At 42.2% G+C, this 72,089-nt stretch overlaps 2 protein-coding genes and 1 long non-coding RNA gene across 9 annotated transcripts in view; 1 reads left to right on the top strand and 2 right to left on the bottom strand.

Moving 5' to 3' along the window:
- Nucleotides 1-1,528, bottom strand: part of LOC139614149 (uncharacterized) — a 10,952-nt gene extending 9,424 nt beyond the window's left edge. The window contains exon 1 of the long non-coding RNA XR_011686910.1: nt 1,253-1,528. This is a non-coding gene — a long non-coding RNA (uncharacterized lncRNA). The remainder of the gene's footprint in view (nt 1-1,252) is intronic.
- A 42,651-nt stretch (nt 1,529-44,179) lies between these two features.
- LOC139613998 (protein NLRC3-like) lies at nt 44,180-60,296 on the bottom strand. Of its 5 annotated transcripts, none has more exons than XM_071471060.1 (9): nt 59,595-60,295; nt 57,365-58,002; nt 55,663-55,909; nt 55,409-55,465; nt 51,517-53,311; nt 51,257-51,430; nt 50,749-50,922; nt 49,002-49,048; nt 44,180-48,865 (listed from the first exon to the last, which is right to left on the bottom strand). In XM_071471060.1, exons 3-9 carry the CDS (start codon nt 55,898-55,900, stop codon nt 48,318-48,320), a joined length of 3,033 nt encoding a protein of 1,010 aa, XP_071327161.1. In that variant the 5' UTR covers nt 55,901-55,909; nt 57,365-58,002; nt 59,595-60,295; the 3' UTR covers nt 44,180-48,317. The 5 variants fall into 5 exon arrangements, with proteins under 5 accessions (XP_071327161.1, XP_071327163.1, XP_071327162.1 ...); XM_071471062.1 differs by having other exon boundaries at nt 57,365-57,455; XM_071471061.1 differs by having other exon boundaries at nt 57,365-57,452.
- Nucleotides 60,297-63,340: 3,044 nt separating this feature from the next.
- LOC139613999 (NACHT, LRR and PYD domains-containing protein 6-like) lies at nt 63,341-71,884 on the top strand. Of its 3 annotated transcripts, none has more exons than XR_011686870.1 (4): nt 63,341-63,578; nt 65,421-65,477; nt 68,751-70,619; nt 71,747-71,884. XR_011686870.1 is itself a non-coding variant. In XM_071471065.1 (3 exons), exons 1-3 carry the CDS (start codon nt 63,341-63,343, stop codon nt 68,873-68,875), a joined length of 420 nt encoding a protein of 139 aa, XP_071327166.1. In that variant the 3' UTR covers nt 68,876-71,470. The 3 variants fall into 3 exon arrangements, 1 of the variants encoding a protein (XP_071327166.1); XR_011686871.1 differs by lacking the exon at nt 71,747-71,884 and having other exon boundaries at nt 68,751-70,341; nt 70,448-71,470; XM_071471065.1 differs by lacking the exon at nt 71,747-71,884 and having other exon boundaries at nt 68,751-71,470.
- The last annotated feature ends 205 nt before the right edge of the window (nt 71,885-72,089 follow it).

The raw sequence follows: 72,089 nt of genomic DNA, 5'->3' as shown, positions 1-72,089 counted from the left end.
AATTATTATTATTATTATTATTATTATTATTATTAACATTATAACTACTGTTATTATTGTTATGTACAGAATCCATAGGATTACTCTCTCAGTTTTCTGTGTAATCATATATACCATCATTACTATCATACTTCAATTTTTTATTCATTTATTTTTATCCATTTTTGTATTCCTGGGTTTGCTTTGGTACATTCTATTCTCTTATTTCATTATTATTAATATTACTATTTTTTCATCATTATTAATATTACCATTACTATCACTACAATTATTATTCATTTCTTATTGCTGTTATATTATTTTGAAATATTATTCATTCATTTATTTATCCATTCACTTTTTGTTATTGTTAATATCTATTTATTTACTCGATTCATTTTATTTATTAAGGGCAAGGGAAGGATCCCACATCTCTCATGTCTTTTAATACACTAGATTAGATAGGGTTAAAAAAAAAAAAAAAAAAAGAAATACAAAAGTATTATAACTTGAAGTTGTTCAAAAGGTAAAAGACAAACTGAACCACCACAGCCACTGATAAACTCTATGGCCTTGTTCATTACCTGCCAATAACATGCGTCTTACAAGTAGACAGATGTAAAATGAACAAATGAGCAAATGAACACTTATGTATTTAGCCAGTCAGACAGACGGGGGTCCATTGTTAATGTATGTGTGTGTGTGTGTGTGTGAGAGAGAGAGAGAGAGAGAGAGAGAGAGAGAGAGAGAGAGAGAGAGAGAGAGACTGAGAGAAACAGAGAAAGAGGGTGCGGAGGAGCTGGGCAATCATCGGCTCTGCACAGCTCAAATGAGATAAGCCTTAAGCCACTTGACAGAGTCAAATATTCTGGTTTCATTGTGAAACTGTGGCGGCACAACTGAGTAGGCAGTCTTTTAGTGTGGCCCAGGACACGTTTGCGTTCACATTGCTAAAAGAATGTGGCCACAGACATGATCTGATCTCAGTGCCTCTTGGGTGCGTCACCTGTACTTAGTGCTGTCCACCTGTGATCGGATCACCCCATCTCTACAACAAAATCCACCATTGTCTCACTGCTCACAACTGATCACCCATATTTGAAAGGATACACGATCAGTTAGCCAACATTAGCTAGCTAAACTGTAACTTAGGGCAAAAGTTAACTAGCTAACATTAGCACTCCTCCACAAATACTTGACATAATCAAATTCAGATTATCTGGTGCTGAGAAAGTGTCTTAAACAAGCAAGATCTTTAACCACTGCTACTTACATTTAGCTTCATTGCACAGACGGTGATGCCACACGGTGCATGGATGCGAATGCTTTGCAAGGCACGTGGTTGCAGGATGCTCTGAAGGGAGTAAGGCGGGCAGATCAAAGAGGCGGCGCGAGGTTTTGATGTGGGAGAGAGAGACTAACTGTCCACGTTAAGAAAAGGTGTGACCCAGGGGCGTCTGGCGGCGGCGATTCTTTGATGTGGGAGAAACAGAGGAGACGTGTCATCCAAATTAAGAAAAGGTATGAAAATATCTTTTAACGCAGTGATCACTGGGTAGCCGAGTGGTTAGTACGTATAATATATAAAGTAATCTTTTCATCAGCGGAGTCACCGGTTCGACTCCCGACAGCCCCGACCTTTTCATGCATGTCATTACGTATCCTTTTGCCCCTTTCCTGTCACTCTCTGCTGTCCTATCTAATAAAAGCGAAAATGCCCCAAAAATTTCTTTAAAAGTCAGCGCCCTCGCCCAATAGCAGCTGGGATTGGCTCCAGCGCCCCCACCCCCGTGACCGGGCCTCTGATAAGCGGCATGGAAAATGAATGAAAAAAATGAATGAATTAAGTTTTCAAAAGTTCATTTCTGCGTTACCGAACATTCAATGTGTATTTAGTAAAGCCATGTTTCCTTGTTAAACTTATGCGTTCTCTCCCTTCCCTTGCCTTTCCAAATGGTCGTTTCAATGAGAGATACAAAAATACAGTTAGAAAAAGTAATGATGACGTTGCTGCTCCATAGACACTCTAGACATGACAGCAGCAGAGAGTTATTCAGACCATCAGGGAAAGTGACAAATCAATTATTGTAATTTAATTTATATAATTAGTCCCATGCTGCTATGCAGGCAGGTGTGTTGCTCTATGTCTCTAGTCTGAAACTGTCTCGTGATTCAATAACAGGTTTTTAGGTTAGTATGCCTTTACGAAAATGATGAATATAATTGTGCCTCAACACTGAAATCTAGTGATATAATTTTGCGTTTTTGGTGAGCATAATTAAAGAATATATGCTGAATGTGCTTCCGGTCCATTAAGTCGGAACATCAGAGCACAGTTTGTATGCATTACAATAGTCTTTGAGCTTAAAGATTCTGCAAAGCAGAAAAACATATGAGTTCTGAGTTTGCCACACCACAGAAAAATGGCACATCAAACCCCCTGCCAAATTTGAATGAATAAAAATATTGCCAAATATGTAAAATTAGGTTTGAAACTTGTGAAAAAATAAGCAGTATTATCAACTCTGGAACGCTGGGGACTTGTCCGCTGGAGGCACTGAAACCACGCCCACCGTCGGGAGAGCTTCCGCCTCGCTTTTAACGGTCTAACAAATTTATGCTGCGTCCAACAGATACACTGACTGTACACAGACACAGTTAAAATGACTGCTGTTGAACTTGTGATTATTCATTTCTGTATAACATTACAACTACAACAGCTAGAGGTGCTATGAGAACAGCTGAATCTGTTTGCAAAATAAAAAGGTGGTATTAGCAATGTATAAAATACAAATATGTAAAAATTATATAAGAATGCTATGAGAAAGTGGAACAATTTCATATGCTGAAGTATATGTCTAGCCCATATAAATATCTATGTTTATGTATAAATGCTTATGATGTAGATGTGTGTTACATAAATATAGGTATATCCATCCCATCTATCTATCAGATAGATATATAGACACACACACACACACAAATTAAATATATATTGCTAACATATATGGTTGCAACACCTTATAGCATATAAAAATTAAATTAATTAATTAATGCTCACACACAAATTTTACTATGGGGATTTCATGTATGTTACAAATTTATACCGTCATAAACTGTATATATGTGATAATAGTATATCCCCTTATAACTAACATATATGGCAACATAATTTTCTTTGTATGGGAAATTGTACAATTGAAATTGTATGGGAAATTGTAATTTCCCATACAATTTCGGGGACTGACTGAATGACTCTCTATTACCCCCATTGACAATTTGCCAATAATCACAGCAAATGAGACAGTTCATGACATCGCTGACATAAAACCTCCAAACCAAATGACACCTCCATATACCAAGCCACCCAACTTTCCCACTCCACCAGGGTTTGTCACTGAGGATGATCTTATAGGAAAATCATCCATCAACTGTGAGAACTGTTGAAAACAGCTATCAACATTCTTCATACTACAAGTGCAGGTGCAAGGTATCTCATGTGGAGTGCCAATGCCTTCCCCCCTTCGAGATTTCTATCACTTCCAAGGGATTAGCAAACATCACAGAATTGGTGAGTAATTGAAACCTTACTATACTGCAACCAAGTGTATGTCAATTTATTGTCATTGTATTCTTCCATTAGAGAATGTTAATTATGGAAGTTGTCTCATACGTAATATATATAATGTACATTGTAAACTTTTTAGGGCTTTTTTGTGCCTTGATTATAGAACAGTGGAAACTGACAGGAAAAGAGGTAGCGAGAGAAGAATGACATGCAGGGAAGAGTCGGGCCGGTCGAGAATCGAACCAGTGACTGCCTGCAAAGAACGTCTTGCGCTCACGTGGTACACGCCCCAACCACTTGAGTATCCGGGCCGCCCTGTACATTGTAATTTTTTGTCCCAGACAAAGTGACGTACAAAACATTAAGTGAATACTGGTCAGGATCAACAGTTGTGTGATTTGTGTTAAGTATTTGAGTTTCTGAGGTTGGCAGGCCTTGAGACCACATTGCACAGAAAATCAAGCAGATTGAGTGAAAATCATTCGACTGAATGAATACTAAAAACTGAAACAACAGTTATGCAATCTTTGTGAAACTTTTCATTTTCTGAGGTCGGCAGGCATGACTCCCTTATTTTAGGTCACATTGCACAGAAGATCATTCAGACAGACTGAATACTGATCAGAAACAACAGTTATGCGGTCTTTGTGAAACTTTTCAGATTCTGAGGTCGGCAATCATGACTCCCTTATTTAAGGTCACATTACACAGAAAATCATTCAGACTGACTGAATACTGATCACAAACAGCAGCTATGCGATCTCAGTGAAACTTTTCAGTTTCTGAGGTCGGCATGTATTTAGTACTGCTCTTAGGTCACATTTCACAGAAAACCATATAGATTGAGTGAATATTGATCACAAACAGCAGCTCTGCGATCTCAGTGAAACTTTGCATTATTTGACGTTGACAGATATGAATTCCTGTTTTTAGGTCACATTGCACAGATAATCATTCAGACTGACTGAATACTGTTCAGAAACACCAGTTATGCGGTCTCAATGAAACTTTTCAGTTTCTGAGGTCGGCATGTATGGAGTCCTACTTTTAGGTCACATTTCACAGAAAACCATATAGATTGAGTGAATATTGATCACAAACAGCAGCTATGCGATCTCAGTGAAACTTTGCAGTATCTGACGTTGACAGATATGAATTCCTGTTTTTAGGTCACATTGCACAGATAATCATTCAGACTGACTGAATACTGTTCAGAAACACCAGTTATGCGGTCTCAATGAAACTTTTCCGTTTCCGAGGTCGGCATGTATTTAGTACTGCTCTTAGGTCACATTTCACAGAAAACTGCACAGATTGAGTGAATACTGTTCAGAAACACCAGTTATGCGGTCTCAGTGAAACTTTTCAGTTTCTGAGGTCGGCATGTATGGAGTCCTACTTTTAGGTCACATTAGGTCACACTCTGTCTCTCCATCATCCCTGAAGCACTGTGCTGATCAGCTGTCTCCAGTGTTCACGGACATCTTCAACACCTCACTGGAGACCTGCCACGTGCCAGCCTGCTTCAAATCCTCCACCATCATCCCTGTCCCCAAAAAACCAAGGCCCACAGGACTAAATGACTATAGACCCATTGCCCTGACCTCTGTGGTCATGAAATCATTTGAGTGCCTTGTCCTGTCCCATCTCAAATCCATCACTGACCCACTCCTGGACCCCCTGCAGTTCGCCTACAGAGCCAACAGGTCTGTAGACGACGCCGTCAACATGGCTCTCCACTTCATCCACCAGCACCTGGACTCCTCAGGGACCTATGCCAGGATCCTGTTTGTGGACTTCAGCTCTGCCTTCAACACCATCATCTCTGCTGCAGGACAAGCTCTCCCAGCTGAGCGTGCCTGACTCCACCTGCAGGTGGATCACCGACTTCCTGTCTGACAGGAGGCAGCACGTGAAGCTAGGAAAGCACGTGTCTGACTCCCAGACCATCAGCACTGGATCCCCGCAAGGCTGCGTTCTTTCTCCTCTGCTCTTCTCCCTGTACACCAACACCTGCACCTCCAGCCATCAGTCTGTCAAGCTCCTGAAGTTTGCAGACGACACCACTCTCATTGGACTCATCTCTGATGGCGATGAGTCTGCCTACAGGTGGGAGACTGAGCGTCTGGTGACCTGGTGCAGGCAGAACAACCTAGACCTAAACGCTCTGAAGACAGTGGAAATGATAGTGGACTTCAGGAAGAGCCCAGCCCCACCCACCCCCATCACCCTGTGTGACTCCCCCGTGGCTACCGTGGAGCATTTTCGCTTCTTGGGAACCACCATCACACAGGATCTCAAATGGGAGCTAAACATCAGCTCCCTCATCAAAAAAGCTCAGCAGAGGATGTATTTCCTGAGGCAATTGAAGAAGTTCAACCTGCCAAGGACTATGATGGTGAACTTCTACACCTCCATCATTGAGTCCATCCTCACCTCCTCCATCACCATCTCGTACGCTGCTGCCACGGAGAGGGACAATAACAGACTGCAGCGTATCATCCACTCTGCTGAGAAGGTGATTGGCTGCAATCTTCCGTCCCTCCAGGACCTGTACGCCTCAAGGACTCTGAGGCGTGCAGGGAAGATTGTAGCGGACTCCTCCCACCCTGGACACAAACTCTTTGAGACACTCCCCTCTGGCAGGAGGCTGCGGTCCTTCAGGACCAAAACCTCTCGCCACAAAAATAGCTTCTTCCCATATGCTATTAGCCTCATCAACAAGGCTAGAGAGCCCCACTGTTGCTGATCAATTGCACCAATCACCAGAAAAAATTCCTTGTATGTGAAAACATACTTGGCAATAAAACTGATTCTGATTCTGATTCTGATTCTGATTCTGATTTCACAGAAAACCGCACAGATTGAGTGAATACTGTTCAGAAACACCAGTTATGGGGTCTCAGTGAAACTTTTCAGTTTCTGAGGTCGGCATGTATTTAGTACTGCTCTTAGGTCACATTTCTCAGAAAACCATATAGATTGAGTGAATATTGATCACAAACAGCAGCTATGCGATCTCAGTGAAACTTTGCAGTATGTGACGTTGACAGATATGAATTCCTGTTTTTAGGTCACATTGCACAGATAATCATTCAGACTGACTGAATACTGTTCAGAAACACCCCAGTTATACGGTCTCAATGAAACTTTTCAGTTTCTGAGGTCGGCATGTATTTAGTACTGCTCTTAGGTCACATTTCACAGAAAACCGCACAGATTGAGTGAATACGGTTCAGAAACACCAGTTATGCGGTCTCAGTGAAACTTTGCAGTATTTGACGTTGACAGATATGAATTCCTGTTTTTAGGTCACATTGCACAGATAATCATTCAGACTGACTGAATACTGTTCAGAAACACCAGTTATGCGGTCTCAGTGAAACTTTTCAGTTTCTGAGGTCGGCATGTATGGAGTCCTACTTTTAGGTCACATTTCACAGAAAACCGCACAGATTGAGTGAATACTGAACACAAACAGCAGCTATGCGATCTCAGTGAAACTTTGCAGTATTTGACGTTGACAGATATGAATTCCTGTTTTTAGGTCACATTGCACAGATAATCATTCAGACTGACTGAATACTGTTCAGAAACACCAGTTATGCGGTCTCAGTGAAACTTTTCAGTTTCTGAGGTCGGCATGTATGGAGTCCTACTTTGAGGTCACATTTCACAGAAAACCGCACAGATTGAGTGAATACTGTTCAGAAACAACAGTTATGGGGTCTCAGTGAAACTTTTCAGTTTCTGAGATCGGCATGTATTTAGTACTGCTCTTAGGTCACATTTCACAGAAAACCGCACAGATTGACTGAATACTGAACACAAACAGCAGCTATGCGATCTCAGTGAAACTTTTCAGATTCTGAGGTCGGCATGTATTTAGTCCTGCTCTTAGGTCACATTTCACAGAAAACCGCACAGATTGAGTGAATACTGAACACAAACAGCAGCTATGCGATCTCCGTGAAACTTTGCAGTATTTGACGTTAACAGATATGAATTCCTGTTTTTAGGTCACATTGCACAGAAAAACATTCAGACTGACTGAATACTGTTCAGAAACACCAGTTATGCGGTCTCAGTGAAACTTTTCAGTTTCTGAGGTCGGCATGTATGGAGTCCTACTTTGAGGTCACATTTCACAGAAAACCGCACAGATTGAGTGAATACTGTTCAGAAACACCAGTTATGCGGTCTCAGTGAAACTTTTCAGTTTCTGAGGTCGGCATGTATTTAGTACTGCTCTTAGGTCATATTTAACAGAAAACCGCACAGATTGAGTGAATACTGTTCAGAAACACCAGTTATGCGGTCTCAGTGAAACTTTTCAGTTTCTGAGGTCGGCATGTATGGAGTCCTGCTTTGAGGTCACATTTCACAGAAAACCGCACAGATTGAGTGAATACTGTTCAGAAACACCAGTTATGCGGTCTCAGTGAAACTTTTCAGTTACTGAGGTCGGCATGTATGGAGTCCTACTTTTAGGTCACATTTCACAGAAAACCGCACAGATTGAGTGAATACTGAACACAAACAGCAGCTATGCGATCTCAGTGAAACTTTTCAGTTTCTGAGGTCGGCATGTATTTAGTACTGCTCTTAGGTCACATTTCTCAGAAAACCATATAGATTGAGTGAATATTGATCACAAACAGCAGCTATGCGATCTCAGTGAAACTTTGCAGTATGTGACGTTGACAGATATGAATTCCTGTTTTTAGGTCACATTGCACAGATAATCATTCAGACTGACTGAATACTGTTCAGAAACACCCCAGTTATGTGGTCTCAAAGAAACTTTTCAGTTTCTGAGGTCGGCATGTATTTAGTACTGCTCTTAGGTCACATTTCACAGAAAACCGCACAGATTGAGTGAATACGGTTCAGAAACACCAGTTATGCGGTCTCAGTGAAACTTTGCAGTATTTGACGTTGACAGATATGAATTCCTGTTTTTAGGTCACATTGCACAGAAAAACATTCAGACTGACTGAATACTGTTCAGAAACACCAGTTATGCGGTCTCAGTGAAACTTTTCAGTTTCTGAGGTCGGCATGTATGGAGTCCTACTTTGAGGTCACATTTCACAGAAAACCGCACAGATTGAGTGAATACTGTTCAGAAACACCAGTTATGCGGTCTCAGTGAAACTTTTCAGTTTCTGAGGTCGGCATGTATTTAGTACTGCTCTTAGGTCATATTTAACAGAAAACCGCACAGATTGAGTGAATACTGTTCAGAAACACCAGTTATGCGGTCTCAGTGAAACTTTTCAGTTTCTGAGGTCGGCATGTATGGAGTCCTGCTTTGAGGTCACATTTCACAGAAAACCGCACAGATTGAGTGAATACTGTTCAGAAACACCAGTTATGCGGTCTCAGTGAAACTTTTCAGTTTCTGAGGTCGGCATGTATTTAGTACTGCTCTTAGGTCACATTTCACAGAAAACTGCACAGATTGAGTGAATACTGTTCAGAAACACCAGTTATGCGGTCTCAGTGAAACTTTTCAGTTTCTGAGGTCGGCATGTATGGAGTCCTACTTTGAGGTCACATTTCACAGAAAACCGCATAAATTGAGTGAATACTAATCACAAACAGCAGCTATGCGATCTCAGTGAAACTTTGCAGTATTTGACGTTAACAGATATGAATTCCTGTTTTTAGGTCACATTTCACAGAAAAACATTCAGACTGACTGAATATTGTTCAGAAACACCAGTTATGCGGTCTCAAAGAAACTTTTCAGTTTCTGAGGTCGGCATGAATTTACTACTGCTCTTAGGTCACATTTCACAGAAAACCGCACAGATTGAGTGAATACTGATCACAAACACCAGTTATGCGGTCTCAGTGAAACTTTTCAGTTTCTGAGGTCGGCATGTATTTAGTACTGCTCTTAGGTCACATTTCTAAGAAAACAATATAGATTGAGTGAATACTGATCACAAACAGCAGCGATGCGGTCTCAGTGAAACTTTTCAGTTACTGAGGTCGGCATGTATGGAGTCCTACTTTTAGGTCACATTTTACAGAAAACCGCACAGATTGAGTGAATACGGTTCAGAAACACCAGTTATGCGGTCTCAGTGAAACTTTGCAGTATTTGACGTTGACAGATATGAATTCCTGTTTTTAGGTCACATTGCACAGAAAAACATTCAGACTGACTGAATACTGTTCAGAAACACCAGTTATGCGGTCTCAGTGAAACTTTTCAGTTTCTGAGGTCGGCATGTATGGAGTCCTACTTTGAGGTCACATTTCACAGAAAACCGCACAGATTGAGTGAATACTGTTCAGAAACACCAGTTATGCGGTCTCAGTGAAACTTTTCAGTTTCTGAGGTCGGCATGTATTTAGTACTGCTCTTAGGTCATATTTAACAGAAAACCGCACAGATTGAGTGAATACTGTTCAGAAACACCAGTTATGCGGTCTCAGTGAAACTTTTCAGTTTCTGAGGTCGGCATGTATGGAGTCCTGCTTTGAGGTCACATTTCACAGAAAACCGCACAGATTGAGTGAATACTGTTCAGAAACACCAGTTATGCGGTCTCAGTGAAACTTTTCAGTTTCTGAGGTCGGCATGTATTTAGTACTGCTCTTAGGTCACATTTCACAGAAAACTGCACAGATTGAGTGAATACTGTTCAGAAACACCAGTTATGCGGTCTCAGTGAAACTTTTCAGTTTCTGAGGTCGGCATGTATGGAGTCCTACTTTGAGGTCACATTTCACAGAAAACCGCATAAATTGAGTGAATACTAATCACAAACAGCAGCTATGCGATCTCAGTGAAACTTTGCAGTATTTGACGTTAACAGATATGAATTCCTGTTTTTAGGTCACATTTCACAGAAAAACATTCAGACTGACTGAATACTGTTCAGAAACACCAGTTATGCGGTCTCAAAGAAACTTTTCAGTTTCTGAGGTCGGCATGTATTTACTACTGCTCTTAGGTCACATTTCACAGAAAACCGCACAGATTGAGTGAATACTGATCACAAACACCAGTTATGCGGTCTCAGTGAAACTTTTCAGTTTCTGAGGTCGGCATGTATTTAGTACTGCTCTTAGGTCACATTTCTAAGAAAACAATATAGATTGAGTGAATACTGATCACAAACAGCAGCGATGCGGTCTCAGTGAAACTTTTCAGTTACTGAGGTCGGCATGTATGGAGTCCTACTTTTAGGTCACATTTCACAGAAAACCGCACAGATTGAGTGAATACTGAACACAAACAGCAGCTATGCGATCTCAGTGAAACTTTTCAGTTTCTGAGGTCGGCATGTATTTAGTACTGCTCTTAGGTCACATTTCTCAGAAAACCATATAGATTGAGTGAATATTGATCACAAACAGCAGCTATGCGATCTCAGTGAAACTTTGCATTATTTGACGTTGACAGATATGAATTCCTGTTTTTAGGTCACATTGCACAGATAATCATTCAGACTGACTGAATACTGTTCAGAAACACCCCAGTTATGTGGTCTCAAAGAAACTTTTCAGTTTCTGAGGTCGGCATGTATTTAGTACTGCTCTTAGGTCACATTTCACAGAAAACCGCAAAGATTGAGTGAATACGGTTCAGAAACACCAGTTATGCGGTCTCAGTGAAACTTTGCAGTATTTGACGTTGACAGATATGAATTCCTGTTTTTAGGTCACATTGCACAGATAATCATTCAGACTGACTGAATACTGTTCAGAAACACCAGTTATGCGGTCTCAGTGAAACTTTTCAGTTTCTGAGGTCGGCATGTATGGAGTCCTACTTTTAGGTCACATTTCACAGAAAACCGCACAGATTGAGTGAATACTGTTCAGAAACACCAGTTATGCGGTCTCAGTGAAACTTTTCAGTTTCTGAGGTCGGCATGTATTTAGTACTGCTCTTAGGTCATATTTAACAGAAAACCGCAGAGATTGAGTGAATACTGTTCAGAAACACCAGTTATGCGGTCTCAGTGAAACTTTTCAGTTTCTGAGGTCGGCATGTATGGAGTCCTGCTTTGAGGTCACATTTCACAGAAAACCGCACAGATTGAGTGAATACTGTTCAGAAACACCAGTTATGCGGTCTCAGTGAAACTTTTCAGTTTCTGAGGTCGGCATGTATTTAGTACTGCTCTTAGGTCACATTTCACAGAAAACTGCACAGATTGAGTGAATACTGTTCAGAAACACCAGTTATGCGGTCTCAGTGAAACTTTTCAGTTTCTGAGGTCGGCATGTATGGAGTCCTACTTTGAGGTCACATTTCACAGAAAACCGCATAAATTGAGTGAATACTAATCACAAACAGCAGCTATGCGATCTCAGTGAAACTTTGCAGTATTTGACGTTAACAGATATGAATTCCTGTTTTTAGGTCACATTTCACAGAAAAACATTCAGACTGACTGAATACTGTTCAGAAACACCAGTTATGCGGTCTCAAAGAAACTTTTCAGTTTCTGAGGTCGGCATGTATTTACTACTGCTCTTAGGTCACATTTCACAGAAAACCGCACAGATTGAGTGAATACTGATCACAAACACCAGTTATGCGGTCTCAGTGAAACTTTTCAGTTTCTGAGGTCGGCATGTATGGAGTCCTACTTTTAGGTCACATTTCACAGAAAACCGCACAGATTGAGTGAATACTGATCACAAACAGCAGCTATGCGATCTCAGTGAAACTTTGCAGTATTTGACGTTGACAGATATGAATTCCTGTTTTTAGGTCACATTGCACAGATAATCATTCAGACTGACTGAATACTGTTCAGAAACACCAGTTATGCGGTCTCAGTGAAACTTTTCAGTTTCTGAGGTCGGCATGTATTTAGTACTGCTCTTAGGTCACATTTCACAGAAAACCGCACAGATTGAGTGAACACTGAACACAAACAGCAGCTATGCGATCTCAGTGAAACTTTGCAGTATGTGACGTTGACAGATATGAATTCCTGTTTTTAGGTCACATTGCACAGATAATCATTCAGACTGACTGAATACTGTTCAGAAACACCAGTTATGCGGTCTCAGTGAAACTTTTCAGTTTCTGAGGTCGGCATGTATTTAGTACTGCTCTTAAGTCACATTTCACAGAAAACCGCACAGATTGAGTGAACACTGAACACAAACAGCAGCTATGCGATCTCAGTGAAACTTTGCAGTATGTGACGTTGACAGATATGAATTCCTGTTTTTAGGTCACATTGCTTAGAAAAACATTCAGACTGACTGAATACTGTTCAGAAACACCAGTTATGCGGTCTCAGTGAAACTTTGCAGTTTCTGAGGTCGGCATGTATTTACTACTGCTCTTAGGTCATATTTTACAGAAAACCGCACAGATTGAGTGAATACTAATCACAAACAGCAGCTATGCGATCTCAGTGAAACTTTGCAGTATTTGACGTTAACAGATATGAATTCCTGTTTTTAGGTCACATTTCACAGAAAAACATTCAGACTGACTGAATACTGTTGAGAAACACCAGTTATGCGGTCTCAATGAAACTTTTCAGTTTCTGAGGTCGGCATGTATTTACTACTGCTCTTAGGTCACATTTCACAGAAAACCGCACAGATTGAGTGAATACTGATCACAAACACCAGTTATGCGGTCTCAGTGAAACTTTTCAGTTTCTGAGGTCGGCATGTATTTAGTACTGCTCTTAGGTCACATTTCTAAGAAAACAATATAGATTGAGTGAATACTGATCACAAACAGCAGCGATGCGGTCTCAGTGAAACTTTTCAGTTACTGAGGTCGGCATGTATGGAGTCCTACTTTTAAGTCACATTTCACAGAAAACCGCACAGATTGAGTGAATACTGTTCAGAAACACCAGTTATGGGGTTTCAGTGAAACTTTTCAGTTTCTGAGGTCGGCATGTATTTAGTACTGCTCTTAGGTCACATTTCTCAGAAAACCATATAGATTGAGTGAATATTGATCACAAACAGCAGCTATGCGATCTCAGTGAAACTTTGCATTATTTGACGTTGACAGATATGAATTCCTGTTTTTAGGTCACATTGCACAGATAATCATTCAGACTGACTGAATACTGTTCAGAAACACCCCAGTTATGTGGTCTCAAAGAAACTTTTCAGTTTCTGAGGTCGGCATGTATTTAGTACTGCTCTTAGGTCACATTTCACAGAAAACCGCACAGATTGAGTGAATACGGTTCAGAAACACCAGTTATGCGGTCTCAGTGAAACTTTGCAGTATTTGACGTTGACAGATATGAATTCCTGTTTTTAGGTCACATTGCACAGATAATCATTCAGACTGACTGAATACTGTTCAGAAACACCAGTTATGCGGTCTCAGTGAAACTTTTCAGTTTCTGAGGTCGGCATGTATGGAGTCCTACTTTTAGGTCACATTTCACAGAAAACCGCACAGATTGAGTGAATACTGTTCAGAAACACCAGTTATGCGGTCTCAGTGAAACTTTTCAGTTTCTGAGGTCGGCATGTATTTAGTACTGCTCTTAGGTCATATTTAACAGAAAACCGCACAGATTGAGTGAATACTGTTCAGAAACACCAGTTATGCGGTCTCAGTGAAACTTTTCAGTTTCTGAGGTCGGCATGTATGGAGTCCTGCTTTGAGGTCACATTTCACAGAAAACCGCACAGATTGAGTGAATACTGTTCAGAAACACCAGTTATGCGGTCTCAGTGAAACTTTTCAGTTTCTGAGGTCGGCATGTATTTAGTACTGCTCTTAGGTCACATTTCACAGAAAACTGCACAGATTGAGTGAATACTGTTCAGAAACACCAGTTATGCGGTCTCAGTGAAACTTTTCAGTTTCTGAGGTCGGCATGTATGGAGTCCTACTTTGAGGTCACATTTCACAGAAAACCGCATAAATTGAGTGAATACTAAACACAAACAGCAGCTATGCGATCTCAGTGAAACTTTGCAGTATTTGACGTTAACAGATATGAATTCCTGTTTTTAGGTCACATTTCACAGAAAAACATTCAGACTGACTGAATACTGTTCAGAAACACCAGTTATGCGGTCTCAAAGAAACTTTTCAGTTTCTGAGGTCGGCATGTATTTACTACTGCTCTTAGGTCACATTTCACAGAAAACCGCACAGATTGAGTGAATACTGATCACAAACACCAGTTATGCGGTCTCAGTGAAACTTTTCAGTTTCTGAGGTCGGCATGTATTTAGTACTGCTCTTAGGTCACATTTCTAAGAAAACAATATAGATTGAGTGAATACTGATCACAAACAGCAGCGATGCGGTCTCAGTGAAACTTTTCAGTTTCTGAGGTCGGCATGTATGGAGTCCTACTTTTAGGTCACATTTCACAGAAAACCGCACAGATTGAGTGAATACTGATCACAAACAGCAGCTATGCGATCTCAGTGAAACTTTGCAGTATTTGACGTTGACAGATATGAATTCCTGTTTTTAGGTCACATTGCACAGATAATCATTCAGACTGACTGAATACTGTTCAGAAACACCAGTTATGCGGTCTCAGTGAAACTTTTCAGTTTCTGAGGTCGGCATGTATTTAGTACTGCTCTTAGGTCACATTTCACAGAAAACCGCACAGATTGAGTGAACACTGAACACAAACAGCAGCTATGCGATCTCAGTGAAACTTTGCAGTATGTGACGTTGACAGATATGAATTCCTGTTTTTAGGTCACATTGCACAGATAATCATTCAGACTGACTGAATACTGTTCAGAAACACCAGTTATGCGGTCTCAGTGAAACTTTTCAGTTTCTGAGGTCGGCATGTATTTAGTACTGCTCTTAAGTCACATTTCACAGAAAACCGCACAGATTGAGTGAACACTGAACACAAACAGCAGCTATGCGATCTCAGTGAAACTTTGCAGTATGTGACGTTGACAGATATGAATTCCTGTTTTTAGGTCACATTGCTTAGAAAAACATTCAGACTGACTGAATACTGTTCAGAAACACCAGTTATGCGGTCTCAGTGAAACTTTTCAGTTTCTGAGGTCGGCATGTATGGAGTCCTACTTTGAGGTCACATTTCACAGAAAACCGCACAGATTGAGTGAATACTGTTCAGAAACACCAGTTATGCGGTCTCAGTGAAACTTTTCAGTTTCTGAGGTCGGCATGTATTTAGTACTGCTCTTAGGTCATATTTAACAGAAAACCGCACAGATTGAGTGAATACTGTTCAGAAACACCAGTTATGCGGTCTCAGTGAAACTTTTCAGTTTCTGAGGTCGGCATGTATGGAGTCCAACTTTTAGGTCACATTTCACAGAAAACCGCACAGATTGAGTTAATACTGAACACAAACAGCAGCCATGCGATCTCAGTGAAACTTTTCAGTTTCTGAGGTCGGCATGTATTTACTACTGCTCTTAGGTCACATTTCACAGAAAACCGCACAGATTGAGTGAATACTGATCACAAACACCAGTTATGCGGTCTCAGTGAAACTTTTCAGTTTCTGAGGTCGGCATGTATGGAGTCCTACTTTTAGGTCACATTTCACAGAAAACCGCACAGATTGAGTGAATACTGAACACAAACAGCAGCTATGCGATCTCAGTGAAACTTTTCAGTTTCTGAGGTCGGCATGTATTTAGTACTGCTCTTAGGTCACATTTCTCAGAAAACCATATAGATTGAGTGAATATTGATCACAAACAGCAGCTATGCGATCTCAGTGAAACTTTGCAGTATGTGACGTTGACAGATATGAATTCCTGTTTTTAGGTCACATTGCACAGATAATCATTCAGACTGACTGAATACTGTTCAGAAACACCAGTTATGCGGTCTCAGTGAAACTTTTCAGTTTCTGAGGTCGGCATGTATTTAGTACTGCTCTTAAGTCACATTTCACAGAAAACCGCACAGATTGAGTGAACACTGAACACAAACAGCAGCTATGCGATCTCAGTGAAACTTTGCAGTATGTGACGTTGACAGATATGAATTCCTGTTTTTAGGTCACATTGCTTAGAAAAACATTCAGACTGACTGAATACTGTTCAGAAACACCAGTTATGCGGTCTCAGTGAAACTTTGCAGTTTCTGAGGTCGGCATGTATTTACTACTGCTCTTAGGTCATATTTTACAGAAAACCGCACAGATTGAGTGAATACTAATCACAAACAGCAGCTATGCGATCTCAGTGAAACTTTGCAGTATTTGACGTTAACAGATATGAATTCCTGTTTTTAGGTCACATTTCACAGAAAAACATTCAGACTGACTGAATACTGTTGAGAAACACCAGTTATGCGGTCTCAATGAAACTTTTCAGTTTCTGAGGTCGGCATGTATTTACTACTGCTCTTAGGTCACATTTCACAGAAAACCGCACAGATTGAGTGAATACTGATCACAAACACCAGTTATGCGGTCTCAGTGAAACTTTTCAGTTTCTGAGGTCGGCATGTATTTAGTACTGCTCTTAGGTCACATTTCTAAGAAAACAATATAGATTGAGTGAATACTGATCACAAACAGCAGCGATGCGGTCTCAGTGAAACTTTTCAGTTACTGAGGTCGGCATGTATGGAGTCCTACTTTTAGGTCACATTTCACAGAAAACCGCACAGATTGAGTGAATACTGTTCAGAAACACCAGTTATGGGGTTTCAGTGAAACTTTTCAGTTTCTGAGGTCGGCATGTATTTAGTACTGCTCTTAGGTCACATTTCTCAGAAAACCATATAGATTGAGTGAATATTGATCACAAACAGCAGCTATGCGATCTCAGTGAAACTTTGCAGTATGTGACGTTGACAGATATGAATTCCTGTTTTTAGGTCACATTGCACAGATAATCATTCAGACTGACTGAATACTGTTCAGAAACACCCCAGTTATGTGGTCTCAAAGAAACTTTTCAGTTTCTGAGGTCGGCATGTATTTAGTACTGCTCTTAGGTCACATTTCACAGAAAACCGCACAGATTGAGTGAATACTGTTCATAAACACCAATTATGCGGTCTCAGTGAAACTTTTCAGTTTCTGAGGTCGGCATGTATGGAGTCCTACTCTTAGGTCACATTTCTCAGAAAACCATATAGATTGAGTGAATATTGATCACAAACAGCAGCGATGCGGTCTCAGTGAAACTTTTCAGTTTCTGAGGTCGGCATGTATTTAGTACTGCTCTTAGGTCACATTTCACAGAAAACCGCACAGATTGAGTGAATACTGTTCAGAAACACCAGTTATGCGGTCTCAGTGAAACTTTGCAGTATTTGACGTTGACAGATATGAATTCCTGTTTTTAGGTCACATTGCACAGATAATCATTCAGACTGACTGAATACTGTTCAGAAACACCAGTTATGCGGTCTCAGTGAAACTTTGCAGTTTCTGAGGTCGGCATGTATTTACTACTGCTCTTAGGTCATATTTTACAGAAAACCGCACAGATTGAGTGAATACTGATCACAAACAGCAGCTATGCGATCTCAGTGAAACTTTTCAGTTTCTGAGGTCGGCATGTATTTAGTACTGCTCTTAGGTCACATTTCACAGAAAACTGCACAGATTGAGTGAATACTGTTCAGAAACACCAGTTATGCGGTCTCAGTGAAACTTTGCAGTATTTGACGTTGACAGATATGAATTCCTGTTTTTAGGTCACATTGCACAGAAAATCATTCAGACTGACTGAATACTGTTCAGAAACACCAGTTATGCGGTCTCAGTGAAACTTTGCAGTTTCTGAGGTCGGCATGTATTTAGTACTGCTCTTAGGTCACATTTCACAGAAAACCGCACAGATTGAGTGAACACTGAACACAAACAGCAGCTATGCGATCTCAGTGAAACTTTGCAGTATGTGACGTTGACAGATATGAATTCCTGTTTTTAGGTCACATTGCACAGATAATCATTCAGACTGACTGAATACTGTTCAGAAACACCAGTTATGCGGTCTCAGTGAAACTTTTCAGTTTCTGAGGTCGGCATGTATTTAGTACTGCTCTTAAGTCACATTTCACAGAAAACCGCACAGATTGAGTGAACACTGAACACAAACAGCAGCTATGCGATCTCAGTGAAACTTTGCAGTATGTGACGTTGACAGATATGAATTCCTGTTTTTAGGTCACATTGCTTAGAAAAACATTCAGACTGACTGAATACTGTTCAGAAACACCAGTTATGCGGTCTCAGTGAAACTTTGCAGTTTCTGAGGTCGGCATGTATTTACGACTGCTCTTAGGTCATATTTTACAGAAAACCGCACAGATTGAGTGAATACTGTTCAGAAACACCAGTTATGCGGTCTCAGTGAAACTTTTCAGTTTCTGAGGTCGGCATGTATGGAGTCCTACTCTTAGGTCACATTTCTCAGAAAACCATATAGATTGAGTGAATACTGAACACAAACAGCAGCGATGCGGTCTCAGTGAAACTTTTCAGTTTCTGAGGTCGGCATGTATTTAGTACTGCTCTTAGGTCACATTTCACAGAAAACCGCACAGATTGAGTGAATACTGTTCAGAAACACCAGTTATGCGGTCTCAGTGAAACTTTGCAGTATTTGACGTTGACAGATATGAATTCCTGTTTTTAGGTCACATTGCACAGATAATCATTCAGACTGACTGAATACTGTTCAGAAACACCAGTTATGCGGTCTCAGTGAAACTTTTCAGTTTCTGAGGTCGGCATGTATGGAGTCCTACTTTTAGGTCACATTTCACAGAAAACCGCACAGATTGAGTTAATACTGAACACAAACAGCAGCCATGCGATCTCAGTGAAACTTTTCAGTTTCTGAGGTCGGCATGTATTTAGTACTGCTCTTAGGTCACATTTCACAGAAAACCGCACAGATTGAGTGAATACTGAACACAAACAGCAGCTATGCGATCTCAGTGAAACTTTGCAGTTTCTGAGATCGGCATGTATTTACTACTGCTCTTAGGTCACATTTCACAGAAAACCGCACAGATTGAGTGATTACTGATCACAAACAGCAGCTATGCGATCTCAGTGAAACTTTGCAGTATTTGACGTTGACAGATATGAATTCCTGTTTTTAGGTCACATTGCACAGATAATCATTCAGACTGACTGAATACTGTTCAGAAACACCAGTTATGCGGTCTCAGTGAAACTTTTCAGTTTCTGAGGTCGGCATGTATGGAGTCCTACTTTGAGGTCACATTTCACAGAAAACCGCACAGATTGAGTGAATACTGTTCAGAAACACCAGTTATGGGGTCTCAGTGAAACTTTTCAGTTTCTGAGATCGGCATGTATTTAGTACTGCTCTTAGGTCACATTTCACAGAAAACCGCACAGATTGACTGAATACTGAACACAAACAGCAGCTATGCGATCTCAGTGAAACTTTTCAGTTTCTGAGGTCGGCATGTATTTAGTCCTGCTCTTAGGTCACATTTCACAGAAAACCGCACAGATTGAGTGAATACTGAACACATACAGCAGCTATGCGATCTCAGTGAAACTTTGCAGTATTTGACGTTAACAGATATGAATTCCTGTTTTTAGGTCACATTGCTTAGAAAAAACTTCAGACTGACTGAATACTGTTGAGAAACACCAGTTATGCGGTCTCAGTGAAACTTTTCAGTTTCTGAGGTCGGCATGTATTTAGTACTGCTCTTAGGTCATATTTCACAGAAAACCGCACAGATTGAGTGAATACTGTTCAGAAACACCAGTTATGCGGTCTCAGTGAAACTTTTCAGTTTCTGAGGTCGGCATGTATGGAGTCATACTTTGAGGTCACATTTCACAGAAAACCGCACAGATTGAGTGAATACTGTTCAGAAACACCAGTTATGCGGTCTCAGTGAAACTTTTCAGTTTCTGAGGTCGGCATGTATTTACTACTGCTCTTAGGTCACATTTCACAGAAAACCGCACAGATTGAGTGAATACTGATCACAAACACCAGTTATGCGGTCTCAGTGAAACTTTTCAGTTTCTGAGGTCGGCATGTATGGAGTCCTACTTTTAGGTCACATTTCACAGAAAACCGCACAGATTGAGTGAATACTGAACACAAACAGCAGCTATGCGATCTCAGTGAAACTTTTCAGTTTCTGAGGTCGGCATGTATTTAGTACTGCTCTTAGGTCACATTTCTCAGAAAACCATATAGATTGAGTGAATATTGATCACAAACAGCAGCTATGCGATCTCAGTGAAACTTTGCAGTATGTGACGTTGACAGATATGAATTCCTGTTTTTAGGTCACATTGCACAGATAATCATTCAGACTGACTGAATACTGTTCAGAAACACCCCAGTTATGTGGTCTCAAAGAAACTTTTCAGTTTCTGAGGTCGGCATGTATTTAGTACTGCTCTTAGGTCACATTTCACAGAAAACCGCACAGATTGAGTGAATACGGTTCAGAAACACCAGTTATGCGGTCTCAGTGAAACTTTGCAGTATTTGACGTTGACAGATATGAATTCCTGTTTTTAGGTCACATTGCACAGAAAAACATTCAGACTGACTGAATACTGTTCAGAAACACCAGTTATGCGGTCTCAGTGAAACTTTTCAGTTTCTGAGGTCGGCATGTATTTAGTACTGCTCTTAGGTCATATTTAACAGAAAACCGCACAGATTGAGTGAATACTGTTCAGAAACACCAGTTATGCGGTCTCAGTGAAACTTTTCAGTTTCTGAGGTCGGCATGTATGGAGTCCAACTTTTAGGTCACATTTCACAGAAAACCGCACAGATTGAGTTAATACTGAACACAAACAGCAGCCATGCGATCTCAGTGAAACTTTTCAGTTTCTGAGGTCGGCATGTATTTACTACTGCTCTTAGGTCACATTTCACAGAAAACCGCACAGATTGAGTGAATACTGATCACAAACACCAGTTATGCGGTCTCAGTGAAACTTTTCAGTTTCTGAGGTCGGCATGTATGGAGTCCTACTTTGAGGTCACATTTCACAGAAAACCGCACAGATTGAGTGAATACTGTTCAGAAACACCAGTTATGGGGTCTCAGTGAAACTTTTCAGTTTCTGAGATCGGCATGTATTTAGTACTGCTCTTAGGTCACATTTCACAGAAAACCGCACAGATTGAGTGAATATTGATCACAAACAGCAGCTATGCGATCTCAGTGAAACTTTGCAGTATGTGACGTTGACAGATATGAATTCCTGTTTTTAGGTCACATTTCACAGATAATCATTCAGACTGACTGAATACTGTTCAGAAACACCAGTTATGCGGTCTCAGTGAAACTTTTCAGTTTCTGAGGTCGGCATGTATGGAGTCCTACTTTGAGGTCACATTTCACAGAAAACCGCACAGATTGAGTGAATACTGTTCAGAAACACCAGTTATGGGGTCTCAGTGAAACTTTTCAGTTTCTGAGATCGGCATGTATTTAGTACTGCTCTTAGGTCACATTTCACAGAAAACCGCACAGATTGAGTGAATACTGAACACAAACAGCAGCTATGCGATCTCAGTGAAACTTTTCAGTTTCTGAGGTCGGCATGTATTTAGTCCTGCTCTTAGGTCACATTTCACAGAAAACCGCACAGATTGAGTGAATACTGAACACAAACAGCAGCTATGCGATCTCAGTGAAACTTTGCAGTATTTGACGTTAACAGATATGAATTCCTGTTTTTAGGTCACATTGCTTAGAAAAACATTCAGACTGACTGAATACTGTTGAGAAACACCAGTTATGCGGTCTCAGTGAAACTTTTCAGTTTCTGAGGTCGGCATGTATTTAGTACTGCTCTTAGGTCATATTTCACAGAAAACCGCACAGATTGAGTGAATACTGTTCAGAAACACCAGTTATGCGGTCTCAGTGAAACTTTTCAGTTTCTGAGGTCGGCATGTATTTAGTACTGCTCTTAGGTCACATTTCACAGAAAACCGCACAGATTGAGTGAATACTGTTCAGAAACACCAGTTATGCGGTCTCAGTGAAACTTTTCAGTTTCTGAGGTCGGCATGTATGGAGTCCTACTTTGAGGTCACATTTCACAGTAAACCGCATAAATTGAGTGAATACTAATCACAAACAGCAGTTATGCGATCTCAGTGAAACTTTGCAGTATTTGACGTTAACAGATATGAATTCCTGTTTTTAGGTCACATTTCACAGAAAAACATTCAGACTGACTGAATACTGTTGAGAAACACCAGTTATGCGGTCTCAGTGAAACTTTTCAGTTTCTGAGGTCGGCATGTATGGAGTCCTACTTTGAGGTCACATTTCACAGAAAACCGCACAGATTGAGTGAATACTGTTCAGAAACACCAGTTATGGGGTCTCAGTGAAACTTTTCAGTTTCTGAGATCGGCATGTATTTAGTACTGCTCTTAGGTCACATTTCACAGAAAACCGCACAGATTGAGTGAATACTGTTCAGAAACACCAGTTATGCGGTCTCAGTGAAACTTTGCAGTATTTGACGTTGACAGATATGAATTCCTGTTTTTAGGTCACATTGCACAGATAATCATTCAGACTGACTGAATACTGTTCAGAAACACCAGTTATGCGGTCTCAGTGAAACTTTTCAGTTTCTGAGGTCGGCATGTATGGAGTCCTATTTTTAGGTCACATTTCACAGAAAACCGCACAGATTGAGTTAATACTGAACACAAACAGCAGCCATGCGATCTCAGTGAAACTTTTCAGTTTCTGAGGTCGGCATGTATTTAGTACTGCTCTTAGGTCACATTTCACAGAAAACCGCACAGATTGAGTGAATACTGAACACAAACAGCAGCTATGCGATCTCAGTGAAACTTTGCAGTTTCTGAGATCGGCATGTATTTACTACTGCTCTTAGGTCACATTTCACAGAAAACCGCACAGATTGAGTGAATACTGATCACAAACAGCAGCCATGCGATCTCAGTGAAACTTTTCAGTTTCTGAGGTCGGCATGTATTTAGTACTGCTCTTAGGTCACATTTCACAGAAAACCGCACAGATTGAGTGAATACTGAACACAAACAGCAGCTATGCGATCTCAGTGAAACTTTTCAGTTTCTGAGGTCGGCATGTATTTAGTCCTGCTCTTAGGTCACATTTCACAGAAAACCGCACAGATTGAGTGAATACTGAACACAAACAGCAGCTATGCGATCTCAGTGAAACTTTGCAGTATTTGACGTTAACAGATATGAATTCCTGTTTTTAGGTCACATTGCACAGAAAAACATTCAGACTGACTGAATACTGTTCAGAAACACCAGTTATGCGGTCTCAGTGAAACTTTGCAGTTTCTGAGGTCGGCATGTATTTAGTACTGCTCTTAGGTCACATTTCACAGAAAACCGCACAGATTGAGTGAACACTGAACACAAACAGCAGCTATGCGATCTCAGTGAAACTTTGCAGTATGTGACGTTGACAGATATGAATTCCTGTTTTTAGGTCACATTGCACAGATAATCATTCAGACTGACTGAATACTGTTCAGAAACACCAGTTATGCGGTCTCAGTGAAACTTTTCAGTTTCTGAGGTCGGCATGTATTTAGTACTGCTCTTAAGTCACATTTCACAGAAAACCGCACAGATTGAGTGAACACTGAACACAAACAGCAGCTATGCGATCTCAGTGAAACTTTGCAGTATTTGACGTTAACAGATATGAATTCCTGTTTTTAGGTCACATTGCACAGAAAAACATTCAGACTGACTGAATACTGTTCAGAAACACCAGTTATGCGGTCTCAGTGAAACTTTGCAGTTTCTGAGGTCGGCATGTATTTAGTACTGCTCTTAGGTCACATTTCACAGAAAACCGCACAGATTGAGTGAACACTGAACACAAACAGCAGCTATGCGATCTCAGTGAAACTTTGCAGTATGTGACGTTGACAGATATGAATTCCTGTTTTTAGGTCACATTGCACAGATAATCATTCAGACTGACTGAATACTGTTCAGAAACACCAGTTATGCGGTCTCAGTGAAACTTTGCAGTTTCTGAGGTCGGCATGTATTTAGTACTGCTCTTAAGTCACATTTCACAGAAAACCGCACAGATTGAGTGAATACTGTTCAGAAACACCAGTTATGCGGTCTCAGTGAAACTTTTCAGTTTCTGAGATCGGCATGTATGGAGTCCTACTTTGAGGTTACATTTCACAGAAAACCGCACAGATTGAGTGAATACTGATCACAAACAGCAGCTATGCGATCTCAGTGAAACTTTTCAGTTTCTGAGGTCGGCATGTATGGAGTCCTACTTTGAGGTCACATTTCACAGAAAACCGCATAAATTGAGTAAATACTAATCACAAACAGCAGCTATGCGATCTCAGTGAAACTTTGCAGTATTTGACGTTAACAGATATGAATTCCTGTTTTTAGGTCACATTTCACAGAAAAACATTCAGACTGACTGAATACTGTTGAGAAACACCAGTTATGCGGTCTCAATGAAACTTTTCAGTTTCTGAGGTCGGCATGTATTTAGTACTGCTCTTAGGTCACATTTCACAGAAAACCGCACAGATTGAGTGAATACTGATCACAAACACCAGTTATGCGGTCTCAGTGAAACTTTTCAGTTTCTGAGGTCGGCATGTATTTAGTACTGCTCTTAGGTCACATTTCTAAGAAAACAATATAGATTGAGTGAATACTGATCACAAACAGCAGCGATGCGGTCTCAGTGAAACTTTTCAGTTACTGAGGTCGGCATGTATGGAGTCCTGCTTTTAGGTCACATTTCACAGAAAACCGCACAGATTGAGTGAATACTGTTCAGAAACACCAGTTATGGGGTTTCAGTGAAACTTTTCAGTTTCTGAGGTCGGCATGTATTTAGTACTGCTCTTAGGTCACATTTCTCAGAAAACCATATAGATTGAGTGAATATTGATCACAAACAGCAGCTATGCGATCTCAGTGAAACTTTGCAGTATGTGACGTTGACAGATATGAATTCCTGTTTTTAGGTCACATTGCACAGATAATCATTCAGACTGACTGAATACTGTTCAGAAACACCCCAGTTATGTGGTCTCAAAGAAACTTTTCAGTTTCTGAGGTCGGCATGTATTTAGTACTGCTCTTAGGTCACATTTCACAGAAAACCGCACAGATTGAGTGAATACTGTTCATAAACACCAATTATGCGGTCTCAGTGAAACTTTTCAGTTTCTGAGATCGGCATGTATGGAGTCCTACTCTTAGGTCACATTTCTCAGAAAACCATATAGATTGAGTGAATATTGATCACAAACAGCAGCGATGCGGTCTCAGTGAAACTTTTCAGTTTCTGAGGTCGGCATGTATTTAGTCCTGCTCTTAGGTCACATTTCACAGAAAACCGCACAGATTGAGTGAATACTGAACACAAACAGCAGCTATGCGATCTCAGTGAAACTTTGCAGTATTTGACGTTAACAGATATGAATTCCTGTTTTTAGGTCACATTTCACAGAAAAACATTCAGACTGACTGAATACTGTTGAGAAACACCAGTTATGCGGTCTCAGTGAAACTTTTCAGTTTCTGAGGTCGGCATGTATTTAGTACTGCTCTTAGGTCACATTTCTAAGAAAACAATATAGATTGAGTGAATACTGATCACAAACAGCAGCGATGCGGTCTCAGTGAAACTTTTCAGTTACTGAGGTCGGCATGTATGGAGTCCTACTTTTAGGTCAAATTTCACAGAAAACCGCACAGATTGAGTGAATACTGTTCAGAAACACCAGTTATGCGGTCTCAGTGAAACTTTTCAGTTATGAGGTCGGCATGTATTTAGTACTGCTCTTAGGTCACATTTCTCAGAAAACCATATAGATTGAGTGAACATTGATCACAAACAGCAGCGATGCGGTCTCAGTGAAACTTTTCAGTTTCTGAGGTCGGCATGTATGGAGTCCTACTTTTAGGTCACATTTCACAGAAAACCGCACAGATTGAGTGAATACTGTTCAGAAACACCAGTTATGCGGTCTCAGTGAAACTTTGCAGTATTTGACGTTGACAGATATGAATTCCTGTTTTTAGGTCACATTGCACAGATAATCATTCAGACTGACTGAATACTGTTCAGAAACACCAGTTATGCGGTCTCAGTGAAACTTTTCAGTTTCTGAGGTCGGCATGTATGGAGTCCTACTTTTAGGTCACATTTCACAGAAAACCGCACAGATTGAGTTAATACTGAACACAAACAGCAGCCATGCGATCTCAGTGAAACTTTTCAGTTTCTGAGGTCGGCATGTATTTAGTACTGCTCTTAGGTCACATTTCACAGAAAACCGCACAGATTGAGTGAATACTGAACACAAACAGCAGCTATGCGATCTCAGTGAAACTTTGCAGTTTCTGAGGTCGGCATGCATTTACTACTGCTCTTAGGTCACATTTCACAGAAAACCGCACAGATTGAGTGAATACTGATCACAAACAGCAGCTATGCGATCTCAGTGAAACTTTGCAGTATTTGACGTTGACAGATATGAATTCCTGTTTTTAGGTCACATTGCACAGATAATCATTCAGACTGACTGAATACTGTTCAGAAACACCAGTTATGCGGTCTCAGTGAAACTTTGCAGTATTTGACGTTAACAGATATGAATTCCTGTTTTTAGGTCACATTGCTTAGAAAAACATTCAGACTGACTGAATACTGTTCAGAAACACCAGTTATGCGGTCTCAGTGAAACTTTTCAGTTTCTGAGGTCGGCATGTATTTAGTACTGCTCTTAGGTCACATTTCACAGAAAACCGCACAGATTGAGTGAATACTGATCACAAACAGCAGCTATGCGATCTCAGTGAAACTTTTCAGTTTCTGAGGTCGGCATGTATGGAGTCCTACTTTGAGGTCACATTTCACAGAAAACCGCATAAATTGAGTGAATACTAATCACAAACAGCAGCTATGCGATCTCAGTGAAACTTTGCAGTATTTGACGTTAACAGATATGAATTCCTGTTTTTAGGTCACATTTCACAGAAAAACATTCAGACTGACTGAATACTGTTGAGAAACACCAGTTATGCGGTCTCAATGAAACTTTTCAGTTTCTGAGGTCGGCATGTATTTAGTACTGCTCTTAGGTCACATTTCTCAGAAAACCATATAGATTGAGTGAATATTGATCACAAACAGCAGCTATGCGATCTCAGTGAAACTTTGCAGTATGTGACGTTGACAGAAATGAATTCCTGTTATTAGGTCACATTACACATATAATCATTCAGACTGACTGAATACTGTTCAGAAACACCCCAGTTATGCGGTCTCAAAGAAACTTTTCAGTTTCTGAGATCGGCATGTATTTAGTACTGCTCTTAGGTCAAATTTCACAGAAAACCGCACAGATTGAGTGAATACTGTTCAGAAACACCAGTTATGCGGTCTCAGTGAAACTTTTCATTTTCTGAGGTCGGCATGTATGGAGTCCTACTCTTAGGTCACATTTCTCAGAAAACCATATAGATTGAGTGAATATTGATCACAAACAGCAGCGATGCGGTCTCAGTGAAACTTTTCAGTTTCTGAGGTCGGCATGTATTTAGTACTGCTCTTAGGTCACATTTCACAGAAAACCGCACAGATTGAGTGAATACTGATCACAAACAGCAGCTATGCGATCTCAGTGAAACTTTGCAGTATTTGACGTTGACAGATATGAATTCCTGTTTTTAGGTCACATTGCACAGATAATCATTCAGACTGACTGAATACTGTTCAGAAACACCAGTTATGCGGTCTCAGTGAAACTTTTCAGTTTCTGAGGTCGGCATGTATGGAGTCCTACTTTGAGGTCACATTTCACAGAAAACCGCACAGATTGAGTTAATACTGAACACAAACAGCAGCTATGCGATCTCAGTGAAACTTTTCAGTTTCTGAGGTCGGCATGTATTTAGTCCTGCTCTTAGGTCACATTTCACAGAAAACCGCACAGATTGAGTGAATACTGAACACAAACAGCAGCTATGCGATCTCAGTGAAACTTTGCAGTATTTGACGTTAACAGATATGAATTCCTGTTTTTAGGTCACATTGCTTAGAAAAACATTCAGACTGACTGAATACTGTTCAGAAACACCAGTTATGCGGTCTCAGTGAAACTTTTCAGTTTCTGAGGTCGGCATGTATTTAGTACTGCTCTTAGGTCACATTTCACAGAAAACCGCACAGATTGAGTGAATACTGATCACAAACAGCAGCTATGCGATCTCAGTGAAACTTTTCAGTTTCTGAGGTCGGCATGTATGGAGTCCTACTTTGAGGTCACATTTCACAGAAAACCGCATAAATTGAGTGAATACTAATCACAAACAGCAGCTATGCGATCTCAGTGAAACTTTGCAGTATTTGACGTTAACAGATATGAATTCCTGTTTTTAGGTCACATTTCACAGAAAAACATTCAGACTGACTGAATACTGTTGAGAAACACCAGTTATGCGGTCTCAATGAAACTTTTCAGTTTCTGAGGTCGGCATGTATTTAGTTCTGCTCTTAGGTCACATTTCTCAGAAAACCATATAGATTGAGTGAATATTGATCACAAACAGCAGCTATGCGATCTCAGTGAAACTTTGCAGTATGTGACGTTGACAGATATGAATTCCTGTTTTTAGGTCACATTGCACAGATAATCATTCAGACTGACTGAATACTGTTCAGAAACACCAGTTATGTGGTCTCAAAGAAACTTTTCAGTTTCTGAGGTCGGCATGTATTTAGTACTGCTCTTAGGTCACATTTCACAGAAAACCGCACAGATTGAGTGAAGACTGTTCAGAAACACCAGTTATGCGTTCTCAGTGAAACTTTTCAGTTTCTGAGGTCGGCATGTATTTAGTACTGCTCTTAGGTCACATTTCAAAGAAAACCTCACAGATTGAGTGAATACTGATCACAAACAGCAGCTATGCGATCTCAGTGAAACTTTGCAGTATTTGACGTTGACAGATATGAATTCCTGTTTTTAGGTCACATTGCACAGATAATCATTCAGACTGACTGAATACTGTTCAGAAACACCAGTTATGCGGTCTCAGTGAAACTTTGCAGTTTCTGAGGTCGGCATGTATGGAGTCCTACTTTGAGGTCACATTTCACAGAAAACCGCACAGATTGAGTGAATACTGAACACAAACAGCAGCTATGCGATCTCAGTGAAACTTTGCAGTATTTGACGTTAACAGATATGAATTCCTATTTTTAGGTCACATTGCTTAGAAAAACATTCAGACTGACTGAATACTGTTGAGAAACACCAGTTATGCGGTCTCAGTGAAACTTTTCAGTTTCTGAGGTCGGCATGTATGGAGTCCTACTTTTAGGTCACATTTCACAGAAAACCGCACAGATTGAGTTAATACTGTTCAGAAACACCAGTTATGGGGTTTCAGTGAAACTTTTCAGTTTCTGAGGTCGGCATGTATTTAGTACTGCTCTTAGGTCACATTTCTCAGAAAACCATATAGATTGAGTGAATATTGATCACAAACAGCAGCTATGCGATCTCAGTGAAACTTTGCAGTATGTGACGTTGACAGATATGAATTCCTGTTTTTAGGTCACATTGCACAGATAATCATTCAGACTGACTGAATACTGTTCAGAAACACCCCAGTTATGTGGTCTCAAAGAAACTTTTCAGTTTCTGAGGTCGGCATGTATTTAGTACTGCTCTTAGGTCACATCTCACAGAAAACCGCACAGATTGAGTGAATACTGTTCAGAAACACCAGTTATGGGGTCTCAGTGAAACTTTTCAGTTTCTGAGATCGGCATGTATTTAGTACTGCTCTTAGGTCACATTTCACAGAAAACCGCACAGATTGAGTGAATACTGAACACAAACAGCAGCTATGCGATCTCAGTGAAACTTTTCAGTTTCTGAGGTCGGCATGTATTTAGTACTGCTCTTAGGTCACATTTCACAGAAAACCGCACAGATTGAGTGAATACTGTTCAGAAACACCAGTTATGCGATCTCAGTGAAACTTTGCAGTATTTGACGTTAACAGATATGAATTCCTGTTTTTAGGTCACATTTCACAGAAAAACATTCAGACTGACTGAATACTGTTGAGAAACACCAGTTATGCGATCTCAAGGAAACTTTTCAGTTTCTGAGGTCGGCATGTATTTACTACTGCTCTTAGGTCACATTTCACAGAAAACCGCACAGATTGAGTGAATACTGATCACAAACAGCAGCTATGCGGTCTCAGTGAAACTTTTCAGTTTCTGAGGTCGGCATGTATTTAGTACTGCTCTTAGGTCACATTTCTAAGAAAACAATATAGATTGAGTGAATACTGATCACAAACAGCAGCGATGCGGTCTCAGTGAAACTTTTCAGTTACTGAGGTCGGCATGTATGGAGTCCTACTTTTAGGTCACATTTCACAGAAAACCGCACAGATTGAGTGAATACTGTTCAGAAACACCAGTTATGGGGTTTCAGTGAAACTTTTCAGTTTCTGAGGTCGGCATGTATTTAGTACTGCTCTTAGGTCACATTTCTCAGAAAACCATATAGATTGAGTGAATATTGATCACAAACAGCAGCTATGCGATCTCAGTGAAACTTTGCAGTATGTGACGTTGACAGATATGAATTCCTGTTTTTAGGTCACATTGCACAGATAATCATTCAGACTGACTGAATACTGTTCAGAAACACCCCAGTTATGTGGTCTCAAAGAAACTTTTCAGTTTCTGAGGTCGGCATGTATTTAGTACTGCTCTTAGGTCACATTTCACAGAAAACCGCACAGATTGAGTGAATACTGTTCAGAAACACCAGTTATGGGGTCTCAGTGAAACTTTTCAGTTTCTGAGGTCGGCATGTATGGAGTCCTGCTTTGAGGTCACATTTCACAGAAAACCGCACAGATTGAGTGAACATTGATCACAAACAGCAGCTATGCGGTCTCAGTGAAACTTTTCATTTTCTGAGGTCGGCATGTATGGAGTCCTACTTTGAGGTCACATTTCACAGATAACCGCACAGATTGAGTGAATACTGAACACAAAAAGCAGCTATGCGATCTCAGTGAAACTTTGCAGTATTTGACATTGACAGATATGAATTCCTGTTTTTAGGTCACATTTCACAGAAAACCGCACAGATTGAGTGACTACTGTTCAGAAACACCAGTTATGCGGTCTCAGTGAAACTTTGCAGTTTCTGAGGTCGGCATGTATTTAGTACTGCTCTTAGGTCACATTTCTCAGAAAACCATATAGATTGAGTGAATATTGATCACAAACACCAGTTATGCGGTCTCAGTGAAACTTTTCAGTTTCTGAGGTCGGCATGTATGGAGTCCTACTTTTAGGTCACATTTCACAGAAAACCGCACAGATTGAGTGAATACTAATCACAAACAGCAGCTATGCGATCTCAGTGAAACTTTGCAGTATTTGACGTTGACAGATATGAATTCCTGTTTTTAGGTCACATTGCACAGATAATCATTCAGACTGACTGAATACTGTTCAGAAACACCAGTTATGCGGTCTCAGTGAAACTTTGCAGTTTCTGAGGTCGGCATGTATGGAGTCCTACTTTGAGGTCACATTTCACAGAAAACCGCACAGATTGAGTGAATACTGAACACAAACAGCAGCTATGCGATCTCAGTGAAACTTTGCAGTATTTGACGTTAACAGATATGAATTCCTATTTTTAGGTCACATTGCTTAGAAAAACATTCAGACTGACTGAATACTGTTGAGAAACACCAGTTATGCGGTCTCAGTGAAACTTTTCAGTTTCTGAGGTCGGCATGTATGGAGTCCTACTTTTAGGTCACATTTCACAGAAAACCGCACAGATTGAGTTAATACTGTTCAGAAACACCAGTTATGGGGTTTCAGTGAAACTTTTCAGTTTCTGAGGTCGGCATGTATTTAGTACTGCTCTTAGGTCACATTTCTCAGAAAACCATATAGATTGAGTGAATATTGATCACAAACAGCAGCTATGCGATCTCAGTGAAACTTTGCAGTATGTGACGTTGACAGATATGAATTCCTGTTTTTAGGTCACATTGCACAGATAATCATTCAGACTGACTGAATACTGTTCAGAAACACCCCAGTTATGTGGTCTCAAAGAAACTTTTCAGTTTCTGAGGTCGGCATGTATTTAGTACTGCTCTTAGGTCACATCTCACAGAAAACCGCACAGATTGAGTGAATACTGTTCAGAAACACCAGTTATGGGGTCTCAGTGAAACTTTTCAGTTTCTGAGATCGGCATGTATTTAGTACTGCTCTTAGGTCACATTTCACAGAAAACCGCACAGATTGAGTGAATACTGAACACAAACAGCAGCTATGCGATCTCAGTGAAACTTTTCAGTTTCTGAGGTCGGCATGTATTTAGTACTGCTCTTAGGTCACATTTCACAGAAAACCGCACAGATTGAGTGAATACTGTTCAGAAACACCAGTTATGCGATCTCAGTGAAACTTTGCAGTATTTGACGTTAACAGATATGAATTCCTGTTTTTAGGTCACATTTCACAGAAAAACATTCAGACTGACTGAATACTGTTGAGAAACACCAGTTATGCGATCTCAAGGAAACTTTTCAGTTTCTGAGGTCGGCATGTATTTACTACTGCTCTTAGGTCACATTTCACAGAAAACCGCACAGATTGAGTGAATACTGATCACAAACAGCAGCTATGCGGTCTCAGTGAAACTTTTCAGTTTCTGAGGTCGGCATGTATTTAGTACTGCTCTTAGGTCACATTTCTAAGAAAACAATATAGATTGAGTGAATACTGATCACAAACAGCAGCGATGCGGTCTCAGTGAAACTTTTCAGTTACTGAGGTCGGCATGTATGGAGTCCTACTTTTAGGTCACATTTCACAGAAAACCGCACAGATTGAGTGAATACTGTTCAGAAACACCAGTTATGGGGTTTCAGTGAAACTTTTCAGTTTCTGAGGTCGGCATGTATTTAGTACTGCTCTTAGGTCACATTTCTCAGAAAACCATATAGATTGAGTGAATATTGATCACAAACAGCAGCTATGCGATCTCAGTGAAACTTTGCAGTATGTGACGTTGACAGATATGAATTCCTGTTTTTAGGTCACATTGCACAGATAATCATTCAGACTGACTGAATACTGTTCAGAAACACCCCAGTTATGTGGTCTCAAAGAAACTTTTCAGTTTCTGAGGTCGGCATGTATTTAGTACTGCTCTTAGGTCACATTTCACAGAAAACCGCACAGATTGAGTGAATACTGTTCAGAAACACCAGTTATGGGGTCTCAGTGAAACTTTTCAGTTTCTGAGGTCGGCATGTATGGAGTCCTGCTTTGAGGTCACATTTCACAGAAAACCGCACAGATTGAGTGAACATTGATCACAAACAGCAGCTATGCGGTCTCAGTGAAACTTTTCATTTTCTGAGGTCGGCATGTATGGAGTCCTACTTTGAGGTCACATTTCACAGATAACCGCACAGATTGAGTGAATACTGAACACAAAAAGCAGCTATGCGATCTCAGTGAAACTTTGCAGTATTTGACATTGACAGATATGAATTCCTGTTTTTAGGTCACATTTCACAGAAAACCGCACAGATTGAGTGACTACTGTTCAGAAACACCAGTTATGCGGTCTCAGTGAAACTTTGCAGTTTCTGAGGTCGGCATGTATTTAGTACTGCTCTTAGGTCACATTTCTCAGAAAACCATATAGATTGAGTGAATATTGATCACAAACACCAGTTATGCGGTCTCAGTGAAACTTTTCAGTTTCTGAGGTCGGCATGTATGGAGTCCTACTTTTAGGTCACATTTCACAGAAAACCGCACAGATTGAGTGAATACTAATCACAAACAGCAGCTATGCGATCTCAGTGAAACTTTGCAGCATTTGACGTTAACAGATATGAATTCCTGTTTTTAGGTCACATCGCACAGAAAAACATTCAGACTGACTGAATACTGTTGAGAAACACCAGTTATGCGGTCTCAGTGAAACTTTTCAGTTTCTGAGGTCGGCATGTATGGAGTCCTACTTTTAGGTCACATTTCACAGAAAACCGCACAGATTGAGTGAATACTGAACACAAACAGCAGCTATGCGGTCTCAGTGAAACTTTGCAGTTTCTGAGGTCGGCATGTATTTAGTACTGCTCTTAGGTCACATTTCACAGAAAACCGCACAGATTGAGTGAATATTGATCACAAACAGCAGCGATGTGGTCTCAGTGAAACTTTTCAGTTCCTGAGGTCGGCATGTATGGAGTCCTACTTTTAGGTCACATTTCACAGAAAACCGCACAGATTGAGTGAATACTGAACAGAAACAGCAGCTATGCGATCTCAGTGAAACTTTGCAGTATTTGACGTTGACAGATATGAATTCCTGTTTTTAGGTCACATTGCACAGATAATCATTCAGACTGACTGAATACTGTTCAGAAACACCAGTTATGCGGTCTCAGTGAAACTTTTCCGTTTCTGAGATCGGCATGTATTTACTACTGCTCTTAGGTCACATTTCACAAAATAACCGCACAGATTGAGTGAATACTGTTCAGAAACACCAGTTATGCGGTCTCAGTGAAACTTTTCAGTTTCTGAGGTCGGCATGTATTTAGTACTGCTCTTAGGTCACATTTCACAGAAAACCTCATGGATTGAGTCAATACTGATGATAATGCGATCTTAGTGAAACCTTTCAGTATTTGACTTTGACAGATATGAATTCCTGACTTTAGGTCACATTGCACAGAAAATCATTCAGACTGACTGAATACTGTTCAGAAACACCAGTTATGCGGTCTTTGTGAAACTTTTCAGTTTCTGAGGTCGGCATGTATGGAGTCCTACTTTTAGGTCACATTTCACAGAAAACCGCACAGATTGAGTGAATACTGTTCACAAACAGCAGCTATGCAGTCTCAGTGAAACTTTTCAGTTTCTGAGGTCGGCATGTATTTAGTACTGCTCTTAGGTCACATTTCACAGAAAACCGCACAGATTGAGTTAATACTGAACACAAACAGCAGCTATGCAGTCTCAGTGAAACTTTTCAGTTTCTGAGGTCGGCATGTATTTAGTACTGCTCTTAGGTCACATTTCACAGAAAACCTCATGGATTGAGTGAATACTGATGACAAACAGCAGGTATGCGGTCTCAGTGAAACTTTTCAGTATTTGACGTTGACAGATATGAATTCCTGTTTTTAGGTCACATTGCACAGAAAAACATTCAGACTGACTGAATACTGTTGAGAAACACCAGTTATGCGGTCTCAATGAAACTTTTCAGTTTCTGAGGTCGGCATGTATTTAGTACTGCTCTTAGGTCACATTTCTCAGAAAACCATATAGATTGAGTGAATATTGATCACAAACAGCAGCTATGCGATCTCAGTGAAACTTTGCAGTATGTGACGTTGACAGATATGAATTCCTGTTTTTAGGTCACATTGCACAGATAATCATTCAGACTGACTGAATACTGTTCAGAAACACCAGTTATGGGGTCTCAGTGAAACTTTTCAGTTTCTGAGGTCAGCATGTATGGAGTCCTACTTTTAGGTCACATTTCACAGAAAACCGCACAGATTGAGTGAATACTGATCACAAACAGCAGCTATGCGGTCTCAGTGAAACTTTTCAGTTTCTGAGGTCGGCATGTATGGAGTCCTACTTTTAGGTCACATTTCACAGAAAACCGCACAGATTGAGTGAATACTGTTCAGAAACACCAGTTATGCGATCTCAGTGAAACTTTTCAGTTTCTGAGGTCGGCATGTATTTAGTACTGCTCTTAGGTCACATTTCACAGAAAACCGCATGGATTGAGTGAATACTGATCACAAACAGCAGCTATGCGATCTCAGTGAAACTTTGCAGTATTTGACGTTGACAGATATGAATTCCTACTTTTAGGTCACATTTCACAGAAAACCGCATAGATTGAGGGAATACTGTTCAGAAACACCAGTTATGCGGTCTCAGTGAAACTTTGCAGTTTCTGAGGTCGGCATGTATGGCTCCCTTATTTTTTGCAACAATGCAAAGAAAATCATTCAGACTGACTGAATACTGTTCAGAAACAAGAGTTTTGCGGTCTTTGTGAAACTTTCCAGTTTCTGAGGTCGGTACACTGAAAAAAATTTGGACTGACATTTACTTAAAAAAAGTTCGGCAATGCTGATGCTTCTTTTTTTTTTTACTCATCTTTTCTTTGTTATATTCTATCTAGTTATTAAGTAATATTTATTATGAATGTATTAGTTAAAATTAATCAAATTAAGTAAATATCTTTACTATTCTATTAAATAATAATTCAATATTTTCCAAAAACAAATATTTGCAGCTTATGGGATGTTTGAAAGACACTTTTATTTCACATTCGAAATGGCATAGATATATTTAAAATATCTATAACATTATAACCACAAGCACAATTGGGCTCTATTACAAAATTCAAAAGATTGAAGCTTTTACTTCCTCACGGATTTTATAGGCAGAAGTTCATTGAAGAGGAAAAAGATCCTTTAAAGTTTCAACCAATCAGATAGCTGGCCTTAGCAGGGAGACCAATGCGGTCTTTGTGAAACGTTTCAGTTTCTGAGGTCGGCTTGTATGTAGTCCATCCTCACCTCCTCCATCACCATCTGGTTCGCTGCTGCCACTGAGAAGGACAAAAGCAGACTGAAGCGTATCATCCACTCTGCTGAGAAGGTGATTGGCTGCAATCTACCATCCCTCCAGGACCTGTACGCCTCAAGGACCCTGAGCTGTGCAGGGAAGATTGTAGCTGACTCCTCCCACCCTGGACACAAACTCTTTGAGACACTCCCCTCTGGCAGGAGGCTGCAGTCCTTCAGGACCAAAACCTCTAGCCACATAAACGGCTTATTCCTGTTTGCTATCAGCCATATCAACAAGGCTAGAGAGCCCCGCTGTCACTGAGCCCCCTGATCCCCAATTGCACCAATCACCAGCACAAATTCCTTGTATGTGGAAACATACATGGCAATAAAACTGATTCTGATTCTGATTCTGATTCTAAAACACCCAACATAATGATTTCATGTAATGATCAAATGATTTTCACTTTCACTGATTCTTGCTCAAGCATATGTTTCAGCAGCAAAGTGGAGCTACGGGATGCTTCGATAAAGCCAATCACAGCAGCTCCTCTCATCAAGAACAGACAGTTTAATGAGCCAACACTTCAGCAGGAAACCTCCCTCCACAGACAAAAGTATACGGTTAAGTATAAGTTGAGCTCCTGAGGTCCTGGCCGTATTATTGACTTATAAGTGTTTTTCACCTGTGTTTTTTGTGTAAGAGTGTATGGTCTGTTTTTGTGAGGAGCTTTGCTTTCCGAGGACCTGCAGGCTGTCATGAGTTGGGTGGGACACCAACAGGGAGCAGGCCTGTGTGGCGGCGCAGGCCAAAGCAACACTGAGGCAACTGGGAAGTGTCCTGGTGCTCCTCAAGGGCTGCCCACCACAAGCTCCCACAGAGGACTCATGAACGCTCTGGTCCGGACCACGTCTGAGATCGGCAACGCTGAAAAGCGACAAACGTCACAGACATGTCTCCTCTATGGGAGTGTGGAATGAGACCTATAGCAGAAACGGCTCCTATTTACAATCTTCAGAGGGTGAATAAGTCATATCGAATGTGACGTCACCAAGCCAGGGACGTATCAAAGGAGGATCCCGCTCATTTTGCTTTGAAGTCGAGGCTTTGCTGCTGTGTGCTTTATTCTGTTTTAGGTCTTGTGTTACAGTGATTCCCTTTGCCATGTGTAATGGCAAATGTTGACTAGCAGTTTTTCCTGGCTTACACGTGTCCAAAAACACTGTTGTCCTAAAAATCCACTCGAAGTCCAGGTAATGTTAGAAAAATATAGAAATTTATTCCACAAGTGTCACTCAAGTATCCACAAACCTGGCTTTCAAAACAACACAGGACGGGACACGGTAAGAAACTGTGTGCCTCCACTGCTAGTCTGGTGTTCACTCCTTAGGTCAATGACCTCACTTGCCAGCGTGTGAGGCTGCTACCTCTTAAAGCTACAGTACCACCAGCATTAAACTTAACTGAAATAGACCTGGCTAGACAGAAAAGATGAACAAATAGCCATATTCAATTAAACTCACTCATAATTGAGAGTAGGCCTCAGCCCTGATTGGCCCCCCTTTTAACTTCCCCAGTGAATGATTTCATTTAAACCAGAGTTTTAAACAAATTGATTGTGATTAATAAAATAATAATATTTTGTCCCTTTGAACTGCTGTCTCTGCCTCGCTTTGTTAGCGGACCTGAGTGCCTCCTCTTGAGTTAGTTCACTAAAGTCCCTGGGTGAAACTCCCAGGGTGGCGTTGTCTGGCAACCATTATTTAATTAACACCACTCTAACACTAAACTAACTAACCCCCCTCCTCGCGCCGCCACAATCTGGCGTTGTTGGCAGGATTTACAATTTGAGAGCAGAGACATGCGTTCTGTTTTGGTTTGTTTTTCCCTTTTCTGAAAAAAAAACAAAAAACAAAACAAACTGTGGCTGTGTTATTATTTGGTGTCTGACTTGTGTTTCTTTTCTTTCTTCCGAGGCAAAGCAGCAGCTGGTTTCGTGGACCTATAACGAGCCCATTTCCCCTTTCCCTGGTTTCAACATCATGGTAGGGAGAGTCTTAGTTGGTTCAGATTTCGCAATGGAGTCAGAATTGCAGGAACTGAGGGAGTTAGTCACTCAACTGAGAGCAGATAATGAGAGGTTGACACAGGAACAGGTTGCGGCTGTGCCTGGCCCTAGTACAGCGCCCTCAGTCTTGCTCCCACCTGTTGCATCTCCCATTACCAGTGCTCCTTCAATGGAGAGACTGATTTTTGTGTCATGAGACAAGGTATGGGGTTAGCCAAGTGGCTGGAGGAGGTGCAAGCCTGTATGAGAGCACACCATTTGTCTGCATCCGATCAGGCATTCTTCTTATTTTACCAATTAGAAGGGGAGGCATGTGAGGAAATAAAGTACCGCCCCAGTGAGGAACGTTCAGACCCAGCCAAGATCATTGAGGTGTAACAGGAGTTATATGGGTGCGTAGAGTCGTACATAGCCTTACAGGAGGCCTTTTTCTCCCGACGGCAGCACAAGGGAGAGACTCTGCTAGAGTTTTCACTTGCGTTGATGGGCCTCATGGCATCTGTGAAGCAGCGTGCACCCAGCGGCATACCCAACTCCGAGGTTTTGTTAGGTGACCAGTTTGTGGAGCACGTGCTGGATGGGTCGCTTCGTCGTGAGTTGAAGCAGTTTGTGCGCAGGCAGCCTACTGCTACCTTACTGGAGGCTAGGAGCGAAGCGATCAGGTGGGAACGAGAGGGCTTACCTGGAGGTGTTAGGGATCGTAGTCATTCTGTTCCTTCTGTTTTCGGTGCTCAGTGTGTGGTCCAAGGCAGTCATCAGGTGAATGTTGGTCCCCTGCAATCCTCTGAGCTGCGTGAGATGAGGGAAATGCTGAAGTTGCAACAGGAGCAGTTGAATCAACTGACTCAGAGCATTTCCCGTCTACAGGGCTCCCAGCAACCTGCCGAACAGCTTCTCGTGGTCCCATCATCTGTAGGAGATGTCAGCAACCAGGTCACATCGCCAGAGAGTGTGATGGAGTCCGTGTTCCCGCCCGTACTCAGCCTTCCTTGCCGGCCTCTCAGCCAAGTAGGCCGTCCCACTCCGCCCAGCGGCTGGGAAACTAGCACCTGCCGAACTGCAGAGCCACAGTTCGGAGGGGGCAGTTCCTGGCTCGGGTTTAGGCACAGGTGACGTGGAAGTGTCCAAGCTCATGTTATTTTGTCCTCATTTAAGTGTGAGCATAGGGGGGGTTGCGGTCTCTTGCCTGGTAGATACCGGGTCTATGGTGTCAACCATCACCAAGTCTCTTTTCCACCAGCAGTTTGAGACCTGGGGCCAAGAGCGGCTCAAATCTTGTAACTGGCTGCAGCTCAGAGCAGCTAATGATCTTGCCATACCTTATATTGGCTATTTAGAGTTGGATGTGAAGCTCTGTGGTAAATTGTTGTCAGCCTGTGGGATTCTGGTGGTCAAGGACCCCCCTGGCGGTGTGTCTTCACAGGTTCCTGCCATTCTAGGGATGAATATTATCCGCAGGTGCTATGGAGAACTCTTTGGGCAGCATGGCTTAGCTTTGTTTGACCTGCCAGTGGTATCTGAGGTCCCCAAGTTTGTCACACAGACCCTCCAGAAATGCCAGGAAGCCAGTATTTCAGTTGACCAGCGAGCTGGGAAGGTCAAGGTACGTGGTAAAAAGGGTTGTCTTATCCCAGGTGGCGTGATGAAGATGGTTGCGGCCACGTGCTCAGAGCAGTATGCCGGCACCACTGCACTGTTTGAGCCTCCAGAGTCTGGCCTGCCTGCCGGGCTGCTTGCATCTCCTGCTCTGGTGTCAGTGGTACGGGGCACCGCCTACATTCCCATCGTGAATGTAGGTTCTTCAGATGTGTTGCTCTATCCCCATGCCATGGTCGGTGTACGTGTGGTGAGCTTGCCTGCTGGTGCTACCATGTCCTCTCAGTCTGTTTCTTCACTAGTGCAGGATCAGATAGCAGCCTTGGAGTTGGGTCATTTGCCTGCAGAAGCACAGGGTAAGGTGAGAGCTCTCCTGAGTCAGTTTAGCTCCATCTTTTCCGCCCATGACGGGGACCTAGGTTGCACTGACCTGATTTCCCACGAGATCCCGCTTCTGGATGACGTCCCTGTTCGACAGCGGTATCGCTGAATTCCTCCATCCGAGTATGAGCTTGTCAAAGACCACATTAATCAACTGCTTGGTACGCAAGTAATTCTGGAGAGCAGCAGTTCCTACGCCTCTCCAATTGTGCTGGTCAAAAAGAAGGACGGCAGCCTTCATATGTGTGTTGACTACAGGCTCCTGAATGGTAAAACCAGGAAGGATGCCTTTCCTTTCCCCCGCATTGATGAGTCTTTAGATGCCCTGACTGGAGCACGTTGGTTTTCCACCATGGACCTGGCTAGTGGGTACAATCAGATCCCTGTGGCAGAGTTGGATCATCCCAAAATCGCCTTTTGTACCCCCTTCGGCCCTTATTGAGGGGAACTGGATGCCCTTCGGGCTATGCAACGCCCCCAGCACCTTCCAGCGTTTGATGCAGCAGATTTTTGAGCAACATCTGGAGAGGTTGGGTGTGGTGCTGGGGCGTTTGCAGCGCAAAGTGCTGAAGGTGAAACTCAAAAAGTGTGCCTTCTTCCAGCAGGAAGTGTGCTACTTGGGACATGTCATGTCCGATCAGGGTGTCTCCACAGACCCCAGCAAGATCGAGGCCGTTGCCAGCTGGCCTTCTCCTGCCACCCTTTCAGAGCCGCGTTCATTTCTTGGTTTCGCCAGCTACTACCGCCGCTTCATGGAGGGGTTTGCAAAGCTGGCTGCACCCCTTCACAAGCTGGTGGCAGAGCTGGCCGGTCTCAAGTCCAAGCGGGTAGATCAAACTGTCACTGGTCGTTGGACAGAGGAGTGTTATCGTAGCTTTGAAGCATTGAAAGGTCGCCTCGTTTCTGCACCTGTCCTGGCGTACGCCGACTTCACCCTTCCATTCATTTTGGAGGTGGACGCCAGCTATGGTGGCCTTGGAGCTGTGCTGTCGCAGGAACAGGATGGAAGGGTTCGGCCCATAGCCTATGCCAGCCGTGGTCTGAGGCCCACTGAGCGCAACATGTGGAATTACAGCTCCATGAAGTTGGAGTTTTTGGCGCTTGACATCTCCTCCGGCGGCATGACGGAGAAATTTCGAGAGTACCTGTTGGGCCACAAATGCGTCATTTATACCGACAACAACCCATTGAGTCACCTGTTGTCTGCCAAGCTTGGGGCCACTGAACAGCACTGGGCAGCCTAGCTGGCGTCCTTTGATTTCGAACTTAAGTACCGTTCTGGCCGAAATAATAAGAACGCCGATGCTCTTTCTCGTCAGCATCCTCCAGGGACACAGGACATGCAAGCCATGGTCCATGGCACAGTGCTCCTTCAGCCCTTGCAGAAGGCCCTGCAGGTGGAGCGTCCCAGTAAAGATGAGCGGAAACAACTGACAGCAAGTACACGTGGGCCGTCCCCACCCGTGATTAGCGGGCGGCCATTGTAGCTCAGGTCTTGGTTGCCGAGTGGTTCTCCAAATTTGGTGTCACTGCTCGCATACACTCAGACCAGGGACGGTGTTTTGAGGGCTCTCTCCTTCAGCAGTTGTGTGTGTTGTATGGTATTGAGAAGTCCCACACCACACCATACCACCCCTCAGGGAATGGGCAATGTGAGCAATTCAATAGAACCCTTCACGATCTTTTGTGTACGCTGCCTGTGTCTCAAAAGCGTGATTGGAGTTCCTGCCTTCCCCAGGTCCTGCATGCCTACAACACCACCCCGCATCAGGCAACCGGCGAGTCTCCCTTTCTGTTGATGTTCGGCCAGGAACCGAGACTACCTGTTGATTTCCTTCTCGGCTGGGTACAGGATCCTGTTAGTGGCAATGTCCATGAGTGGGTCGAGGAACATCAAACCCGCTTGCAAATGGCTTTTGAGGGAGCCCGGGATCGGTTGAAGGCTGCAGCAGAGCGCCGTAAGAACAACCATGACCAACATGTCCGAGAAGTTCCTCTGAAAGAGGGCCAGTTGGTATGGTCGCGGGACCTTGGTGTACGGGGGAGGCACAAAATCCAAGATCAGTGGGTCTTAGTCATGTATCTTGTCCTGAGGGCGCCAAGGGAACAGGGGTCAGTCTACACCATTGCTCCGAGGGATGATCCGACCAGAGCCAGACAGGTCCATCATTCTCTGCTGAAGGCTGTGGTTGGCATCAGGTACCTCTTCTTCTCTCCCTGTTGGTGGAGGAAATGCGGTCCGGCTAGGTCAACTGCAGGTCACCACCCCAATGTCCATCGTCTCCCACAATCTGCAGGGGGTGCTGAACAAGGAGGCGGTAACCCCTTTGTCCCTGTGTCTAATGCAGTCGCTGCATTATTTAGGCCTTGGAGTTAGGTCTGTTTGTTTTTGGTTATTCCATCGTCAGGACGACGATTCAATTGCTGGGGGCAGATTGTAGCAGGACGCAGTCATTGGCCCAGTGACGTCACTCAGGAGGCGGCCCCAGCCAATTGCGGTGGGTGAATGCCACATAAAAGGCGGGCATAGAACACCTGTCTGTCGTGTGCTTGCCGGAGGCTAGGCTCCGTCATTTCCTGGCGTCCGTCACTTCCGCCCCTCTGGTAGCAGATGAGCTGTTGGCCGCGGCTGCACTTCTCTCCACGTTGTCCCATCCAGTGCTAATTTTAGTTATTTTGCGTTATAGAGGCTCACTTGGGTGTTGCTGCTGGCTGCCTGCTGCTCACCGTTGCTCACCGCTTCTTACCGTTCTGTACGTCTCTCACTGCTGGTACGTGAGCTTTCTGTCTCACGTGTCTTCCCCTGTGGCGTTGCACCTGTAGCGACCTGTGTTTGTTTACAGGTCGCTCATGTATAGCGCCGACCCTCCGCTCCATGCTGTGGAGGACTGCCTGACCGGGTAAGGATGTCCATGTAGCGGCTCAGCGCCGGCTAATCTACCACTGAACCACTGCTGCTTTGTCTCGCTGGAGCTTCCTGGCGGTCAGACACCGCTTGCTGCAGACTGACTGCTTGCCTATTACTACTTCGCTGTTAGCCTGAGCTCCCACTGTCGCCACGGCCAACTCAGCCCCTGCTCGCCTTGCCTGGCTTTGACTGTTTGGTTGGCTGGGTGTCTCTGGTGCTGCCCATTGCTGCCTGGGCGTACCTGTGGCTCAGTAACGCTGTCGCTTTTTGTTCATCCAGCCACTTCTTAAAGTGTGTGTGTGTGTGTAGATGTGTGAGAGGGAACAGTGTGGGAATTTACTTTAATTTTGTTTTCTGTCATCTTGTGTGTTTGTTTAATTGTTGGTTGTCGTATGTTCTTTATTATTAATTTTTCTTTTCTTTTGTAAACCCTAGATTTGATTAGTTGGTAGCTTTAAGTTTATTTGTGGTTATTTCTTTTGGGGTATTGTGGGTTGTAATTAATTTGTGATCTTGTATATTTTGAGTAAGCAAATTGGTTTGCTATTGTGTCTAATTATTATAGATTTTGTACATTTAAGTTCCTTATTCATTTATTTTCTTTTTGTTATTAGTTATTATTTTTGTTTTCCTCCGTTCCTAAACTGTCTCTCTCTGGTCTCCTCCCCCTTCAGGTGCTGAGCCTACGGTGGTGGATTGGTGTCTGGTGGTGGTGCCCCTCTTTTGTGCTGTGTCTCCACTGGTTTGAGTTTTCACTTTATTCTTATTTTGTTGCACGTGTGGTGTTCCTGGTATCCCCTTTTTGTTGACCCATCCGTCACTGGTAGGCCTCAGCCCTGATTGGCCCCCCTTTTAACTTCCACATATGGATCCACCGTAAATTATATTCCAGCTTAAGTAGGCTGTAAAGAGCTTTTGTTTTATCACACAAAGGTCAAAGTCGGCACCGCCGACTCTCTGCTGCCATATGTAGATGGGTAATCTGAGGTAGTTATATCCTCACATTACGTCAACTTGTCAGTGGCAGCAGATGTCCAGCCACATATTTATCATATTTAGATTTAAAAGAAATTGAAAACATATAGAGGAGTAATCCAAGTAATTGTAAAATGTAGATTGTATACTGAGCCATCATTAAAGTCTTAAATCTTCAGTCAAATCTGAAAATTTTTTATCAGTTACCTCCTCAGTTATATGGTTCATCAGCACCCCCTAGTGGCGTAATGTGGGGAGCGAAGTGAGTGTGGAGCGGCAAGTTTCTCTCATGATAGAAAGAGTGACAGACTAACAGAGGCAGCATGTAGCCAATAGCTCCAATGCTGGAAGCTACAGAGCTGCCGACCTAAATGAGATCTGTATTCCATTTAGTTAGTTGTTAGCTAACTAGAGAAGCTAGGACCTATTGTTAGCCAATGAGACACATAAGATGCCAACCCCGGTGACAGGATTGAACATTTCGGTGAGTTAGTGGATAGTTAATTAGCAAATTTGCACTCTGGTTATTGTTTGTTTTGAGATTTTGTTAAGGTTAAAAAACATTTGGAATTATATGAGAACGTATTAAAGTCATAGCTCAACTGTATGGTTTTGCTCTACTCTATTGAATACTATGCATGTGGAAAAAAATGTTCAATTAGTGGTTGGTTATTAATTATTAAGCTGCAGATAAACAGCAGTTTGTGTTGAGCACAGACATTGAACAGAGTTGGATAAACACTGAGACTGATCACATATTAAGGTTGTTAGTGCTTTTACAGACTACAGACTTTTTTCAGAGCTGACATTTTTTTGTTTTGCTTGTTCTTGCTTTTTTCTGGTGAGGTCAAAAAGACTATAAATGAAGGGGCATGTAAAGGTTATTGTTCTCATAAGTGAAATACCTTTCACCTTGAAGACAGAAGACAAAGAAAGACAAAAAACAAGTACTCGGTTGTTGGTGTGAGTTATTGAGGGAGTTCTAGTAACATAAGTTACTTTATTGCGTCATTATATGCCAGTCTCCTCTTAGAATGCAGGTACTTGGACATACCTGCTAAGTGGAATTACACCGTACCAGGTGGGGTACACATACAAAATTAGAATAACAATACAAAAAAGACATCAAAAGTTAGGAGAGAAAAAACAAATAACACAAATAAATAAATAAAAGTTAAAAAAAAGTTTTAAAAAATCTTTTTTTATTGCATTCCCAAACACCCATCCTATTCCTCGATGGGTTTCTATGGCAGTTGTCATCCATTTTGTTGCATTACTGCCTTCTTCTGGTTTTACACATCCATTACAATCTTGTGATTAGTCTGGTTGCTTTTAAAAACTTCAATGTTTCCTGACCTCCTCTGTGTCCCCACAGTCAAGCACATCTTTAACCCTGGTCTTCACTTGTCCTAATGTCTGGAGTCCTGTGGTCATTGCCAGTCTTTCCTCCTCATACTTCCTACATGAAATCAGGACACGCTCCACTGTCTCCTTTACTTGACAATGATTACAATGACCAGTTGTATGTTGTATGATGACAAAAAGGTACTATTTAAGTTGCTGGCTGCCCTCCATTTTAAGTAGGTGTGTGCCATGGCTGAGTGCCAAGCTTGCAGGTGGGAAGCACGTCATTAGTCGTTCTGACGTCATTAAGTCCAGGAAGTAAGGTCTAGACCTCAACAAGGCATTTCATCAGAATGAGAAAAGTGTTTTTTGCCCTGACAGAGGTACTCCCTTTGGTGTGTCCTTTGTGCCTTGCAAAATGTAGCCCATTTAAATGCATAAACAGCTATACACCCTATAGGAAAGGGAAAACTGAGAAAAGCATAATAGTTCCTCTTCATCTGTACAGAGCAGCAGCTTGGAAGTGACTGCTGGTTAACATGTAGTCTTAATGGCTGTGTTTTAGTCACTATTTCATACTTGTTTTGTTGTCTGACAAAAGAAGCAGAAAAAAATTGAATCAGAACAGGTTTATTATATTATATATTAATATATTTATATTGGGAATTCAGTTGGATTGAAATGATGTCAGCACAGAGAGGTGGAGAAAAGCAAATACATAGAGAGCTGATACTAGACTGAATCCAGCTGACACTAGACTGAATCATAATACAACACAGTGGTGTCAGCGGCTCCACGTTTATGTTAAATTGACGCTTTATGTCAATTTGTGGATTTGAGGACGTAGTTTTCAACTATTGTGGACAAAACTAATTTGACACAAATTGACAGGGGATACACTGTGAAAACTGGCTACCAAGTTTAACAACTGTCCGCAGTAAAGGTAGACATGTCTTTTCAGCAGTGTGAAACAACACAAAACATGGTGAAAACCAGGTAACATTAAAAAAAAAACTTCATCATAACTTCTTATTTTAATAAATTTTCAGCTGCACATGGTACATTCACAGTGATGCTTTTATTGTGAAAAGACAAGAAAATATCAGTCAGAATATTAAAAAAGTCAACATTTGTATCCTGTAATAATTGTAGCTTCCATCTTTAAAGAACTGGAAGACGTTTACAAGGAATCATTTAGAAGAGTTTAAAAAAATAAATTGATTTAATACAATCTGAGAATTAGTGTTGACTGATAAATCATATTTTCATCTTCATCATGATATAAACATGTGCATTACACACATCACTAAAGCCTGACAGAAACACAATGAATTAGAAAAAAAAATCATTTTATTTCCTTGCACCATGCATACACACAGGGTTTTCAAGGCACAGCGCGCCTGAGCGAAATTAACTGGAAAAAACCTTGGCTTAATGTTGGCTTAATGTTTTCTACTGCATTGAGATGTTGGGCTGCAGCCTTCCCTCTCTGACACACACACACAGTAGACAGCACAGAGGCAACAGTGAGAGATGAACTTTTTGCTGTAGCTGACGACAACTACAGTTGTAGCCATAAACTGAGGAATCGTATCATACCTGGACCATTGTGCCCATTTGATGGTGACTGTGAGGTTAATGAGGTTAGCTGGCACAATGGTAGTGGACATAGGAACTGTATATGCACACTTCAGTTTTTGTTATTTAGTCATATCGCCATTGCAATATTGAGCAATGTTATTGCACATCGCAGTTTTTCTTCATATCGTGCAAGCCTAATGTTTGTGTGAGTGAAAGAAACATGGCATGCACGGACTGAGCTATTGGTTATCTGCTGACAATCTCTCTGCTACACTGAACACAGGGATGCTGAGGAACCAAACGACCAGACTGCTAACCCAAACCCAGGATACAGAAGTTCAGTGAATGTGGTGTTGAAGGTGTGGAGGTGGATCAGTGAGTCAGAGGAGATGCTGTAGAAGGACAGAGTTCCAGCAGGACAGTCCACATACACCGCTACTCTGTTAGAGATGGATGAGGAGGAGGAGGTGGTGGCAAGGATGGATGTCCTTATGTTATTGTGCCAGACAGAGTAAAAACTATCAGAGCAGAACAGACTCCAGGAGAGATTGTTCTTTCCAAACCAACAGTCTTCACTGTTTCCTCTTCTTCTGATCCCTCTGTAACTCACTGATATGTAAACATCTCCTCTCCACTCGACCTCCCAGTAACAGCGACCAGTCAGACCAGTTGTACACAGCAGCTGAGGCAATTCAAATCTGTCTGGATGATCAGGATATGACTGATCCTCTCTCACATGTGTCACCTTCCTGTTGTTGTCAGACAGTTGTAGGTTTGTGTTCACTGTGTTAATGTCAAGTGTGAGTTCACAGGAATCTGATGGAGAGAATAAAACACAATACAGCTGCAATTATTGATCTATTATCTTATAATTTATTGACAGTGTGATGATGACTCATGACATCAGTGATTTGAATGAGTTTTTATGAATCAAATTTAAAAAAACACTTACACTTCCTCAGACCTGGTTTCAACCATCGGATTCCACCAGGCTTCACCCTGAAAAGAGAAGAAGACCAGCACATTCTGTTTCAACATGCTGACATGGACATTACATGGCTATCATACACAGCTTGTTTCATTATTCTGTTCAAATGTAGGCTTGTGTGTGTGGATGTACCTACACACAACCTTATTGACTGGTAGTGACATAGACACATTTCTCATGTTAGTGCTTGTCTCACTATGTTCAAATGCTGCCGCTAACTGTTCCCACAGCTCACTTCACTATAAAAGGAAAGCAACACACATATTACAGAAACTTCCTATGTTATATTTACATTACATTACATTTCTCATTTGGCAGATGCTTTTATCCAAAGTGACTTACAATTGAGGGACATCAGTGAGGTACAGCAGTGCAGTAGGAAACCTTGGCATAAGTATTAAGTAATACATCTATTTAAAAAGTGCCAGGAGAAGAATTTAAAAAGTGCGCTGAAAGTGCATAATAAGTCCGCTCAGAGACAGTGAGGTCATCTGATGGGAACGACAGCTATAGTTGGGTGTCATCACCATAGCAGTGATATGAGAAGCCATGTGAGTGGATAGTTGGATCCAAGGAGGTTTTATATATTGCAAAGAGGAGGGGTCCCAGTTTGGATCCTTGGGGCACTCTAGTGGGAAGGGTATGGGCTAAGGTCATTTGTCCCCCCAGTGAGACAGGATTCAAAACACCAAACCTTTGCACTAGATGTCCATGTCAGAGAGTAGGGATAGCAAGATGCAGTGGTTCTCTGTATCAAAGGCTGCTGAGAGGTCCAGCAAGATAAAAACTGAGGACTGACCTGCAGCTCTGGCTGCCCTTAGGGTTTCTGTCACAGACAACACGGTTAGGATTAGTGGATTACTGGAGTGGCCTGACTCATTTTGAACAAGGAGATTCTTCTGTGGTAAGAATTCTGAGACCTGCATAAAAACCCACTTTTCTATACTCTTGGGTAAGAATGGAAGTAGTGAGACAGGTTGATAGTTCTCTTCTTGAGCAGGGGTTACCTGAGCCAGTTTGGATGGAGGTGGACATGCTTCCAGAGCCAGCAAAGCATTCATCATGTGTGACTGCTGGCACATTGGTCAAAGATATAGCTTGCAGGAGGTTTGTGGGAATGTGGTCCAGCAAATATGTAGTAGGATGGCTACTGATCAGATGTTTTGACACATTATTCTCAATGAGAGGGGTGAATGAGAGAAAAAATTTGCATCCTTTGCCTGAGGAGACAAGGATGTACATGTGGTAGGACTACTTAGCAGCACTGATGTTGGATAAGAGGGAGGGAAGGAGTGACTGATAGCCCTTGAGGTCAGCAGGGTCACAGGTTTTGTGCCATTTTCATTAAGCTTTTCCCTAAGCAGCAGGCAATGAAGGAATGTGACTGATGGATCCTTTGGTGAGATCCTTCGTGATCGAACCTATCCCAAGATTCATTGCACACCAGTAATGAAAGCAGACAATATCAACAGAGACCCAGAGAATATATATTTTTTTAAATATTATGTTCTGTTAAAAAAACAAAAAACAAAAAACAAAACAAAAAACAGTGGCCGCTACTGGTCACACAAGGCAGAAATCATCTGTGGGTCAGACCGTCTCATTTCGGTCTGGCCTTTGCAGTCTACGATGGTTATGATGAGCGATACCTTCATGGACCATGTTCTCCAAATTGGGACACAGTCTGTGTCTTCTGCAGGCCTCTCCATACCTGAGAGTATCCAGTTTCCAGTCCTGATCCACCAGGCCAGCAGACAACAGCTTCAGTCCTGACTCTCCTGGATGATTGTAGCTCAGGTCCAGTTCTCTCAAATGGGAGGGGTTGGATCTCAGAGCTGAGGCAAGAGAAGCACAGCCTTCCTCTGTGATTAGACAGCCTGACAGACTGCAAACACACAAAACAACACAGAGGAACACTGTCTCAACACTCGGTTTTATGTTTGGGTTTTTTTTTTTTTTGTTTATTCTTTAGTTTTTGCTTGTGGTGCAGTTTGGTTTATGTACAGGCATATCTAGGATTAAACATAATAAGTGAAATTTAAAACCCCAAAAGCTAAAGTAAAACCAAAAGAAAGTAATTAAAATTTGAAATGGAAAGTAATTTTCAGTGCAGTCAAAGTTTCAGGAGTGGAAAATTGGAAAATTAGTGCTTAATTGTCAATTGATTAGATTAACTTGATTTACATTTTATTTGAAATACTGAAATACATAATACTGACCTGAGAATTTCCAATGAACACTGTGCAGTCTCCAGTCCAGCACACAACAGCTTCACTCCTGAATCCTGCAGGTTGTTGTTACTCAGGTCCAGATCTCTCAGACTAGAGGGCTGGGAGCTGAGGACTGAGGACAGAACTTCACAGCTTCTCTCTGAGAGGTTACAGCCACTCAGTCTGAAGAGATGATAATAAGGAATTAAAGATTAGGAAAAGAGCATCTTTATATAATGATGAATAAATCCAATTATCTCTACACTTACAGAGCTTTGTTAGAGGCTTTGACCACTGGCAGCAGTCTCAGAAGAGCCTCCTCTGAAGCAGAGTATTTCTTCAGGTCAAACACGTCCAGATCTTTTTCTGATGACAGTAAGATGAAGACCAGACCTGACCATTGAGCAGGAGACAGTTTATCTGCAGAGAGACTTCCATTTCTTAGGGACTGTTGGATCTCCTCCACTAGCGAACGATCATTCAGTTCATTCAGACAGTGGAACAGGTTGATGCTTCTCTCTGCAGAGGGTGTCTGTTTGATCTTATTCTTGATGTACTTGACTATTTTCTGACTGGTCTGTGAGCCACTTTCTGTCTGTGTCAGCAGACCTCGTAGGAGAATCTCATTGGTCTGCAGTGAAAGACCCAGGAGATAGCGGAGGAACAAGTCCAGGTGTCCATTTGGACTCTGTAAGGCCTTGTCCACAGCACTCTCGTAGAAATGTGTTGATTTGTCTCTGAACAGTTTAGACCACAGGGAGGTTGATTGTCCCTCTGACATCAGATTGACTCCAGAGTTGATGAAGGTCAGATGGACATGAAGAGCAGCCAGAAACTCCTGAACACTCAGATGGACGAAGCAGAACACCTTGTCCTGGTACAGCCCTCTCTCTTCTTTAAAGACCTGTGTGAACACTCCTGAGTACATTGAGGCTGCTCTGATATCGATGCCACACTCTGTCAGGTCTGTTTCATAAAAGATCAGGTTTCCTTTCTGCAGCTGCTCAAAAGCCAGTTGTGCAAGAGATTCAATCATCTTTCTGGTCTCTGGACTCCAGTGTGGATCTGACTCAGCACGTCCATCATACTTGACGTTCTTCAGTTTGGACTGAACCACCAGGAAGTGGATGTACATCTCAGTCAGGGTCTTGGGCAGCTCTCCTCCCCTTCTGGTTCTCAACACATCCTCCAGAACTGTAGCAGTGATCCAGCAGAAGACTGGGATGTGGCACATGATGTGGAGGCTTCGTGATGTCTTGATGTGGGAGATGACCCTGCTTGCCTGCTCCTCATCTCTGAACCTCTTCTTGAAGTAATCCTCCTTCTGTGGGTCAGTGAACCCTCTGACCTCTGTCACCATGTCAACACACTCAGGAGGGATCTGATTGGCTGCTGCAGGTCGTGTGGTTATCCAGAGGCGAGCAGAGGGAAGTAGTTTCCCCCTGATTAGGTTTGTCAGCAGCACATGCACTGAGGTGGACTCTGTGACATTAGTCAGGATCTCAGTGTTGTGGAAGTCCAGAGGAGGTCGACACTCATCCAGACCGTCAAAGATGAACACAACCTGGAACTGTTCAAACCTGCAGATTCCTGCTTCTTTGGTTTCAGTGAAGAAGTGATGAACAAGTTCCACCAAGCTGAATTTTTTCTCTTTCAACACATTCAGCTCTCTGAAAGTGAAGGGAAATGTGAAATGTATGTCCTGGTTGGCTTTGTCTTCAGCCCAGTCCAGAGTGAACTTCTGTGTTAAGACTGTTTTCCCAATGCCAGCCACTCCCTTTGTCATCACTCGTCTGATTGGTTCATCTCTTCCAGGTGAGGCTTTAAAGATGTCTTCTTGTCTGATGGCTGTTTCTGGTCTGTCTGGTTTCCTAGATGCTGTTTCAATCTGTCTGACCTCATGTTCATCATTGACCCCTCCAGCCCCTCCCTCTGTGATGTAGAACTCTGTGTAGATTTGATTCAGAAGGGTTGGTTTTCCTGCTTTGGCGATCCCCTCAAACAGACACTGGAACTTCTTCTTTAGGTTAGATTTTAGTTTAGGCTGCCATTTGTCAAGAACCTCTAAATGAAAAAAACAACAGATAATAAAACAATTTAGCTAAAGGCTTGGTCCCAACAGAAAATGTCAAAGTGATCTTCAGATCACTTACAGATCCATGAAATATTTGGATCTAAACTCTTGGTGATGTAGTTACAAGTTAGTGGGTTCATTGGTGAACTGCTGTTCACCAGTGAATCATGTGCCGCTAGAATGAGTCCTTAAACCCAGAAATTAGTTGCATTTTAGCATGTCCAGTTCCCTCCTCCCTAAGTCTATTGTTTTTTTTCAATGGGTCTTTGGTCAGATGGCTGAAATAAGGTCTGCACTTAACACAAGCTTAAGACATTTTCACATTTACCCAAGGCATGATTCCTTTAAACTTTTACATTTTCTAAAAAAGACTGGTTGCTAACAAGTGGCTAAATAAGATTACAGAGGTTGTAAAGCTTGTTAGGCTATATGTCATCATACCAAACATGAAAACCGATCTACTCACCAGTCCACCTTTACAGCTTTGTTGTGTTTATACTCATGCTCTTACAAACTTTTACTAACTTTGTAAGAGGTCAGAACTAAATCATACTACAAGTTGAAGTTTAGTGGTAGTGACGTTGAAGTCATGTGACTGTAGTGTAGTTGACTTATAGCCTAAGATTAGCTTTTTTACTTTTGGTAACTTATTTTCTGTAATTATCCAAAAGCCAATGTTAAAATCTCATTGGTTTTTTGTTGAGGGAAGGAACCAAACTGACGCCAACATCCAGGTTGGTCTACAAACATACATCATCCCTGTGGCACTGTATCATGCCAACCCAACTTAATCTGCTTAATTATGCCAGCAGGGCACTTTACTTCAGGGGACAGCCCTCTACTGTGCCCAGTCAATGTACTACACCCAGTGACAGCACTGCAGGTCAGTACATTGACCATGGGCTTTTACTCCCCCAAGTGAATCCCCTGTTCAGTCATTCAACTGAATTTACTGCAACATGTCAGTGGGTTTTATACAAACTATCTGATACTTAAGTGACATTGTCGTTTACTTTTGGTGCACTTCTTTACCTGATCTCCTTGCACTTCTCCTTATTGAATAGACATAATACTCACACCAAGGTCTACTACTCCACTTAAGCTTCAGTAAATGGTAAATGAGCTTGCACTTACATAATGCTTTTATAGTTTTACTGACCACTCAAAGCACTTTACAATACTTGCCACATTCACCCATTCACTCACACATTCATACATCACACCCACACACACACTTGTACACTGATGGGTCAGCCATCAGGTGCAATGTGGGGTTCAGCATCTTGACCAAAGACACTTCGACACCCAGCCTGGAGGAACCAGGGATCGAATCACCAACCTTTTCATTAGTGGACGACCTGCTCTACCTCCTGAGTCCTGACCCACAGCCTCCCCATCACCCTTTATCATGTCACTAACTTGTACGCTGCTCTGGATAAAAGTGTCTGCCAAATGAGTAAATGTAAATGCAAATGTCACATCATTTCATCAAGTGATTCTTCTCATTCTGTTCTGGGTCACAGTCCCACATTGTCAACTGATGTTGTCGGGCTACAGAGTCTACATAACCACTGTGGCTCTGCTGTAGGTGATATGTCCCTGGTGTTGACAGAGATACCACAGAGAAACAGCAAGGGATATGATTGGTCTGTTTGGGCTGCTGGCGTTTTCTCCTAGAAGTTTGGTCCTTACACAGCACTCATAGGTATGTGTTGGAGGTTTCAACGGAGGTGCGTCTCAGTAACTTTGAATGGGATGACGTCACATGTTGCCAAACTGCTTGTGGTTCTGTTGCTTTGCTTTGCTTGCTTTACTTGTGTTGCTTGCAGTAAAAGTTGAGAAAAGATACATTTTTCAAGTGGTGGCACAGGCACAAGCCAATCAAATCACATGGATGGACAGTTAGCATTGCATGTTATTGCACAAAATAGCATGTCTCTAGCTGGCGAAGGTGTGTATTGCAAGTCGAAAACTGTGATTGGTTGTTGTTGTTATAACTATTGAGCCATGCCCACCATTAAACGTGAACACAACATGCGTGAGTGCTCTGTCACTGACATCCCCTTAGAAAACCTATGGAACTCTACCTGCTGCAGAAGCTGCACGGGCGGATGAGTCTTGAGGCCCAACTTGTGACGGTTTTCCTGTTCATGAACAGTAAAAATGATGCGCTCTCTCTTTTTGTGATGCTTCCATGACTCAAAAATAACAGAATATGCAGAATATCAAATAGAAGGCATTTGTCCTCAGACTCAAGTGAAACTGATACAGCTTTAGATTTAAATACATTTCAGATGTTGTTTCTGCTTAATGTGCCATGTTTCCTGTTCCTATCACTGACCTTCATTCCTCTTCTTTAAAATCAGCTTTGCCACCTGCATAACATCTTTAGTAGTGTACATGTCGACCATCAAATCAACTGTTTTCAGTCTGCCTGCATTCTCCAGATGGCACTTTTTGATGGCAGGGAAACCATCCAGTAGCTCAGCATCCTGCAGGTACCACTGGAAGACTTTCAGTTCTTCTTCTCCCAAATCCTGCAAAGTGTCCAGTAGCTGCTGCTTCACAGGCGTCTCCATTTTTGCTCCCTGATAAAATCAGAGGGTTTTTACAGCTCAGTAACAGTCTTTCACTGAAAATGAAAAGTTCAGGTTATCACATTTGAGTGCTGATAAACTCAGCTTTTCAAACTATACCAGATTATGTGTCCTATTAAATCTAGCTTCTCAGTTGTTTGTGCAGCCTTTTTAAAAGTTGTGTTAACAAGATTTTTGACAATAATACAGCAGCACACAACTATTCTATGTTAAGATATAGTGGAGTAATAACGTCCTGAGCAGAGAATTAAGTCAGATCCCCTCTGTGAGTGTTGTAATCAGAGTTTCTCTGTTCTTTGTTTTTTGGTCTGGTAGCGCATGCATGTTAGTGCATGTGAGTCCCTCCTGTTAAACCATTGGTCCTACCCATGTTTATAAACACACAGGCACTGCCCACAGGTGAGATGGCACAGTCCAGGAGCAGCGTTCAGGTGAAATTGACCTTCCAGAATTTCCTCCTATGAGGAAACCATGTTTTTGTCTAAAAGGGCCTCAAACAAAGAAAGAGATGAGACCAGGGCACTGGTGGACTAAACATGGGGGTACCGACTCAAATCTCGGTCACCGCTGGACTGTCAAAACATACATAAAGCTTTCAAGTGTTTACTAGCACCATCAGTGTCATTTGCATGGCTGGTCCCAGTCGATTGGTCCAATTCTGAATTTTTTTCCCGTGGAGCCAGAGATGGAGAATCCTAGGAGCTGCTAAATAATGTTACATATCTGTTTTCATTAGTGACAGCTATAGTAGACATGATCTTGTTCGCTGACTTTCTGTTACCAATATTATGAATGTGTTTAGCAAATGTTGCTATCGCTAGCAACATGTCAATGCTGGCTAACTGTCAGCATTGCCGTGGAGCATGTCACAGCAATGCTAGCGTGGGCTAATGGTTGTGGTTAGATTGTTTTCTGTTGGCTCTTGTGTCCACAGGGTGAGTTTATTCAGTTGAGTGCGTTTAGTGACCCCTTTCACTGGGCTTCATAACACCTTACTGACTGAGAAGGTGAAGGGGACTGTGGGTTGTGAACAGAGGTGTAGTGGTATTTGTTTAAGGACCGAAACACACCTATGACGTGTGCACATGTGTGATCTTGCACCGTTAAACTGCAGCTCATTTTGAAGGTTATGTAACTGTTCCTAGTGGCAAGTTTTCATACACAAGTCAACAATGATCACATGATTAAATGTTACACTGACTTTATGAACAGTTTGATCATGCTGTCTTCTTATGTTCTACATGTATCTATGTGTCTGAGGTTTACTTTGGAGAGGACATGGTCTTTACATGACTGGCATTTTAATAAAGGCTGAAAGTTTAGGAATTAATGCTATCATTACTTAAACACTGTAAAATAAGAGCTTTCCGTCCTGTCTCTGGCTGCAGTTGCCTGCTCTCCAACTTTATCCTGGACAAACTCAAGACAAACATCAGTGTGACTCACGGCAGTGATGGCTGACAGCAGACAGACTGTATCTCAGACTTCCCTCTGCTCCTCAGACATCACAGTGTCAGGTCTGTGGGTTTGACAACTGCTGAAAGATGGAGATCATTTCACTTGAACTGTGAGCACTGTGTCACCTGACTGACTGGCAGGTTCATGAATCTCTTAGTCATTACATCACAAACTTGTTCTGTTGAGCTGTTTCCTGGTTAATATTGACTGAAACACCAAACCACCATCAAGCAGCTGTGAACTACGTTAGTCAGAGTTCAGACAGAGTCAAAGTCTAAACTGAAGAAACTAAACACAGAGAACAGCTGAGACACTTCACAACACAGCAAGCGATGTAAGTTCAGAGGAATCTGTTTTTATGCTAACAGTGGCTGGTGCAAAGGTGTGACAGTGATCCTTCTCCCTGTACACTAACACCTGCACCTCCAGCCATCAGTCTGTCAAGCTCCTGAAGTTTGCAGACGACACCACTCTCATTGGACTCATCTCTGATGGCGATGAGTCTGCCTACAGGTGGGAGACTGACCATCTGGTGACCTGGTGCAGGTAGAACAACCTAGAGCTTAACGCTCTGAAGACAGTGGAGATGATAGTGGACTCCATCACCATCTGGTACGCTGCTGCCACTGAGAAGGACAAAAGCAGACTGCAGTGTATCATCCACGCTGCTGAGAAGGTGATTGGCTGCAATCTACCATCCCTCCAGAACCTATACGCCTCAAGGACCCTGAGGTGTGCAGGGAAGATTGTAGCTGACTCCTCTCACCCTGGACACAAACTCTTTGAGACACTCCCCTCTGGCAGGAGGCTGTGGTCCTTCAGGACCAAAACCTCTTGCCACAAAAACAGCTTCTTCCCGTCTGCTATCAGCCTTATCAACAAGGCGAGAGAGCCCCATTGTCATTGATCCCCCCGATGCCCCTGATCCCCCCTGCCCCCCTATAGAACTACTGCTCATTTCCGTTACATGCACAGTGTAAAATATCTATACAGATTATATTTATATATTTTTTACATTGTCTATATTTTTGCACTACATTCCCCATGTCTTTATCATTATTGCAAATATCCCACAACTTTGTTGTATATTTTTTTATCTTAATTTTATTTTGTCTTATTTTAATTTTTAACTTGTAAATTCTACTCTTATTTTACCCTAAGTCTATTTATGTTACTGTTTGCACCAACCACCAGCACAAATTCCTTGTATGTGGAAACATACTTGGTAATAAAACTGATTCTGATTCTGATTCTGATTCTGAAAGGATAAATCAGGATTAATTCACCGGATGTATTACACAAAAATGTGACTTGTGTGGCTCAATGTGTTGTGACCATGTTTGTAGAGACAAAGTCAACAGTGTGTATTGGAGCAAACACCACGAATCTCCGACAGCAGATAAACCTGATTTAAACATATATCATGAGCGCCTCAGTGACTCACCTGGTAGAGCGCATACCATTAGGGCTTAGCCTTAACTGCAGTCTTTCTTTTGAAATCAACATTTGTAGTTTCTTTGTTCTCTAAGGATCATACCCACTCTCCTCTAAAGCTCTGAGCTGTTTAATGAGATACACTAATGTTTGGCGAGAGGAAACAAATAATTAACCTACACATGAACTTAAATCCACCTTTACATAATTTCTCCTGTAAAAATGTCATCTGCTCCTCCACTGATTGACTCTTCTTCTCTGGTTCATAGTGTCAGTTGAATGCAGTCAGACAGCAGTGTGAGAAAGAGGAAACTGCTGTACTTCTACTATCACTCCACTAGATGGAGTCATGAAGCTGCAGTGACGTGAAGAGCAGCCCAGCCTACACACAATCATCATCAATTATAAAAGAGGATCTTTTGATTGACGTACACATGATCTAATTAAACCTCCAGCAGCTGGGAACAGATATGTCTGGACTGGGAATTCAGGATAACAACAGTAAAAGTAGAGATTATTACAAAATTCAAAAGTCTGTGAGATCCACTGAGATTATCTGACACAGTCTCTGAGTCTGCAGAGTCCCTGTAGAAAATGACTTGAAACAAGCTACAGGTGATTATTTCACACACAACTGGTACTGAATTTATTTCACATCAGAGCTCCAATATTTCCACACTGAATAATCACCATGTCATTGATAATTAAACAAGCACAACTTTAAAAACATTTGGTCCAGTGATTATCAGGTGTTCATGTTAAGGTTAATTTTAGTTATACTCACCCCTGCTCTGTCAGCTTGCAATCACATGAGTGCTGGGGTCATCACCGGTCAGTCATATGACATAATGAACGTACTTCTGAGACCACTGTAAACTGTCTGTTAATCTGAGTCCTGAGTACTCCAACAACCAAGCGGCAGATTTCTGCTGTTTCTAGGCTGATAGCAGGTAGCGCTAACAACATGAGCAAAGAGTCACTGAAGAGGAAAAGACTGAAAAATGTTGCTCACATTACCTTTAAATGGAGAAATGAGGCTGCGCCACAAAGCTTCTAGGAACTGAAACTACAGTTTGAACAGGAAACAGGGAAGTTTGAAGGAGGGACTGTGTGTGTGTGTGTGTGTGTGTGTGTGTGTGTGTGTGTGCGTGCGTGTGTGTTCTACGCATGTCACGGGGACATTCATCTGGTTTCCACAGTCACATTGTGGGGACTCAACTTCCCAACATTTCAATGTTTGGGTGAACACTTGGTTTAAGGTTAGAGTAAGCTTCCAGGAAATGAATGTAGTGATGGAAACAAGACTGTGTGTGTGTGTGAAAGGTGTTTCATATTAAAAGCTATAGCATGCACATCTATCAGTTCTGTGTTTGTTTCAGGATCCAGCAGCAGACTCTCCTGAACCAAGCTGTCTGTCTTTGCAGAGCAACCTGTCAAGGGATGGGTTAATTAACTTTAAATGACGACATCCATCAGCTGATCAGATGTAAGCTATAACTGACAGTAAGACTCAGGCTATTGTTTATCTTTTCACCATCAGAGGATGCTACATCACCATCATCATCATCACCATCATCAGTGAGTCCATGTCCTTCACAGTTAATGGAGATAATGGTTCTATTAAAGCTCAACTGATCAATAATTAATAATGTAAACATTCAAACAGTAGCAGTGTTTGTGTGTCCACACTGGGAGTCATGAGGAGGTTTCATATCTTCATGTCAATCAGACTGTATATTTTTATAGTAAAGAGACAACACACACACACACACAGACACACACTTAGAAATCAGAGGGGGAAAAAGGGCTGCAGAACTTCTTTCAGAATCCTTATGTTTCAAGTTTCCTTCAGCATCACAATGATCCAGTGACAGTTGTGTGAACATCATGAAATACTGCAGACAGGAGCTGATCACAGCTGATGTTTAACTAAATAAAACAGATACAGGCTAAAAACTAAACGAGAATGGAAGTATTTACCTGTAGTGGACATTGTAAGGACCATGTGATGAGCTTTTATAGAGACTTGTTCTCCTGAAATTTAGTTTTAGTTTTTTTTTTTTGTCATCACATTGGTTCCTAAACAGACCTATAAGTTTGTGTTAGTATGTTTCTGTGGGGATGGGCATGGTCAGCATGCAGCTGCAGGACAGAGGTGTGGGGATGGCTTATGAGAGCAGATTCATCAGCTGTCACATATTATCTAATCGGCCTCTTCCATGAAATGCAGTACCTACAATCAGGGATAGGGTTATGGGACTTTGGAATAGTTCCACCAGGTGATAATGCAGCTGATTTACAGGTATACAGTCTACTTGGATGTAGGCAACCATGCAATCTATAAATATAGTGCATCATTTTCAATTCAACATATTTAATATACAATTTGTTTATCAGGTGTGAGAGCTATTATGGGCTGTCTCTGTAACTTGTCTTACAAATAATAGATGAGGAATATGACTTGACCGGAAAAAGAAAATTCAGTCAGGAAGAATTTTTTCTTCTAAACCCCTGTTGGAGAGGAAGGAGGAGGAAGACTGGATAGAAAGAATATTAAGAAGATAGAGGAGGAACGGTAAAGACATGATTACAGAGCCTAATAAAATACAAAATGATGCAAACAATGTGAATCTGTTAACCAGTGTATTTTATCTAATATGCATCTGTTCTTCAAGACTGGACAGGAAGGGGAAGAGAGTGAGAAGGGAATATTAAGGATGTAAATAAGTGAAGCTATGAAGAATTAAGTTGAAAGGTAAAGAGAGGGAAGACAAGTGAAGAAAAGAGGAGAAAGACTGAAGAAGAGGAAATAGTTGACTCTTATCAGTTAAGTCAATCTTTAATTGTTAAGAGAACAAAGAGTGACCCACTTTCATCAGTTGGCCTTCACCAGAACTGTCCCATTTTTATTTCATAGACAAAAGCATTTGATATTGCAATGATATATTGACCACTGAACTGGAAATGTCTCTGATTTTCATTTCAGAAATCCGGTCACCTTATGTCAGATAGAAAGGGTGTTGTGTGTTTTCAGTCCAATCTTTCTTTAGCCAAAATGAAAGCCAGAAAAGTTCTTGCACAACACAGGTCTATATCCAAGTATATGGGCTGTGATCCAAGTATTTGTTGTTACAAAGACACACCCAGTACTGTCAAAACTGTCAGCAATCATAAAAGAAGAAGAAAATGTGTTGCTGTTCCTATTTGGCCTGCTTCCATAACAGGTGGAGCCCTGACTCATTCCAGGAAGCAGCTCACCGACATTCTTTTCCCTGCAGGTGCTGAGTGGAGAGTCGTCTTCTTCAGCTCTTTGGACTGTTTGAACCAAGTGTAAGTTTGCTTTGTTGAATACATTCACTTTGTCTTTAGTGACTTCAGTCTGTGTTTCCTGCTGTATAATGTTTGGAGTAGATGTTCAGTTCTTACTCTTGTGTTTGAAGATTAATCTCTATGTGGTTGGATCATTGATTTACTAGAATCAAACAATATGATGAACAGATGAAGTTTTCCTCTCTTCAGCCTCAGAAAACAAACTACACAGTGTTTTTAACTGTGGCTATAAAACTGTCATCTCCACCAGCATGAAGTCACAGCAGATGTTTCCCGTGAGACCTATCACAGTAAGATGTAAAGCCCTCAGGCCTCCATTTGGCCACATTCATAATATTAGTAACAACAAGTAACCAAGGTTATCATGCTACTGTAGCCGTCACTAATGAAAACACATCTAACATTATGTAGCATCAAGTTACTGACACATAGAGGAGAAGAAAACCAGTTCTGAGTCCAGCTGGAGCCTTTAGCAGCTTGTAGGGTTCTCCATCTCAGTACAGACAGACCAGGACTGACTCCACGGCACGGACTGGAAGAGAGATTCAGCCTTGGACTGATCCACTGGGACTGGCCACACGAATGACACTAAAAGCTGGTAAAAACTGTAAAAATTTCCTGGATGTTGTGATGATCCACCTGCCGACTGGGATTTGAGCTGGTAATCCCCATGTCCAGTCCACCAGTGCTCTAGTCTCATCTCTTTCCTTGTTGGAGCCTTTTTATATAAAAACTTTGTTTCTTCTTCAGTGGAGGAAATTCTGGAAGGTCACTTTCACCTGAATGCTGAATAGTACCATCTCACCTGAGCGGAGCCTATGTGTTTATAAATGTCGGGAGGACCAACAGTTCAAAAGGAGGGACTCACATGCACTAACATGCACATGCTAGCAGACTGGCTACCAAAGCAAAGAACAGAGAAACTCAGATTACAACACACAGCAAGGGTGTGTGGCTTCGTTCTCTGCTTAGGACGCCGTGACTCCACTTTACATAGTAATCAGTTGTTTGCTGCTTTGTTACTGTTTAAAATCTTGTTTATAACTTTAAAATACTGCTGAATTTCATAGAACAAGTAATCTGGTAATATTTGAAAAGCAGAGTTTATCATCACTGAAATGTGGTAACCTGAATCACTCATTCTTGGTGAAAGACTGTTACTGAGCTGTAAAAACCCTCTGATTTTATCAGGGAGCAAAGATGGAGGCACCTGTGAAGCAGCAGCTACTGGACACTTTGCAGGATTTGGGAGAAGAGGAACTGAAAGTCTTCCAGTGGTACCTGCCGGATGCTGAGCTACTGGATGGTTTCTCTGCCATCAAAAAGTGCCATCTGGAGAATGCAGGCAGACTGAAAACAGTTGATTTGATGGTCAATATGTACACCTCTAAAGATGTTATGCAGGTGGCAAAGCTGATTTTAAAGAAGAGGAATGAAAGTGAGTCATAGGAACAGGAAACATGGCACATTATGCAGAAACAACAGTGTCAGAAAAACATCTGAAATTTAGTTTCCAGTAGAGACAAAAATTTAACAATTGTAGTGACCAAAATGATCACGGTAATCAAAATTGTCATGGTGTTGTTAAAATGTGCTGGAAAAAAGTAAACAACATAAAACCTGAAATCATTTCCCAAGTGAAAGTGTTGGGTGCATTTAAACATTAAAATAATAACAACACATCTCTGTGTCACAGCTGAGGACAAGGTAACAGTAGCAGTACTGGGTTTGCCTGCTGCATACCCACTCTGGGAGTGGGTATAATAAATGTATTAACATCTTTCAGAACACAGACACTGTAAACACACCTGTCACCTGTCCAGAAACACTGGCTACACTGGGTTTTGGTGTAAAAAGGTTTCAGAGGGCTGAAAAATCTCCAAAGCAGCGCTGTCACTGCCTTCTTCATGTTGTGACTGATACTAAACAAACCCATGTTGCTGCGTATAAATCTGGAGGACTGTTGCTGCTGCTGCACACTACCTAATACGAGTTGAATTAACCATGGCAATTAACGGTTATATTGATCATTAAAATTTAAAAAGTAATCAGAATCAGAATCAGAATCAGAATCAGGTTTATTGCCAAGTATGTTTTCACGTACAAGGAATTTGTTCTGGTGAATGGTGCAGAGCGCACCAAAACACCGAGGCAGCCATCTGCGGCGCCATTTAAAAAGGAGGAATGGGGAAAAAACAAGTGGAGAGGAGAGGAGAAAAAATAACAGAACCCAAACTATACTCCTGGGGGGGGGGGGGGGGGGTACAGTGTGGGATTCGGGAAAAAAACCTCAGCAACATAGGCATATATAAACAAACACATCTTACAACACAGTGACTCAAGACAACTTGCTCCAGGGGAGGGGGGAAAGGGGGGAGGAGGTGATTCCAGTGCAGACAGGCAGCCAGCCGCAGCCGCTGCCATTTAGGCGCAGCTATCGGACCCCGCCCGCCGCGCTGGATGGGAGGAAGCGGCGAAGGCGTGGGATGGGGTTGGGTTGTGAGTTGCATATGTACATGTAAGAGGTGTCCGTGAATGTGTATGTGTGCATAGGCCTGGGGAGTCGCTTCGTCTAGTTCACAATCAGAGCCTCAGTTCGCAGGGTGTCATCGCGATAACACAGCAAGTTGCCATGGAGACATCCTTGATCGGGTCCCGGACGGAGTCAACAATCCACAGGTGTCCGTGGAGGAGGGGGGGGGGGGTAGGAGTAGAAGCGTCTCACTGCAGAGATCTCGTGGGGGAGTTGTTCCAGCACCGGCCTTGGCCAAGGCTGGTGCTGCGGGGGCCGGAACGCAGATTAGATTATGATTGTTTGGGTTAGGGCGAGCAGTCGTATTTCAATAGACACGGCTTACTCTGTTAGTCCATTCTGGTCATCTCCATCCATTCTCCTTTTCAAAGCTGCAAGCTTCTCCAAGATGTGACCCATGTTGCGATTTATGACCACAGTCTGAGCATTAACAGCTCCTTCCAAGGTGGTTCCCAAGTTGCGGTTCACAATCACAGTCTGAGTGCTTACAGCTTTACTCACTCCATCAATTATGTCGGGCAGCGTGGGGATTTGGACTGCTGCTAACCATCTGGAATTTCTGCTGTGATTTAATGTGAAACCGGTAACTGTTTTGTCTCGAGTTTCCAGACGGCTGGAGTCTGACAACAAATTCCTTCTATTTGATATTCTGCATATTCTGTTATTTTTGAGTTGTGGAAGCATCACAAAAAGAGAGAATGCATCATTTTAACTGTTCATGATTGAAGATTCACTTTCCTTCAACAGGAAAACGGTCACAAGTTGGGCCTCAAGACTCATCCGCCCGTGCAGCTTCTGCAGCAGGTAGAGTTCCATAGGTTTTCTAAGGGGATGTCAGTGACAGAGCACTCACGCATGTTGTGTTCATGTTTGATGGTGGGCATTGCACAATAGTCACAGTGACAACTTTCCCAACTTTCCCACTTGCAATACACAACATAGAGACATGCTATTTTGTGCAATAATGTGCAATACTAACTGTCCATGCAATGGGTAGTAAACAGGAAATAAACTTTTTTTTCTGGGCTTGATTTGTCTGGTTTGTAAGAGCTCTAATTATGGAGAATAGGGAGATTCTTCACCTCGATAATCATCTTCTACTCCATTTTGACATTGAATGCCCGGCTGGACCTGCACTAATGTGATTTGATTGGCTTGTGCCTGTGCCGCCACTTGAAAAATGTATCTTTTCTCAACTTTCACTGCAAGCAACACAAGTAAAGCGAACCAACAGAACCACAATCAGTTTGGCAACATGTGACATCACCCCATTCAAAGTAAATGGAACGCGTCTCAGTTGAAGTCCCCAGCACGTACCTACATGTGCTGCATAAGTTCCAAACTTCTGGGACCTTGCTGTCTCTCTGTGGTATCTCTGCAGACACCTGGGACATATCACCTACAGTAGGACAACAGTGGTGGTTATGAAGGCTCTGTGGCCTGACAATGTCAGTTAACAAAGTAGGAGTGTGACCCAGAACAGAATGAGAAGAACTTGATGAAAACAATCCACATGATATGACATTTACATTTACTCTTTCCTGCATGTCATGCCCAAAAAATATCTTAAAAAAAAAAAAAGAAAAGAAAGTTACTCACTCCTCCAGGTGTAACTAGGAGCTTTTTGGCCACCTTGCTAATCTGTTACTTGTTTGGCCTCTATTCTAGTCTTCCATTTGCACTTAATTTCTCCTTTATCATTTTTGTCCACATGGTCTTTGTCTTTGTTTAGCCATGTGCTCCAAATAACTTTTTTTTGCCTACATGCGCAATCTTTTATATTAATAAGCTAAGTCAAAACTAACCAACCAAACCAAATTTAATTTAAAACAACTTAAACCAAGAGTTTTAAGATTTGTGTACTGTACTGTAACTAAAGGGTTATCTCGCATCAGCCCGCAAGAGATAACACAATCTGCCCACAATCGTCTGCAGAGAAGCCTATGAAGAAATCAAGAGAACCCAGTAAGAAAGTGATGATGGTTCCCAGGAAGCAGAAGTACTCCACAGTGTCCACAGGGGAATCATACAGGGTGATGGGGGTGTGTGGGGCTGAGCTCTTCCTGAAGTCCACTCTCATCTTCATTGTCTTTAGAGTGTTGAGCTCTAAGTTGTTCTGCCTACACCAGGTCACCAGACAGTCAATCCCCCACCCGTAGGCAGACTCATCCCCATCAGAGATCAGAGTCAGCGTCCTATGCCAGGATCCTAAGAGCCATGTTGACAACTGCTGGTTCTGTAGGCGAACTGCAGAGAGTCCAGGAGTGGGTCAGTGATGGTTTTGAGGTGGGACAGCACAAGGTGCACAAATGACTTAATTACCACATAAGTCAGGGCAACGGATCTGTAGTCATTAAGTCCTGTGAGCCTTAGATATTTAGGAACAGAGATGATGGTTGAGGATTTGAAGCAGGCTGGCACATGGCATGTCTCCAGTAAGGTGTTGAAGATGTTCATGAACATCAGAGACAGCTGATCAGCACAGTGCTTCAAGGTGGATTGAGAGACAGAGTCAGGTCCAGCTGCTTTGTGGGGTTCTGCTTATTAAAGAGCCTGTTGACATCTCTCTACAGGATGGAGAGAGCCTTGCTAAACCTGTACTTTGACTCTTTAGGCTACGTCCACACTACGTTTTTTTTTTTTTTTTACATTTTCATCTCTTTTAATACATTTTCACCTCCTGTCCACACTACTCTGGAGTTTTTGAGCCTTGAAAACGGAGCATTTTGGAAACACTGCTGGACCCATTTTAGTTTGAAATGTCCAGGGTTTTGTTGTAGTCTGGACGGGCAAAAACAGAGACCTTTGGAAACGATGATGTAGACACACCTGGTGGCTCTCTGACTGGCCCTTATCAGCCTCGGCTACTAGCAGTGAAAACATGAATTACAAGTGTTACTAACCTTGCTGTCTTTGCTAGCAGCTGTTGTTCATTGAAATCCTTCATGTTAACACTTCAACTGCCTTTGCTTTTCTCGTTCGTAATATTTTCTGCAACTAATCAGCTGAGTACACCTTAGAGTAGACAATCGGCTTCCCGTTTACACCAGCTCACACATGCCCTGTGTCTGTGAATGGTCACATATGTACGCCTTGTCAGGTGTGTTAATATGGATGCAGATCGTTCTGATACAGAGGTAAAATACTTAACAGGACAGAGACTGTTTTCATTTTAAGATGCCATTTTAAAACATCAGATAGTCAGTACGGTGCAAACACGCCTGGAGATCCTCTCTGGCTTCACTGTTCCACTGCTTCGATGTCCTCACAACAAGTTTACAGTTTTCATTTCTGCCTGTATGCAGGAATCAGGTGGACCCCATGACATTGTCAGAGTGGCCCAGCGCAGCCTGGGCATGATAAGCACTGTTGATTGTGGTGTAACAGGAATACAAAGTGTTCCCCTTCCTGGTTGGGCATTTAATAAACTGTATTTGGGAAGTTCGTGGCTGAGGTTACCTTGTTAAAGTCACCAAGGACAATAAAGAGTCCGGGTTAGTCCACTCCACACACAGTATCTGATCAACAAACGTGTGCTGTTCCTTCTGCACGTTGGCCTGTGGTGGAACGTAAACACAGACCAGAATGAATGAAGCAAACTCACGGGGGGAGTAGAAGGGTTTACAATTTATGATGAGTGATTCCAGGTCAGGAGAACAGTGCTGCAGGATCACTGTCACATCGTTGCACCAGTCATTGTTAACATAAAAACAGATTCCTCCACCATTCATTTTGCTGGAGAGTTCTGTGTTGTGATCCGCTCTGGAGAGTTGGAAGCCAGCCAGCTCCAGCACAGAGTCCAGTATAGATCCACACAGCCACGATGAAGAAAAGTCTCTGTTCTTCTGCACCAGTAGCTGACGTTCATCTAGTTTATTGGACTAGGGAACCTGAGGAGCTAAAATGTAACTAATTTCTCAGTATGGGACTCATTTCTGTTGCAGTCTATTGACCTGCCTATGTCCAAAATGAATTCTCAAATTTCATGAGAATGTGTGAATTAATTTCAATGTGACACTATCTGTTGTGATCAGGCCTTTACTGTATCGTCTTACTATCTGATGTTTTTTCTTTCAGGGGCTCTTGACAAATGCCAGCCCAAACTAAAATCAAACCTTAAGAAGAAGTTCCAGTGTGTGTTTGAGGGGATTGCTAAGGCAGGAAACCCAGCCCTTCTGAATCAAATCTACACAGAGCTCTAGATCACAGAGGGAGGGGCTGGAGAGGTCAATGATGAACATGAAGTCAGACAGATTGAAGCAGCATCCAGGAAACCAGACAGATCAGAAACAACCATCAGACAAGAGACATCTTTAAAGCCTTACCTGGAAGAGATGGACCAATCAGAAGAGTGATGACAAAGGGAGTGGCTGGCATTGGGAAAACAGTCTTAACACAGAAGTTCACTCTGGACTGGGCTGAAGACAAAGCCAACCAGGACATACAATTCACGTTTCCCTTCACTTTCAGAGAGCTGAATGTGCTGAAAGAGAAAAAGTTCAGCTTGGTGGAACTTGTTCATCACTTCTTCACTGAAACCAAAGAAGCAGGAATCTGCAGGTTTGAACAGTTCCAGGTTGTGTTCATCTTTGACGGTCTGGATGAGTGTCGACCTCCTCTGGACTTCCACAACACTGAGATCCTGACTGATGTCACAGAGTCCACCTCAGTGCACGTGCTGCTGACAAACCTCATCAGGGGAAACTGCTTCCCTCTGCTCACCTCTGGATAACCACACGACCTGCAGCAGCCAATCAGATGCCTCCTGAGTGTGTTGACATGGTGACAGAGGTCAGAGGGTTCACTGACCCACAGAAGGAGGAGTACTTAAGGAAGAGGTTCAGAGATGAGGAGCAGGCCAGCAGGATCATCTTCCACATCACGAAGCCTCCACATCATGTGCCACATCCCAGACTTCTGCTGGATCACTGCTACAGTTCTGGAGGATGTGTTGAGAACCAGAGAGGAAGGAGAGCTGCCCAAGACCCTGACTCAGATGTACATCCACTTCCTGGTGGTTCAACTAAAACCGAAGAACCACAGGTATGATGGCGGAGCTGAGTCAGATCCACACTGGAGTCTAGAGACCAGGAAGATGATTGAGTCTGAGGGCTGTACCAGGACAAGGTGTTCTGCTTCGTCCATCTGAGTGTTCAGGAATTTCTGGCTGCTCTTAATGACCATCTGACCCATCAACTCTGGAGTCAATCTGCTGTTAGAAAAGAAATCAGCCTCCCTGTGGTCTAAACTTTTTGGAGACAAATCAACACATTTCTACCAGAGTGCTGTGGACAAGGCCTTACAAATGGACACCTGGACTTGTTCCTCTGCTATTTCCTGGGTCTTTCACTGCAAACCAATGAGATTCTCCTATGAGGTCTGCTGACACAGACAGAAAGTGGCTCACAGACCAATCAGAAAACAGTCCAGTACATCAAGAAGAAGATTGAAAAAACTCAATCTGTTCTCTAGTGGAGCAGATCCAAAAGTCCCTGAGATCAGAAAGTCTCTCCACAGCTAAACTATCTCCTGCTCAGTGGTCAGCTCTGGTCTTCATCTTTCTGTCATCAGAAACAGATCTGGATGAGTTTGACCTGAGGAAATACTCTGCTTCAGAGGAGGCTCTTTTGAGGCTGCTGCCAGTGGTCAAAGCCTCTAACAAAGCTCTGTAAGTGTATAGATAGTTGGATTTATTCATGATTATATGAGACACTGTTCAATAGGAGAGAAAATAAATTCATCTCATCTTTAATTCCATATGATCATCTCCTCAGACTGAGTAGCTGTAACCTCTCAGAGAGAAACTGTGAAGCTCTGTCCTCAGTCCTCAGCTCCCTGTCCTCTACTGAGAGATCTGGACCTGAGTAACAACAATCTGCAGGATTTGGGAGTGAAGCTGCTGTGTGCTGGACCAGAGAGTCCACAGTGTACACTGGAAATTCTCAGGTCAGGATTCATCAACCTGCTTCACTGATGACCATTTAAATAAATCTTTTCTGTGTAGGATTGTGTAAACTTCATTTAACTAAACTTTCTAGACTCAGAATGCCCATTAAGATTTTTCATCATTTCCTCTTGTTTTTGATTTAGATATTGAATTATTCAATTTTACAGATGATCTTTAAGAAATATTCATAAATTTAATTGTAAGGGGTTGTCTGCCTATGAATTGACACCAAAATAGGTGCTGGATATAGAAAAAATGAAAGAAATACAATACAAAGAGTACCTGCGTACTAACTTCACAACCTCCTTTTAATAGCAAAGTTTTGACCAACAGGTCTTCCTTGGGCAAACGTCACTATTCCAAAATTTGTTGCTTGTCCTTTCTACTTGACAAGTTCCAGTCTCTGTCAATGGGACACAGTCACACCCATGAAAATGACAGAATGATAGATACAACAGCTGGAAGGCAAACTAGTTTCAGAGACAATACCTGCTGCCACCACCAGAAGTTAGTAAATTACATGATGAATGTCAGATCAGATCCTTTATGGGACAGAAAGCTATTCTGAGATCAGATGTAAGGAGCGATATCACTTCAACTTCAGTATCGTTGTCTCTTTTTAGCTTTAACATGCAAGCAGTGCTTGTCTTGCTTGCCCTGACGGCACGCCACTGACCTGAACCAAAATGGACCACAACCGGGGGTGCCTCAGTGGCTCACCTGGTGGAGCACATACCATTAAGGCTTATTCCTAACCTGGCCTAGAGTTCAAATCCAACCCACAGCCCTTTGCTGCATGTCATCCTCTCTCTCTCTCTCTCTCTCTCTCTCTCTCTCTCTCTCTCTCTCTCTCTCTCTCTCTCTCTCTCTCTCTCTCTCTCTCTCTCTCTCTCTCTCTCTCTCTCTCTCTCTCTCTCTCTCTCTCTCTCTCTCTCTCTCTCTCTCTCTCTCTCCCCAACTTTCCTGTCTCTCTCACTGTACCTATAAATGAAGGCATAAAGAGCCAGAAAAATTACTTTTTTAAAAAATGGACCGCAACCAAAAACAAAAGAAAAGTATACAAGAAAAAAAACATTCAACTAAGTGTTGACAGAGAATTCCTCTATGTTGTTTTGTGTGTTTGCAGTCTGTCAGGCTGTATGATCACAGAGGAAGGCTGTGCTTCTCTGGTCTCAGCTCTGAGCTCCAACTCCTCCCATCTTAGAGAGCTGGACCTGAGCTACAATCATCCAGGAGAGGCAGGAGTGAAGCATCTGTCTGCTGGACTGGAGGATCCACACCGGAGACTGGACACTCTCAAGTATGGAGAGGTCTGCTGTAGCCACAGACAATGATAGAGGAGGAAGAGCTGAAACATTTCCTCTGTCACAGCTGATGACAGAAGTGGTTTGATTTCAAAAACAAAAGAGGAGTGTTCCCCTAATGATGAGTTTATTGTCTCATTATGACTCACAGTTATGAACTCAGCT

This window comes from Trachinotus anak, unplaced genomic scaffold (genome assembly GCF_046630095.1).
Source record: "Trachinotus anak isolate AG129_WGS33_773 ecotype Australia unplaced genomic scaffold, CSIRO_AGI_Tana_v1 ptg000033l, whole genome shotgun sequence".
Taxonomy (NCBI): Eukaryota; Metazoa; Chordata; class Actinopteri; order Carangiformes; family Carangidae; genus Trachinotus; species Trachinotus anak.
Note: the sequence above shows the minus strand (reverse complement) of the source record. Positions and strands in the feature narration are given on the sequence as shown.

What these genes read in the sequence shown, in the direction of transcription:
- LOC139613998 (XM_071471060.1), bottom strand. Translation starts at nt 55,900, where the DNA reads ATGGAGACGCCTGTGAAGCAGCAGCTACTGGACACTTTGCAGGATTTG. An exon ending in CCGTGCAGCTTCTGCAGCAG is followed by an intron (nt 53,312 to 55,408) that starts GTAGAGTTCCAT and finishes TTTTTCATTTAG; the next exon opens with AGGTTCTTGACAAATGGCAG. An exon ending in TGTTCATTGGAAATTCTCAG is followed by an intron (nt 50,923 to 51,256) that starts GTCAGTATTATG and finishes GTGTGTTTGCAG; the next exon opens with TCTGTCAGGCTGTCTAATCA.
- LOC139613999 (XM_071471065.1), top strand. Translation starts at nt 63,341, where the DNA reads ATGGAGGCACCTGTGAAGCAGCAGCTACTGGACACTTTGCAGGATTTG. An exon ending in TTTAAAGAAGAGGAATGAAA is followed by an intron (nt 63,579 to 65,420) that starts GTGAGTCATAGG and finishes TTCCTTCAACAG; the next exon opens with GAAAACGGTCACAAGTTGGG. An exon ending in CCGTGCAGCTTCTGCAGCAG is followed by an intron (nt 65,478 to 68,750) that starts GTAGAGTTCCAT and finishes TTTTTCTTTCAG; the next exon opens with GGGCTCTTGACAAATGCCAG.